The following is a 69,943-nucleotide window of genomic DNA, read 5'->3' as shown; positions in this document are numbered from 1 at the left end:
GATTTTTAATGACATTATGTACTGTGGACAACAAAAACCCCAAAGTCACAGAGTGGTGAACCCATCCCCATCTTTCCTTCAGAAAGACTCGGCCTCTCTGGGAAGCTCTTTTTATACCCAATCATGTTACCCACCTGTTGCCAGTTAACCTAACTGACTGTGAGATGTTCCACCAGGTGTTTTCTTGCAGCGATTAACAACTTTTCCAGTCTCCAGTTGCCACTGTTCAAACTTTTTTTTTTTTTTAATGTGTTGTCAGCATCAAATTCTAAATGAGGATATCTTTTTCAGTTTCAACATTTAATAGAAAAAGAAGAAGAAGAATCATCCTTTATTAATCACACACACAACATGCATAGTTACACGGGGGGGAACTGCACACGCCAAGCCCGGGGAGAACATGCAAACTCCACACAGAAAGGCCCCTTTCCTCGAGCAGCAGGCACCGATGGTGTGGTGGAGGACACGCCACCAGCGCCCACAGCGGGATTCGAACCGGGGACCTTCTAGCTCTGAGGCGACAGTGTTACCACTTGTGCCACTGTGCTAACATACAGCATGAGTCCTATTTTCACTTCTTGTATGTATATGTAAATGTGTCCTATGTCCCAGTTTTTGGAGGCAGGGTTGGATGTAATTAATGGCGCAAGTTTATTTTAATTAAACTAGAAACAAAAAAATAATCCAATTTTTGAATGGAGTTTGGCATGTAGTTCTCTACAAACAGAGAGGTAATATGGTGGTGAGGCAAAATAAATGCTTGCTGTTACCACCAGGCAATAAAATAAGACTAAGAGGAAAATAAAGGAAATGACAAAGTAATATCTATGAAATCTATATAAAAACTACTCACCTATTTTCATGACACACTCTGTCCATTGCTGCTTACATGCAGTAAAGCCAGTACATCATGGTTTGAGGACACAGCGTAAATCTGGATGACGACAGCTCCAGTTTGCATTCAGCTCGCTCAGAAGACAGACAAGAGAGCTGTAATGATATCAGCTGTCACTGCGGACAATGTCTGCTAACTGTACAGCACCAGTGGAGCCAAGATTAGATCACAGAATTCAGGACAAGTTATAGGCCAGTAATCATGTCGTACAATCAAGTTCGTCTGCGATGACAATCCTCCAAATCCCCTATTCAAAGGCAAGTTTTGGCACATGCTCCTTTTTCCCCTACGGTGTGGTTTTCTGTTTATTTTCTGATTCTTCCATTTGCAAAAAAAAAATAAAAAAATAAAAAAAAAGATCTGTTGACTTTCAGATCCCAGGGGCTATTATCCTGTTGTTGTTGCAGGGAGACAGGGATGTGATGTGACTAAATATAAATGCAGCAACGACAGGTGTGTTTGTGAGTGTTGTACTGTTTGTCACGCTGCTGCTAGCAAAATGCATAATCTATACAAAAGTCTGTGTCTCCACATGTTTGAGCGAAGGATTTTGAACAAAAGTGGACAATATAGCGTTGTGTGTGAAAGTTGCATGGTTGCAAAAAAAATTCAGCAAATGTGAAGCTCATTTGACCGATGCTCTGCTGAAAGTCTTATCAGGGAGATATTATTAACCTTAACAGAAACGGGAATAGCCGACAATACCACAGACCTATGGTTCAGACTAACAGCGGCAGAGTGGGTAATGGGCCTTTTTCTATTGGGTCCCAAAGCAAAGCTAAACTCTGGCAGTAGCAGTGGGCCAGAAAATCTGGCTGGAGAAAGCAGAATGCAATCCCTATCCATTACAACAATCCACCATTTACTCCTGAGCACTTCTCTTTCAATAGCCTCCGCCGAGGTGCAGTCCTGGCAGCAGTCAGGTGTGGTGAACGTGTTATACTGCATGATGTGCTGAAGCCCTGCAAAAGAAGATTTGGATAGAGAGTCAGAGAGATGCTGAGTGTCACTTGGCAGTTTGTGGGGTTTGAACACCACAGCCACGACAAGTGTTAAAAGCCACTGTGTGTACATTTTTTCAGAATTTTTATGACACCAAATATTTTTGTTTGTGGAAAAACAGGCAGTTGAGGAGGCAACGAGGATGGCCGAGCGGACACAGGCGACTGCTTCAGGCCAAAAAACCCATTACAATGCACTTTATCGGAGGCCACGTTCAGCATCACCGTGGCAGTAGTAATTTTCACCTTGACAGCAGCACCATACGCACACTGAAGAAGCAGTTAGAAACATGAGGCAGCACATTACAAGCATGCGTGCCTGCGGTTTGCTTGCAGGTGTGTGTCACAAAGTCAGGTATGTTTTGGTTCAGGTGTGATCCTTCCTCCTGTATTCATCCCCTTATTCGACACACAAATAAGAAGTGCAGCCTTCGAGAACAAGCTGCAAGAGAGAGAGAGACAGAAGAAGAAAAACAGAGAGCTGGAAGGAGTGAACAAAGGCCGATTATGCGAGCAAACAAACAAAGCTATGAACTGGAACCGAAAGACAGTGGCAGGCAGAGGAATTAGACGCCTAAACCCTAGCAGTCAACGTCCAATCTCACCGGCTGCCACAAGAAGCCAGATGTGCTCTGCAAGCATACTGTAAGAATGATCAAAGCAACACGTATCTGTTATAATGTGAGGGTGGCACTGCTCAGCTGGAGCGCTCCATCCATCATGAAACATGCAGGTTGAAAAAGCCATGTGCAGGCGCAGGTACTGTAGAACTACAAATCACCTTGAGCTCAAAACAGTTGGCAATCCATCAATATGTGCAGCAATTTTACCATCTTTGCTAGCAAAAACAAAACAAAACACTGACCCTTTGTATGCGTTTCCCACATTTCTTTGCTGCACGGTGGAAAACATTTGCACCATGCAGCAGGTCAGCGCATGTTAGATAAAACGGCCCTTCCAGCTCAGACCTTTTGTGGAAGAATATCCGGGGCGTCGTGCTGAATGGATGAAGAGCATTAAGGACAGTCGACACATTAACTGGGTCTGACGGGTGATGTGAGGCAGATCGTCAGCTCTCTCTGTTCAGTGTGAGTAGGACAGACTTTAACAACCAACTACGGCAGCTACATGAAGTGAAGAGGAGGGCACCTTTCTCCCAGACAAAGACGTATCAGCCTAATTAAGACCTATGGAAACAAGGCAGAGAGGAATCTAAAGGAAGTCTCAGTCTCGCCTGTGGCAAACAGAGCATAGGATCAGGTTTATAAGATAGACAGACAGATAGATAGAGGAGAAATCTCTGCATCTGTCTCATCCTAGACTCTGTTTACTACTGGGACTTCTGCCAGTCTGCTCTCCTTCTTCATGCCACATGTCTTAATTAGACCACTGTGTCTCTGTCTGGGTCTGTAGCCAAGGTGCCCCGGGTCCTCGCACCATGTGCAGTTGGTCCTGTAGTAGGCGGTCAGACTACATCTGTCAAAGCCACCTCAGCGCCCCTCGAAATATATTGGATCCGTGAACCGTGATTACACTAAGGTACGGCAGTATGTCTTCTAGATGAAACATCAAATAGCCACACACTGGAAATCATATGGCAGATAGACATAATGTCAGAGTTAGACTGTGTTGGTTGTGTCCAATCAAAGCAGTTGACTATGCAGCATAAGCTTAATAAGAACTCACAAAAAGATTAGACTGAGGATTTAATCATCTTAATGTTTGGCTATAAAGTCATTAATATAGTGTATTATTATCTTTAATGAACCCCGAGTGGAACCCTTCCTCCTCGCTGCAACTTTCCTTTATTCCCTCAGCCAATTCCTCACGTGTGTCACTGACTTACGATGCATTCAGGTGCCCGTAAAACAAACAAATCACTCTCATGCCTTCGCATTTCTCTCTAACTACCTCCCGGAGTCACTTTCCGCTGCCCCGCGCGCTCTCTCATTCTGCATTCAATGTGTTACTCGCACACAAACACAAACACGCGCACAAACCTCTCCCTGCCAGTATGAGTTAATGAAATTGCAAATGCCAGGCAGCAATTTAGCCCAGAATCAATCAGTGCAGATGTGATGAGCTCGATTTGATTACATATAAAATTGTGATTTACAGTAATGTTTGGCTGGGGCCTTGTGGTTATTATGGTCGCCACTGAAGGGGGTATGAACAGGCAAGATGGAAGTGGCTATTCACATGACTTATTGCTTTTGTGTTTTGATGGCCTACTGGCACTAATGTGTCGAGTCATCAGAATATAGGGTTTACAGTATTGCGGAAGTATTATTGTCTCCTGAAGATGTGAAATGTTGAAAAATACATTTAGCTGAATTGAAGAAAACCTGCAGTAATGGATTTTTTTTTTTGGCCACATGGGCAACAAGCTGCAACCATTCATATGTCGCCTCAAAGTCAATGTAAAAAAAAAAGAAACTAGAAATAATAAATGAACTAAGTCTAAAAATAACAAGTCAACGATATGATTATAAGTTCCACACAGGGCACAGACTCCAGTGTCCCAGGTGAAAGTCCTGTTCTTGACCCGCGCATCCACCATGAACTGCTCCCTCTGCAGAATATGTCAACTTTTGGTCAGTTGCACTGCACAAACCTCTGATTAGCAGCTAAATGCTCACTACCTTTGCTCCACTTGGTGGGTTTTTACAACTTCTTCCTTGAAAACAGCTGCTTTTCCTGATATCATGAAGTAGAACTGCTAAACTTGGACTCTTGACCACTGACACTGTCTTATTTCCCCATTCCTCTCATCTCTGCTGCACACTCTTATTAGAGAGGCTAAACATGCCACTAGAGGTCCTGAATAGAGGTCAGGATTGCCTTGTTTGTTCATTGCTAAGACATACCTCCCTCAGCTTTAACAGCATTTGGCTAGATGTTACACATACTTCATAAATGCTTAGAAGGAATAAGAATTTCTGCTTTGATAATAAAGGGTTACAGACTCATCCCACATATAAATCTTCCTCACTAGACTCTGTTTGACACATACTTATCTATTCCTCGGCGGTAGCGCACAATTACCCGTTGAAAAATGCTGCATAAGGCATCACTCGCCTGCCTTATCAAAGCCTCTGCAGCTGTACAGACAGATAAAGTGCAGAAATAATAAAATAAGTGTCCTTTCACACACACACACTGGATTGGCCAGATGAACTGCTTCCTGAATTTTTGACCTGTGTGTCCAACACTATCAACGCAAGATACTCGCTGATAGGAGTCAGGAGTGGCAAAAATGTGGTTGATTTTATTCATCAGTTCATGATCGAACAGATACCTGCAGTCATGTTGAAAAGATGGAATGATTTTTACAGCAGCTTTGGTAATTCATTACAAATGCTTCATAATGCAAAGAAACACGTCTGCACCGCTCATCGATCTGTTTGTTGAAAAACATCCGGTCAACATGCAAAGGTGCTCCATCATTTCCACAGATGGTTAAGAGTCCAAGGCAAGTGCATGCCGGGATGTCACATAACTCATGCTGGAACAACACATTCTCACTCCAAACTCGTCTTGCTTGGGCAGGACCACTTTTGTGGGCACTGGTACCACTTTAGTAAGCAAATATGGGTCATTAATATTTTGAGTTTTTCAAATGGCATTCGCAAATCATTTCTCAGTGGGCATGTGTCTGAAATCTGTGTTGTTGGTAACTTTATGGCTGCAATTAATGTAAAATTAGCGAGCAGGGACACAAGACCTCCATGTCCACTGTCCATCTGTCTGTCAGGTGAGACTTGACTTGGGCTTGTGCTGTCAGACTTAACTGACTTCAGACAGTGCGGCTGATTTGGCATATAAATGAATCTCCTTATTTATGTGCCAGCTCCTCCTTTTTGTCATTAATAGAGCTGTTTCTCATTTCTAGAAAGTATTGCCGATTACAACTGATGTATTTTCATCACCAGGAACAATAAGAGGCTCTGCATTATTCATGGCCTTTACCCAAATATGCTGAAATGATCCATCTGTGTGCAAGCGCACCCTTCAAAATAAAGTCAACCAAAACCGGCTCTTTACAGTGATGCTGTAAAAAAAAAAAACTTTACATGGAAGATTTTAGTGGTTCCTCTTTCACAAAGTGTGATAAAGAGTATGAGACACGCAGCAGCACATTCACCACAGAATCTTTCAAGGATGGTGCAAGTCGAGTTGCATCATAATCTAGTGATGCAGAAGCAGGTGTTTTTGTTTATGACAGCTGGCGGAAAACACCTGCTCATGAAATTCTTTTTTTGGTTCAAAGCAGCTTTTTAGGCTAAAGGTTCTTTGTATCCTATGGCATCACAATGAGAGACCTCCTTTCTAAAGGGTGTGATCAATCAGGGAGGCAATTATATAGAAACACAACCTGTGTCTTTATTAGGGCTGTTATCCACGAGTGTGGCCATTAAGAAAGCAATGAACTAAATAAAATGAGCCCCTTAATAGTTTTCCACTTGTTTTATAATCAGCATGTTTTAGCAGTTATGCTGCTATATATTTTACCAATGTTGGACACACGCACAGGTTTATTTTAGTAGTAGCTGCACCTGAATTGATCATTTTTGCGTAGATTTTGCACCTGTTTCAAATAAGATTCCACGACTGTATTTTGTTGTTATGGTTAAAGTTATGATTTGAAGATGTGTAGCAACTTGGTGAGTGCACGGTCCTTCATACACGTTTTTCTTTAATTTATTCTGGGACCTTTCATCTCTGCTTGAAGGGTCTTAGACTTGACTTTTGACTCACCTTTAAAGACTCATACTTCACTGAAATGCTTCAGTCGATGACTTGGACCCGTTTCAAGTGACCTGAGACTTCACTCGGACCTCCTCTAAAATACATCGCTTGTTTACGCTGTTACCTAACAGTCCAGTGTGAAATCAATAAAGAACTTTTTGCCCCTGAAAAAACCTCGCACAAAGAAAAAGTGCTGGCAAGTGTGAGACTGTTGTTGGCTTGCAACAGAATTGCTGTGCCTTGCTACGACCTTTTCTATAACACGTTTAGTTGCTCAAAACGGAGACACGCAGGCCGAAAAGAAAAGCGACGGCTCTAAAATAACAACAACTTGCAGCTATAAAGTGGTGGAGTTTGCTGTTTATCTTAATGTAACTGTTTTGTGCTATGGCTGTCTGATAGAGGGACGGCGACAGCGGGTCAGGCACAGCACTACATGACACCCAGCCTTCAGGTGCTGCTGCCTGGTGGGAGGCACAAATCTCTCCGTCCACCCTGCAGCATTTCTAATGTGCCACAGAGTCTGTGTGTGTGTGTGTGTGTGTGTGTGTGTGAGAGAGAGAGAGAGAGAGAGAGAGAGAGAGAGAGAGAGAGAGACAGGACAATGACAGGTGTTTTTACTGTGTATATTGCACAGATCACAGTGTCACGACTATTTATTCCATATACTTTATGATCTCTGATACAAAACACGTTCTGCCTTGACTGTGCAAATCTTTTTTTCCATCGAAACAGCAAATGATGCCATGTCTAGGTTTCCAATCATAAACTGTTACATAATTAGATAAACGGTCTTAGTAGAGTACCGATTTCCTTCCAGTCCACTTCTCCAGCACTTCACAATGGCTTTAAGTTTAGCTGATAGTCCCATTACAAGAGAAATATCTCCACTCCAACGACGTTTTATGCTTCTTTTCAAATAACTGCACTAATTTTCTTTAATTTCATTGTCATGAGTTATGAGACAGTGGATTGACCAAAACAGCCACTGGTATGGAGCAGTGGAACAGCAGAATGACAGCAGAATGTAGTCATCCATATGAATAACTGCTTTATATGAATAATAGCAAAGCAGTGCCAGTGTGAATTGTGGAGTTTTGTGAAGTTTTTTTTGTAGTTTTCATGATAAGCCTAAACATCCTACTAGCACATATTAAATTGTTTCTCAGCCTGAGAAAGTATTATACAAGACTTCACCTACCATTGAGTTGAATCAACACTTCTCTGACATATACTCAAACACAGTTCATTACATTTCTCTGGTGTTCATGCTGTTGTGTCTAGCTGCTGTGCTTGCTAGACAAAGCAGTCCCAGCCTGAGAATAAAACAGAAACCAATCCCACTCTGTGCAGAATCTGGATGCTGTGATGGGACCAAAACTCAGGAGGCAAAAATTTAAGGTGGCTAAGCTGTTGGAAAACAACTGTTGATGCTTTTACTTATTTTGTCCACTCATTAAACTCCAAGGCAGCAGGACAGGATCAGATATGACAGCGCATAGTTAACATAGTAGTCACTAAGATTGGGAATTCAGCTGTATGAACTAATTTAAATATGAAATTTTTATTTGTCAAGTAGGTTATAAGTCAATATATTGTGGTGAAATAATAATGCAGAAAATAAACAAACATCAGCAGCCAGCTGTGTTTGTGTCAGCTGTTTCTGCCAATAGGGAGGGGGTATTCAGCACCATCCCGGCCCGAGGCTTGAAGCAGCTTTTGACTTTGTGTTGCAGGTTCTGATGTTCCTGCAGTGTTTCCCTGATGGTGATGGGGAGAACTGACTATCGCTGCAGTGAGAGCAGTTTTGAACTTCTCTCTGTAGAGCCTTTGGGTCAGTTGGGATGCTTTTGATGTTGCATCTTTAAAAGGTGTTGAAGGCAGCAGCGTATTGACTCTTCTTAGGATGAATAGTGGGTGCGCCTTCTTCTTCTTCTGTGAGTGTCTTCCTCTCTCAGTGTCTTTTTCTTTCCGTGTCAGCTCACATGTGAGGTAGACCCTGAGCAACAGAAGCTCCTCTGAAGTGAAGACTGCTGTGCTCACTCTGGTATTCTGTGGTGAATGATAGACGACTTAGCTTTACTCACTCTGAAGGAGAGATTGTTGTGCACCATGATGTCAGAGTCATTGCTGGCAATCTGGGCAGAATAGTCCGCCTGATATGGAACTGTTTCTCACAATCTTTGGTTACATGGGATGTGCCACGAGTTTTTGTGCTCATAGAAATAATTTTTCTCTTAATACACCCTCTCCGGGTTCTTGAAAATTCCATTAGTCACCATGGTGGAGGGCGTCAGGCTGTGAACCCTCTGACAGGCGAGACCATTCTCTATGACTGACCTAATGTACCTCTAGAACCTGGACAGAGGACAGCTGGTAAAGGATGGATGCTGCAGTAACCTGTCTACCTGAATAACCAAGTAGTAGCTGCAAACATAATTTCTTCCATCTTATCATGTAGCTCAAATGTATGACGTTGAAGAGGAGGAATGTTAGGGAAGCAGAGGCTGCTGCTGAGATCTGGAATCTGTTCATGATGAAGATAAGTTTCTTTTAATCGTTAAATCTATTCCACAAAAAGCAAAGGAATACGGGCTTCAAGTAAATCATAATGGAAACTTTATTGACAGTTTAGATTACAAAGTTGTTCTGCATTAAATTTCTTACAGTACAAACCAAGAACGTAAATAGAAGGCCACGCAGAAGGAGCAAGAAAATTAACACAGCTTCTCAAGTAGAAGGGTGAAGTGCCGGAGATAGAAGACAGCTGAGGGTGGATGTGAGAGGGAAAACATCAGCAGAGAACAGTAGCTGAGGCTGGAGAGAACTGAAATTATCAAAACAACACAACCCTTCATAGAAGGAGAGAATACAGACCTCCAGCAGCTTTAGGTAATGCTGAAAAAAAAAAAAAAAAAAAAAACGGCTGTCACGACGTGGGAGTAAAATAGAGTGTTTTAAAACAGGATGCAAAATAACATGGATTTTTTTCCACATTTGATTCTCTCTGAACCAAAACATGTCAGCTGCTGACATGATCTCCCAGCTGATGAGCTGTTTAATACAGAAGCCCTGAGAGACAAGTGAGAAAAAAACAATTCTGGTGATAATTTATTTAAAAAAAAATTATTTTTTTTTAGGTCTGATCTAATTTGTTTTGTCTCGTTTATTAGTTTATTCATGATTTTACACCTGAGAAACAAGTCGGGGAAAAAAAAGTTTTGCCAGCTAGGAGAAAAAAAAAAAAAAAAAAAAAAAAAAAAAAAAAGCTTTCTGTCAGAAAGGCTTAAGTAAATTAGGTGAGAATGTAAAGAGCGACCAAGTACAAATAAGGAGGAGCACAGGACTGGAGACTGCTTTCTGGCAGAAAGCTTTCTGGCAGAAAGCCCTGAAAGCAAACTTCTCACATGTGCCTCTTGTGGCTGAAATGGGTATTACAGTAACACCTGTCAAATCCTTTTTTCTTATCCTGGCAAAAACTTGTTTCCACCTCTTGAGTCAGAAACACAGGAGAGAAAACAATTCAGATCAGCCTTAGAAAATGGATCTGGAGATATTTTTTCCTCACTTGCCTCTCAGGGCTTCTCAGGTCAGCTGTGAAACCAGAGATTTCAGCTCAACGGCTGCTTTTACGTCACTTCTACAACGCTGCAGAAGACATAATGTAGCCAAACTGAATCTGCGGACACTCAAATCGAGGTGAAATCCTAAATCAAAGGCTGACATGGGGGGATGAAAGAGATCCTGACCAAACAACTCTCCAGGGAATCGGAGAATGCCGCTTGCTGATTGGGCGAAGTTGTTGAGGCTATAAAGAAAGCCCCGCGCTCTTTAGGAATTGGGAGGTTGGAAGGTCTTAGAGGTGGCAAGCATGGCTCGCACTTTGGCCATCAGATCCTGAAAAGACAGAAAAAAAAGAGAAAGATGAGCTTAATGTCATAAACGTCTCCTAACATATTTCTTATTGTTACTAGATAACTGAGAATGTATTGAATATGGAAACTTGATTATGAGCTTTGGTGTGACCATTAGCAAGACTGTAGCTTTTATGTGCCGGTGGGAATAACAACACCACTGAATGGACTGCAACCACACACACAAAGCGGAGGATATTTACATCAGATTGTTTTGAAGCCAGCAATGTATTTAAAGCCTGTACCATCTGATTATCGAGTCAATGCCAATAAATTTCTTCATTGTCTCTTTTGGTTCAACTTCAACCCATTTATTGATCCCACTCCAATAAAGAACCGCTTTGAAAAAATCCGACTGATCTGGGATCAACAACTGAGCTGGGAACCAACCAAGTGTATTGAAAGTATTTAGGGGCTAGCAGTGAGCAAATTAATTAAACTCAATTTAGTATACTGTACTGGCATGAACGTCTGAAGAACAATACTGACAAAGCACCAAAGATAATAGAATTAAAAAAAAAAAGATGAGAAAAGAATAAATAAAAAAAAACAGACAATTTATTTAGTACAATGAAACATAAATAAGAAGAACGTCTTGTTCGAACGTCTATGCTCGACATGCTTTCATGCTCTTATTTTGAAGTAAATGACAAATCTTATTATTATTATTACCTCCGACAATTTGGATGTTATGTTTTCAGTCTGGTTTGTTGGTTGGTTTGTCAACAGGATTACGGAAAAACTACTGACCCATTTTCATGAAACTTGGCATGGGCCAAGGAAGAACCCCTTTAAATTTTGGAGCAGGTCCATGTATTATTTTTCACTTTTGTTAACATTGCAAGAAAGGAAATTTAAAATCCACTGGAGGCTATTAAAGTTCAATAGTGGCAAAACACGGCCAGTTGGAGAAATAGCATGATTCCTTATCACAATCCACATTCATGGACATCCATCCTCATTAATCCTCTGAGGTAGCTGACACATGGAGCGGCTCAAACTTCCCTTACGCTGGACAGTGTCTTCTTGATAGAACCGGTTTACACATTGCCACTTCTTCTCAAACTAAGGTCTGGCTGCAGAAACTCAAATACACTCATATCATGCAACTAATTACATGCTTATTCGAATCCAAATGTGAATTGCCTGCATTAAACGCCACCAGAGATATCAAGGAAAAATGTTCCGCTGTACGAGAACAAGCAATAATATTGACGCTCACAGATTTACATATCATAGAAGAGTGGACTACTGACCTCGGCAGAGGTCTGCACTCCCAAGCACCCTTCTAGTTATTATGGATTTCCATAAATTCTTCACCGTGCAGGGAGAGAGCGATTTTAGCTCATGGTTTTGTTTCCCCCTGTTTGTGTGGTTGTGCCCCTCTGGCTCTTGCCAAACTCCTCAAATCAGAGCGTGGCGGAAGGACCACCTCATGTTTAAGGCTGACATGCTATTGTGTATTTAGGCTTGTGATGGAGTGCGCTGCCTGCTCTCAAGCCATAAGGATTTCCTTAATTCTTTATACATAAGACACATTTTAAGTACAGAATAATACCCTGTAAGTAGAGAGAATTACCTCTTCCTCAAGACCTTATATCTACAGGCAGCTGACCCTCAGTTTCAGCAGCTGACCTGCTCAGTGGCCAACGGTAAATGTATTATGTAAATTGGTCAATGATTGGGGGAAAAAAAAAAAAAAAATTTGTAGAAGGCTGCAGTTGCAAAGAAAAATAAGTATATAAATATAAAATAGGTTGTAGAAAGTAAAGAGCTGCCAAAATGCAAAATTTCATTTGTTCCCTCAGGTAAAAATGGAAATTTTGCTGACCAGGGAGCAAATGCTTGTATTGCTGCATAGGAAGTGTTAATTTGCATCCCATGAGTTATTCATCCACGCATGGACAAATACCCACCCTTGAGCCCTCCTGACAGATGAGACAAATTAACAGCTGTAATCACAGAGGGAAGGAACTGTCATATCAAATCACTCAAAAGGCTGCTTCTCTCCGAACCCTGGTGTATCCGAATACACACAACACGGATGCGCGCACGCAGCCACAATGCACACACCCACACGAAGGCGTGTTCACAGAATGCGATAAACAAACAATGCTCCAAATTATTATCAATTGAGTGGAAAGTTGCTCAGACGGCTGTTGAATTCTTGTCAGCTGCAAGCATCTTGGCAAATGAGAGCACGACAAAAGCTGTATTGCATTAATGGATCATCACAAACTACAATACAGCCGTCGCACACAGGATGGCCAACTTTGGTTACATAATACTGGCGAGGGCCCTCTTATAATAAAGAATTCCAATAAACAATGCATAGGATGCGCACCTAAATATTCCTCATATGATCTTATGTTGTATAAAACGGAAAGGTGAAATCCGGCAATCTGATTGGCTGTTAACTGTGATATAATGAGTGTATACCACAGCTATAATTCGAAAAAGCCTTATCACAGCATATCACTCCGCTTCAGGGAAGCAACAATGATTCGATGACAACGGGCTGTATTATTATTAGCTAGATTAGAATATAAAATCCTGCACTGTGCGTCACTGAGTAATTAGGAGTCAAATAGCGGAGTACCACGGACAGCTCCCATATAATGACAGTCACAGGATCAGCACCTTGACAGTGACTATGATACTTAGGGCTCTATAGGGTGATCTGTCACTGTCTGATTGAACAGCCTCATGGAAATGATATTTTATAATTCTTCGCATTATTTACTAATGAAATTCGATCTGGTGCTTTTAAAGTCATGATATTCAGATACCGCTGCTGTGTCTCCAGGTGCCTGCCGCGATGTCACATTTAGTTGGCTTAATTAAGTCAGTGATCACTCAAAGCTAAAATGGGGGGTGGGGGGGGGGGGTGTCAAAGAAGTTGACGTTGTTGTCAGAGAAGCAACAATGTATCCATGACAACAAACTGTTACAGTAGGTAGCAAAAAGTTGCTGCGGTTTTTTGACAACGTTAACAAACAGACTAAATTACGCGTTGGGCCGAAGAACGCCCCTTAGCTGTGGTATAATGAGCATATATCACGGCCTGTCGTGATGTATTGCTTAAGTATAAAACATAAATACAAGATTACATTTGAAAAGTTTAATCATCCAAACTCAGAGCTGACTGCTCGACCTGACTGAGAAACAACGCACTGCACACGTCGGTAGTTGCATATTTAAATCTGATTAGATACATTTTACCTGTGAAGGTCTTGTAATTGTTCTCTTATTATGCCATTAATTTAAGGGAACACCCAAATTACAGACGCTGTCGGGGGAAGTAAACAAACCTGACTGAGCGAGTGCTGGATGTGGTAACAGACGGCCTACGCTACTTTTAGTCTTTTGCAACCTTTATACTTTTAAGTCTGCCATGGTGCCACTTAAAGATGATTTTTTTTCTTTTAGTGAGTTATAATCCTTAACATTTTTATCAAATCAAACCCTGTGGGCATTTTTTAGCAAAAGCCGTTCATGCATTCACATTCTGTAATTATCAGTAGTTTTCAGGGTTAGTGGCGGAGTCCGCCATTCCTGCAGGGGATTCAAGCTGCCTGCCTACTGGAGGGATTCACAGGGAATGATACAGCATGTGATTTACATGCACTTACAGTAAACAAGCTGGTTCCTCAGAGAAACCAGGTGTACATGCTTAATTGAGGAACGCATTTGCATGAAATGTAGATCCACGTACACATGATGCAAGTCTGCATCAGGTTTCTCCTTTACCCCGACCGTATTTTGGAAGCATAGCTTGCTTATTCTAACTTTATCCGTGATGGAAGACACTGCCCTGGACCCCTGGACTATAAGCTTTGCAATATCTTGAGCTTCCTCTCCGTCTCACACACACTTGGGAAAAGTTTTCAACTTTTCTCTTTACCTGTTATCATGTCTTCAAGACAAGTTAGATTGGACATAGCCTTTTCATTATCTTAACTTCAAAAACACACAACACAAAATAAAAAGTTAAACGTTAAAAAAGACCCTATGCAAGCCTAAAAGCTACTCTGGTGGTGCATAATGCATCAATCAAGCAGAGCAAACCACAACAAATGTATAGAAGTGAAGGGGAGAGGACAGACGATGGAGGAACAACGATGAACGGGAGGAAAATGAGGGGACGGGACGAGGCGAATAGCAACCAGGCACCCTCAGGGAAGAAGAGACCATTAGGCAGATGAGGATGTGCTGAATTATTCAAGACGTGTTTGTAAAACATCACAGATGGGGTATAAGGAGTTAGTGGTTGCGAATCTGCGCATCTTACGACAGCAGCGGGGCTTTTCGTGAGCGATCGTATGTTGGTATGTTGAGATGGACGCACGAGAACAAAATGTGTTTGCACGACAATATGAGAAAGATAAAAGGACGTTGATGAGAGAGAGGAGATATGAAATGTGTGGTTTTGTATCTGGTGCAATCGGTGAATAAACACCGGACACGCACGCACGCACGCACGCACGCACGCACGCACGCACGCACGCACGCACGCACGCACGCACAGTGGCTCTTGGCTAAAAGAGAGAATGCATTCCAAAGTCGTCGTAAGTTGTACCAGTGTTCACAGAATAGCCTGTGTTGCCTCTTCATTCACACTCTATTGACCTCCATTAGCATGAGTCCCAGTGCTTCTTCTGCACTGCAGCCTCTCGGTGCAACACTGGTTTTCTTGTAGGTACAACTGCTCAGGCGCCACGTTTTATGCTCTCAGCGCTGAATATTTTATCCACAAGATATCACTGAGGCCACAGTTCACGCTTACTGTCAATACATACACTCTGGGCCCTCGTCTCCATGTTTAACACATTAAGTTGCACACTGGTTGCATCCAAATGTTGCATCACTTCAAGCAATGCGGTGACAGGTAGAAATTAAATTACTGACATTTCAGGATTAGCAATTGAAGATGGTGATCTAAGCTGAAAACGTGGAGGAGCACATGTAATTTAAGTCTAAGGCAGCTCCGGAAATGCCTTTCATCTTGGGATTGATTTAAAGCTTTTAACAAATCAAGGTAATTGGTATTGAGGTTTTTCCTTGCGGGATGTTTCTCCATGTTTCCACAGCAGTCGGAATTAAGTAAATGGACAGTGTATCCCAATGTTGCATGAAAGTGCTGCTGGGGAGAGGCAAGCCAGCCTAAAAAACAGTGACCTAAAGAGAGAAGAGTGTGTGACGTCTTGGTCTAAATCATGACTGATTGAAGTAAACATTGGCTTGCAGCTCACATCAGCATTGACAGCACTTTGGAGCCTTTCTGCTCATTTAACAACGCTCAAGAAGAGTGCCATGACACAAACGTCTTAAGAGATGACACCAAGAAAAAACACCTCACAACTTTTTTTTTTTTTTTTTTTGGGTGAATCTAGTGATCTACACACTCCTCTATCCCGCTTGTAGCTCTTTGACAATCTCACCACACATTTTTCTTCCAGGACTGCTTCTGTGTCTGTGCATTTGATTGAAGTGCCTTTCTAAAAGCAGCATGGTAGCAGCCATAAATTGAACATTATAATTTTAAACAGGGAGAGGAGCAGGGAGAATGTACACCAGGGTCAGGATTTATCGGCGAGGTGTGTGTGTGTGTGTGAGGTTACATGGTGAGTAATGTCTGCGCCACTTATTCAGACACAGTATTCCTTTTATCGTGAGCACTAACATTCAAATGAGGGACACAATATTCCACAGTTAAGCAAAACACAGCCCATCACTGAGCTACACTTAAAGGGCCGGTGTGTAGGTTTTAGGGGGATCTATTGGCAGAAATAGAATATAATATTCTAAATGATGTTTTCATTGGTGTATAATCACCTGAATATAAGAACTGTTATTTTTTTTTTTACCTTACAGTGATTGGTTTTGGCTCGCCCCCTCAGTTCCAATTAAAGAAAATCCCAAAGCTCGTGCACACGAAGTTGGAGATGTATTTTGATTTTGCTTGGTGTGGAAGAACTCCGCTGGCCTGCAAAGACCTCTGACCTCAGCCAAATCCAATATCTTAAGGAAGAATTTTATGGGCCAGGACTTATCAGCAAACATCAGCAGCAGACCTCACTAATGCTCTTGTGGCTGAATGGGATCAAATCCCTGCAAACAGTGTACCGTTTGGGTGTTCACATGCTTTTGGCCGTGTCATCTATCTGTCATTCACAAAATGACTGGATGGCTTTCATATTCCAAATCTGTGCCACCTCAACAAAGGTGTGACTGCGTCAGACATTTTTTTTTTATGTATATGTGACACTGAATTACTGTTACACTCAAGTGCAATCCAACAAAACAAAAAGCACTGTCCCTGAGAAAGGGGTGCACGCAGAGCACAGCGTGCAACTGATGTCATTTTATGGATTGTGTGTCTCTTTTGTCTTTAATACTCGACGGGAGACCGTGGCTTCTGTGAGCTCTTGACGACACTGGCAGTCATCCAGTCAAAAACGTGTCACCACATGCTGTTGGCAAACCTGCACTGTTACCTTACCTTACCTTACCTTGGGGTAACGGAAACATGTTGGAAGCACAACCCTTACATTATAATCGCCTCTTAGGTTGCTTATTCGCACATGAGGCAGCAAGAAAGCAACATTATCATTCAAATGAAGTCATTTATCCGGTTGGTGAACACTAGTCCAACATTTGGTCTTCTGTTAGCTCTGTTTTTGGTCTATAGCAACAACTAGCTGAGCACAAAAACGAACCAAAACCTGAGTCTGCTGCTCAACAAATGTTAGCCTCTTTTTTCATAACTTCTTGGCTACACTCGCAGAAGAAAGTTCAACAATAACAGTTTCATCTCAACAATGTGTCGTACAAACATATAGTACATTCGGCAGAATATGTCGAGAGAACAAAAAATTTTGAAAAAAAAGAAAGAAAGAAGAAGAAGTCACATTTCCCAGAAGGTGCAGGTCAAACACTGGGCTACGTTTTTGTCTGTGAAAATAAACAGCACTTTCTGTCCTTCCTCTTTGTGTGATGGAAACAGAACACTCAGTTCTTGCATTTGGTGGGCTGCAAAGTAAAGTAGAGGACATATTTGGAATAAAAGCAAAGAACAATACCTGAGTTATTTTGGACTGAACAGAGGATACTATGGATGAGGACACTGCCTTGTCTTTCTCTAGAGAGCCATCCCTGTAGAGAGAAGAGACGGAGAGAGAGGGGGGGAGACAAAAAAAGAGAGGCGAAAACCAATCATGTTAACAGAAGAAGCTATACAATATTCATATCTTCTGAAATGTTCAAAGGCATCAAGAGCCATGGAGGGGCAGAGAGGTAAGAGAGGACTGGCATGTGACCTGCAGTAACCACCACCTCAACAATGTCAAACGCAGCCAAGTATATAATCATACAGACAAACAGCAAAAGTGCCAGAGTTGCAGACCTCAACTTCAACTCCACGGCTCTGTCCAAAGCTTTCAATCTCTCTGCGGTCTCGCACTTTATAATTTATTAAGGGAATGAAGTTGACGTAACACAACAGGTGACAAGATTCTGCAGAGCGGATAAGCAATGTTGCTTATGGAGTTTTCAGCCTTCAGTCAACTGAAATATGAAATAGAAATGAAATGCCATATTTCCATCGTGTTTTTCCCCATTTGAGGTTTCATCTTGCACTCTTTTAATTACATCATCTTGTTGCGCTTTCTTCTTTTGCAAAGGCATAATGGTTTTCTGGCTGGAGAATTAGCCCCATCCTATCTTGTGTCAGTCAGTCTTGGGTATTACACTCCTTTACATGCATAATTTGGGACTGTTGGTATGCTGCTTTGGTCATAAACGGACATAAAGCAGCTCCATTCATACACTCAGTTCATGGGTGAGCCACCTACGCAGGCTACACAAAAAAAACTTCTCCTGGTATGGTTCTGCTCTTTTACAACTGCACTCTCTGAGAAGACACACCCTTTGCTCCATCCAATGAACAAAGAGCAAAAGAATGAAAGAAATAAAAGCATTCTCGCCTTCACAAAGAGCGTCATGAGGCAGATATACTACTGAGGTTGGATGTTGTTGGACAAAAACAACACTTTTAAAGGCATGAAATTGTGTTTTATGAAATACCTTTGTTACGCAAACAAGAGCAAAAGATATTTCCACTGAATGTCATCATTCAGAAATGCTTTCGGGTTCCACAAATCGAAGACTTGCAGCCACAAGCTTTGTTCACCAGTTGTAAAACATTTCCTTGAATCAGGTGGATTAATGTACATGGACTGGTATTGATTTGCCAGCTCCACTGAATGGCTCCTCCAAATTCAACAGCTTGTATCTGGAGACAATAGTAGATAATTAGAGGCAGGATTCAGCACCTCATTATCCATAATATATGATTCCCTTCTTAACATCTGCAGTGTGAACTGATGTTGCAGCTGACTAATGCATAACCTAGTCTAGTGCAACAAATAATGACTGGCATGCACCAAAAAAACACAGCATCCAACCAGCACACAGAGATTCAAACCTCTGCTGCTCGTGAGATGGCTAAATGCTTCCTACCCTCCTCCAACTTGAATCAGATTACTGTTTCCTGTAGCTAGTTAGAAAAAAAAAGAAAAAAATTCCTCCCAATGATTTTCTCCTGACCTTGACCGAGATGAGTGTCTGCGGAAGCTTTTTAAAATATTCACGCAAGTATCTTTTGCAGGCACAGTCATGGGACGCCCCTTTGCCCTGTCATACGCTGGCACTGTAATGGGCCTAAGGTAGGAAACATTGATTGATTGATTCTTTACAATACTAGAAAGCAACAAGTGATAATTTGAAACTCCAAATGGATTACATCACTAAACACATTGGCTTTTTAGATCTTATGATTCCCAAATGTGCTAAGTGCAGACTGAAAACCATCTTCCAAAAAGAAGACCGTAATCACTAAAGAAACGTTATTAAAAACATCAATATAGTACAGTTATATTGAGGACTGATCTCCAGTCAGAAGCCACATTATTACATATAAAGATTCAGCTTATGAGAGAGCAGTGTGCACAGACAGACATCCTGTACTGGACAAAAAGTCTCAACGCCAAACTTCCTCATGTTTGTTCATCAACTGTTCAATCCAGCGTCTGGACAGACACAACAAACAATACTTGAGCACTGACACGTCCTGCAAAGAGATGCTTATTTGAGGGATATGCTTTCCAAACTCAAACTAACTTCTATCAGGAGCACAAAACTTTGTCCATCCACATTTTTTCAGCAATCAAAATGAAAAACGACCTAAGACTTAACACCAATGACTCGTGACTTCACCTGGACTCGAACAGTTTGAGCTTTAAGTTGGCTGACGCGCGACATATCAGTGGCATTCAGGCGCCTACAAATCAATTTCACTGAAGGCATTTCCAATCTAACGTCTGACATTCCTGCTCTGGAGAAGTTAATTAACCCAATATGCGAGAAGATCTGAGAGCTGCATACATTAACAATGACATTTGCTTGCAGTGATATGACCCACTGCAATGCGAAGGGCAGCGTCTCGGTGTTCCTTTCCGTCATCCACCTGCAAGCGTGCTGAAGTGTTTTGCTGCACCGATGATGAGCTCTACTTCAGGCCCTGACTCATCACCTCCTCTGCTTGCTGACCATCCCACAGTAAACTAATTAGTGTTTTACATGTGTTTCATATTTGGCTTTTATCCCATGGGCTGATGCTGCAAAATGCCTTGCCGTACTTTCGCTCCCGTGGTACAGTGGGCGTACAGTTGCTTTGTGTTTTGTAGTTCACATAGTCTACATTTTGCCCTCTGAGATTCAAAAGTTAATGTATGCAGCTTTATTGTTTTTTTGTTTTTGTTGGAGCTATTTTAAACAACAAACCAACAACCTCAAGACGTCAGAAGAGATTGTGTTTGCTGCAACGAGTGCCTTTGTGCTTTAAGAACGTGAAGGTGAAGGACATTGGCTCTAAGCCATCATATCACTGGCTCTTTGGATTTAACGCTTCAAATCCGTTCTGGCCATACTGTTTTTAGTATTCCTTGGACACCATGGACAAGGCCCTGGCTTTGTTTTTGCCATGAGAGCCTCATATTCACAGAGGTAGTATTAGTTTATGATGATGGCACACTACATATGGACTTAAATTACAAGAATACATAAATCTGTGTTCATTCTGAGGCCGTCTGCTGAATTCTGCGGCCCCACAAAATGCTGGGTATCACTCTTTTTTCCTTCCAATAATCTTTGGTTTCTTGAGTGAAACACGAGGGAAAGCAATCTTAACGGCTAGCTGGTTGACTGACAGACTTGTGGAGGGTTACCTGGAGTGGGCCAGGCTGGAGGCGGGGCTAGCAGATGGGGACCGGACTCTACTGGGTGAGGAATATGGGGAGAGAGAGGAACCCACAGCATGCATCTGTCCTGAGGATGACAAGGAGCTCCTCCTTTTTTCAGGAGGGGACCTGAGAGACAAAAGCAGGGAGAGAACAGCTGAAACTAAACATTTCAGATTTAGGCAGTAACAGTACAGAATACACAATATATCAAGGGCGGGGAGTACTTTCTGAAGGCGATGCTTGTGTATTCAGCAAAGTCCCGCTTGAAATTCAGGCAAGTAGAAGCTGTCCATTTTCTATTAGTGGTTATTTGGAGATGAAGTGTCTTGAGCTACTCTTACAGATACATCTAAAATGTTGCTAAATGGATTGTACAGTCACAACCAATTGAAAAATATCCAATATTTAAGGCTGAGCAGCTCATTCTGGCGGTGCTAGTGGCTCCTCTCTGCTTTGACAGGTATAATAATCATATTAAATAATATTAAAATGAACACATCTGTATCTGGAGACCCATGGCTCTTCCTCTCACCACAGACTGATGACACCTGCTGTTAGGGTTACCTGGATCTGGAATGCCCCCTGGGCAGGCCGGAGCTGCTGCTGGGATGATAGCGCTCCCGCTCTCTCTCTTCACGTCTCCTCTCTGGTGAGGGGCCCCTTCTGTCCCTTCTCCCTGGAGAGTGGGAGCAGGATCTGGCCAGACAGGGGGACAAAGAAAGTATGAGACAGGGAGAAGCCATTAAATTAAAGAGGACAAAGCCTGGTAAATGAGCTGATGAATTTGAAATGAAGAACAAGACCAGAGAAGGGTGAAGAGGGTGAAACAAGAGTGACAAGACACTGACAGAGGTAATGAGAAAGGAATAATGCAAGCAATCAGGATGGTGTTTCTGGGAATTTAAAATCAAGACTAGCCAATGAGGATGTTAACAAGGATTCTACTGATTCAACTGGACCATCTGAAGACCTGAATGTGGCACAATTTACATTAAGGCAATTAAAAGAGGCTCTCTGAAGGGCTGCATCTTAGGGACCCACAACAGGGGCCAATAAAGATCTGAACTGAACAGTTGCACTGAGGCCCGTTTTTCTCGATGAAAAGGGAAAAGATGACATGACAGAAGTCTTAGAGCGAGAAAAAAAATCCGTATGAGAGTACGCAGCTGTGGCCAAGGCGTCTTACCTACGGGCTCTCCTGTAGGCACTGGGAAGGGAGTGTCTGCTCTTCGACTTTGACTTCGACCTCGACCTTGATCTTGACCTCCTCTTGTGTTTTTTCTTCTTTTTGTCTTTGTCCCTCCCTTTGTTTCTGTCTCTATCTCTGTCTCTGTCTCTATCTCTGTTTCTGTCCCTGTCTCTGTCACCATCTCTGTCTCTATCTCTGGCTCTAGCTCTATCTTTGTCTCGGTCTCTGTCTCTGGCTGCTCCTCTGGAGGTAGAGGAGGACGAGCAGGATGGGACCTCCCTGCTGCGATGGACTCCTTGGCTCTCCATGGCGGGTCTTTGTTCCTGAGGATACGTAGCTGGGGCAGAGGACAAGTGAGGAGGTGCAGGGTCAGACAGGATAGAGAGGGCTTCTTGCATCTAGAGAGAAGGGTAGACAGAATTGGACAGAGAGCAAAAATGTCAGTGAATCACTGGTTTGACACATTTGGTACTTTGGTTTGAAACATTTAACAGAATAAAATGGAAACAATTCTTATGATCTGTGCTCCATTTGTTCTATAATATGCAGCAGTATAGATGGAGATGTTATTTTTTTTTAAAGAAGGCATCATAAATAACCACACATGCACTGAAAGGGGCAATGGATCACAACCAGCTATGTCAAAAAAAAAAAAAAAATCCTGACTCAGCTGATTAAATGGTGTGGATTACACAACACAGTGCAGCCCTCTGGCTACACATTGAGTTATAACTGTCAGCTACAAAGTTCCTCTAATTACTCCAATATGGGTCTGTCTGCTCATATCAAATTGGCCTGGAGCTGCATTCACACTGAAGACAGCTTCAGTCCATCAGTGGATTAAACATGACACTAAATCTTCCAAGGTTAGACTTCATCTTCCAGGGTTAGGTCTTAGACTGCTCCTGGGGTCACCCATGTCAGACATGTTTGCATTTATTGTGCTAACAAGGGCATTTGTAGAAATCAAATGGCACACTTTATATGATAACATTAGCATAAATGCTATGACCGCCCGAATGATAACCAGTGAACGTGAAGACAGAAAAGAAATGAATGTGTGTTGTGCATTTCCCCAATTCAGTCACTCCACTTCTTACTCATCTGCTAAAAAGACATTGGTGGAGTGTAAAAAACGAGAGAGGCAGGGACAGAAATAAACAGAGAGGGCGAGGGTGATGACGAAAGAAAGAGGCAAGTGAGGCAAAGGCAGCACATGCAGGACAGACGCAAGAGAAAGCTCATGACTGATCAATACGTATCTAAAAACAGGCAGGAGAGTGCAGAGAGGAAGAATATTTATTACACCTTTCTGTTTGCACATTATCTGGTGTGTGAACTAATGCCGAGATAATTAAATGATGGCAAGCAAGGTTTGGTTTAAAAGTAGGGCTGACGTATGGGAAGCTCATCCCAAAACTGGGACAAGAAAATGTCTGTCCTGTCACACCTGCTCTGGAAAGATACGGATGTTTGGAAAGGAAGAGGAGTAAAAAGGTAGAGGAGGGAGAAGAGGAACAACCTCATATACGATCAGAGCTGTGAAAAATAAACGAGGCAGAATCCTAAAGCCTGAGGACCTTTTCCCCAAAAGTAAGGCAATTTTTGGAGGTTGGACTTCGTGTAACCTTTGTATCACTTTCAACAAGTCACATCGATATACACTATATTCTACAGCAGCTCAAGATGAAACATGCAGAGAGAGACTGAAGACACACATATTAGCCTGATTAAAATCACAGTGATAAATGTTTCACTTTATAATCTCCCATGTTCAAAGACACTAAAATCATCAAACACTGTGAATGAGACAGTTTTACATCATTGATGAGGTTCTCCTCCAGATTAGCCGTGCAAACAAACAGCTCATACAGTCACGGTAATAATAAAGCTGTTTTCATTTAAGAAGAAGAAGAAAAAGAAAAAAAACGTACTTTACTGATCACATCACACAGTGTTAGTTGCACACTACACGCCATGCTTTCCGTGAAATTATTTTTCTCCGCATTTATCCCATCCTCGGTCTGTCGATCCTCCGCGGCAGACCAGGAGCAGTGGGCTGCCGGCTGCCAACTGACGCCGAAACCAGTGCCCGGGGACCAGTAATTCTTCGTCACCATTGGTCAGGTGGTGATCTGCATGTTTTTAGTGGGGGAAGGAGGAGGAGGAAACCCCGGGTGAACACGGGGAGAACATGCAAACTCCACACAGAAAGGCCCCTTTTTCCACGAGCAGCAGCGCTGACGGCATGGTGGAGGACACGCCACCAGCGCCCACAGTGGGATTCGAACCGGGGACCTTCTATCTCTGAGGCGACAGTGTTATCACTTGTGCCACCGTGCTAACATACAGCATGTGAGCTGACAGGAACAAACAGGAGTCCTATTTTCACTTCCTGTCATTCTATGTAGACATTATAAATGAAGCTAGGCAAGGCAGCCCCCGCCCCCCGAACTCCAGTGAGTTTAATCAGGATCGCTCTAATTCATCTTGAGTTATGAGCAATTATGTGACAGGCCACGCCCACTTGCACCAATCAATATGGCACTTCAGATTTTGATCAATACTGGCCCTCAGAGCGTGCACACTTAAACTGATGAAACGCTGCCCACTGGGTTTTTAGATACATGTTTTTGGTATTTGTGGTGCCCCCTGTGAAATTCAAGTCAATCGGACTTACGGTGTGAGGGGTGTGGCCTTTCTATAATTTTGGGCCTTAATTACAGCACCACCAACTGGCCAACTGGGCTCAGTGTCAGTGTATGTTTGTGGCTCATCCCAGCTCATGGCAATTTGAGCCATTGCGGCAAATAAATAAATAAATAAATAAATAAATAACAATAAACTAGTACAAACAAGCCCTTTGAGGCTTGAACCCTTACAATTTAATTAATTATTTTTTAAAAAATAACAAAAATATTCAGTGGGTTAAAATTCCAAACTTGTAGTCTTTAGCCCCCCGACTGAGGCTGACTCAAGTGACATCACTTGTGGCAATTTATCAGACTTTGTTCAGCTCCTTATGGAGCAAAAAGAGACTTAATATGACTTTTTTTTTTAACATATGCAGTTGTACCCCCCAAGACCATCAAGCAGACTCAAACTTCAGTGTAATCACCCATTCAGACAGAGCTAAACTGACACCCGAATAACTGTTCTGTTGGACCCAGCAGAGGATTGCACCACCCTCACCATTTCATGATGAGTCAAAATGTACCAAGAAACAGAAAAGTCGCAGAATAACAGCACTAAAAGAGTGACTTATAAAAGCAAAGAGGCACGGGCCTGTAAAGCTTATTCAGCAGGTTGTGCTTCCCCATGACAGCTTACTTGAGCTACTACAGTGCCGTCGCATAAACAACACGATGAGCAGTACGGGAAACAAGGAGGGCTGACATCAACAGATCAAGTGCAGCAAGTCAGCCAAGTCGCAGACCTCCACATACTGTACTACTGCACCAATCTGATTCCCAGTCTTCCAAAATATAGCATCAGGTTTCCAAGAATGCTGCTGCCAGAATATTCACTACAACAAGAAGTTTGAATCACCAACCTGATCTTCCTTCACCTGGTCACTGCAGCCCCAGCTGTCCTGATGGAAAGTCTCTTTTTAACATGGACTCTCCAATGTTTGCCAGTTACCAAAGACGATCACACTGGTATAGCTTTATTTAATCTTTGAAGACAGACAGAACTTTGTAGACTGGGCACCAACCAACACCAACTTCACAGTCTATTCGCCCATTCATTCAACTGCAACATCCATTTATTCATTAGTGGGTCAATGACCTGAATGTTGGAAGTTCCTTCAGGACACGCACGCTCTGATGGCAACTGCAGAAGTCACCGAACATCTGGGGAACAGTGGCGGTGCTGGCGCAATAGTGACAGGAGCCCGCCCACTGCCACCTGGCCCAACAGGAAATAGGCCAGTTTACCACGCATCAGTTGGGCTCACATGAAGAGCTGACATGCAACATCCATCAAATGGACAGGCAATCTACACATCAAATGACCACCACTGAGTCTTATTTACACTATAAAGTATTCTTACCCTTTGTGTCTATGTTTAATATGACAGACAAAAGGCTTCTAGAATTTGCATTATGGCAACACTCCTGTGAAACTTAATAAAAGAGAATTTTAAAGCAGAGATCGCCCAAATTATCTCTGGCGCACCAAAACAGAAAACAGGGAAGTTCGTCGACAGAAGAAAGGTTTGTATGATTCAGTGTTAATCTCTCTTTATTAGGAACCACAGGGGTTGATTTACCACAAATTCAGCCCAACAACGACAGCAGCTCAGTAACAATGTGTGATATCTGATGTGTACATGAGACTTTTAAATGCCAATTCCCAATATTCATGGCTATGTGCCTAATGCACATGAAGATATTCCCTCAGCATCCACACATTAATTTCTTAATCTATGACTGTGTGGTTAGACGAACTGAAACCACGATCAATACAACTACACACTGACAATTATGCCATCTGGTATCAGCATGTTTAAAATCCTACTCTGACATGGAGATTGAGGCTGTTTTAGGAGGCGTTAACCGAGCCAGCTGTAGTAAATGTGATTTTCCATTTACTGAATTTCTACGATGAACAAAGATTCAATCGCAATTCAACCAAACACAAGAGGCTGAAAGGGAAAAGCAGAGGCAGCAGGAATTTGTCACTGACCTCCGGGTGGACAGGTCTAGCCAGAGGTGTGGGCTTTAACGATTTGATGTCGCAGGCTCCATTTTTTCAACTGTACCAGCAAAATTGGTGCTTATTTATCCAGCACCACTGGTTATATTAGTGGTTTTTCTCCCTATATTCAAGGATTTTAGAAGAAAATGCAGCTGTACAACAGTATCAAACTTTGCCTGGTGTGTATGAATGTCAGTTCAAAGCTTGTTTCCAGACTGGTACAGCACAACATTGTATTATTGCACGTGTCTGCATTGAGGAAGACATGCAAACGTACGATCAATGGAAAGCATGTCGACATAGGTTTAACACAACCATCTTCTCTCCAACTCCAAACCTGGAGTTGTCTATACCCGCTACTTATTGCACCAGGGACGGAGAAATTTTAGCCAATTAAAAAAGGCATTTAAAACAAAAGGACTGTGGTGTGTACATAGGATAGTCATACACACCTACTGTACGGTGTAAAGTCACACCCTCCCTAGGACGTGATTCATCAGTGCAACTTGGGGCATCAGTGCCTGAATACTGTATCTCTCTAACAGATGTCTGTATTTAAGATGAATGCAGGCGTTTGGTCTTAGAGATTAAAAGAGCCCTGCAGTAATGGGAACGTCATTAAATGCATGTTTTCTCATTACCGCACCACATTTGCACTGTTATAGCTCTTGAGATAACACTACACTGTGCCTGTTCCAGCATGCGACTTGAAATGACACATCAGAAAAACTGATGTGCTTGTTATTTTTGAGCAATCTCTTTGGGATTTAGTCATGATTTGAGCTCAGGCGATTTGGCTAAACTTCTAGTTAAAAGACACATAAACACATGACCAACACTGACCTGTCTTTATCAATCATTCACATACCTCAAGCTGTGCAGCAGAGTCTAGCTCAGCTCTCTTTGCCTCAGGCTCCCCAGTGAAGGGGCTGCGGAGGGTTTGTAGGAAGAGCGCTGCCTTCCGCTTTCTCTCTGCCTGTAGCTGTTTCTCTTTGGACTCCTTCGATGCCTGGGCCAGCTTCTCCCTGGCTGCAGCTGCGAGACGATCCTCCAGCTTCTGCTTGGCTAAAGGCAGGAAGACGAGAGGGTAAAAAACAAAACAGGGGTGGTTGAATGAAGACAAAACAAAAAAATTCACAGTCACTGCCGCAGCTGGATATACCTCGAAATTGCTGTGAGGAAGAGAAGATGACTGAAACTGGGGGGCAAGAGTGGTTAAGCTCTGCTTTTAACCCGGACAACCTTTTTCTGACCACAAGTGGATGGTCTTAGAAAGGCAAAGATTAGGAAATTAGGAGTACTTTTCCATCCAAACTCTGACATCTAACTAAGGTGATGTCTGCCATTTTTCCTGTGATTGCCTCTAAATGAAAAGGCCTGACTAAGTTCTCTGGTGAGAGGTAATCTCATGAAATTCAAGGTTTATACAGAAAACGCAAAGTAGGAGGGAACATGTGGGTGGAGAAGAGGAGACAGACATCTGAGCGAAATTGGGGGTGGAAAAATATGCACGGTTGTGGGAGATGAGGAAAGCAGATGAAGTGCCAGAGACGGGTAGGGGATAGATGGGGAAGGAGAGCACAAGAATGAGGGGCACGGAGAGCAACAGGATGACTGAGACAGAGAAAACAAGACAAGACAGCGAAGTATAAAACAAATGCTTGGGGGAAAACAAGTTTAAGTTATGCAACCGCTGGGGCTACTGTTATCTCGTCAGGATTAAAAATAGGCTGGCTGGCGAGGCAAATCATATTTGAGGATAGTGTGAACAACAGCCAAGTGGAGCAGAATCCATCTGTACCCAAGACAGCGACACAATACACAGTCCCACCACTGTATTTAGAGACTAATTTGACTCAGCTTATCGTGGACAATCTTGCTTTTCATTTTTGTTCAGCGTTTATATTTTAAACATTCTGAAATACACATATAATTGAATGTGAAAAGTGCTTTTGATAAGTCATTTATCAAGCAAATTGCCAAACATTCTCCAGTTACAGCTGCTCACGTGTTAAAATATTGGCTGATTTTCTCTGCAGAATTGACTAAAGACTAAACAATTATGAAACTGTTCAAAAAAGTAATTAACTGATAGTGGAAATTAGTCACATCTGAAATAATTTCTTGGCCGCTTGGGGACAGTGGAAACAAGTTTTAAACACCGCATTCACACATTCAGCAGACACAGAGTAAGAGTGACACCGGGTGAATGTAAGTCCGATATTCACTCCTTTTAGCTCTGTTTTTGGTCTCAACCAATTCCTGAAGTAAGCATCTGTTTAACCTGAACCCTTAAGCTGCTCCACTATATTCACTAGTTAGTTGCTAAATACATTCGGCTGCGTATGACTGCTTGCTGCGACCAAAATCACGATGAGAGCGATGAGAGTGAACTTTAACAGTTAGTAGGCGGATAAACAATGAGCTGAAACTCACGATAAACCTCCAGAAAGCCGGAGGGAGCTACAGATTCATCACTACAAGCGACACCTTTCATGAAATATTAAGTCACATGGCTGACAAAAGAAAAGTCTGTCTCTGTGAGCCCCTCAAACAGTTTAAGTTTGTCAAAAATGTGCATTGACAGTACATTTACCACCTGAATAGAATCTCCACATTGACTTAAAGCAGAATGGAATTTTAAGCCTTGATTATGATGACTATCATGACCATTAAACATGCTCATCCACTGAGAAATGTTTGCGGCGACATAAACGACTGAATGTACTTATCGCTGGAAACCGCATTTAGTGCGTGTGACTGTTTTCCGGCCCATCAATACAGATTAGCGCTCTGCTGTCTGCCACTGATTCTCCTGCTATCTGATCAAGTTAGGCCTGCTGACTGACAGCCACTTTGCCACATAGCAAAGCCAATTCAGTCAGCTATTTATTAGGCTTTTCCAGCCTCTTTTTCTAGCCGTCTGTCAGCTCAGAGTGAGGAAATTACACTGGGAGTCTCTTCTACTGAACCTTAGCGGGACCTGTCAAGCGCCTTGATGCTGAAAAGTAGCACAATTGTCTTAACTGTCCGTCTGTCCATTTTTTCTGATTCTATTTTGCAGCTGGTCAAAGAGACATTACGACACTTTTGCTTTCTCTTTGAAGATGTCATTCTGATCAGCGTCTTTAAAGACCTCTACACTGTCGTTCTGGCAATTGGCAAAACAACTGATAAGAGGATTAGCAGCCGATGCTATTGCATCAGAATACAGTATGGGAAGTATTATAGGAAATATCATGACATCAAGCACAAGCATGGACATTTAGTAAGTAAAGTATTACAGTTTACCTTACCTCTTGTACTCCTCAGTGCAACATTTCAATCACTTAGTCACTGGAGGAGCCTCTTTCAAGTCCACCGCACAATCAAGTGTGACTTTAAAGACTGTTAAGCGCGACAAATAATTGCATACTTTTGTGAAAGCTGTTCACTTAAATTTCTTCTTGTTAAGAGTGTTGACTCTACATCCAAGTTTTACATTGGGTGTAGATTCTTTCCAGAGCCCTGATCGAGCTTGAATGTAAGAAAAATAGGTTTCCGAGCCTTTAAGTAGCATGAAGTTCAATTATTTAGTATAATACACGATGAGGCTTTTGCATGTGTATCAGTCAGAGCAAGCTGCTAAACTCACACAGATTTGGTGATGCACAGTTCAACACTAGGCTGGAAATTTTCAACAATTCAAAAATAGGGGACCAAAAGGGAATTTCTGGCAAAAAAAGATACATTTATCCGAGGACAAAATTTTGTAATATTATTGTTTGTCATTTGCTTTTTTGGCTTGCGAATAAAGAATTCCAGCTTTCCTTGAGGAGGCTTTGAGAGTCAGACTCTCAGCACCTGCTTGAGTAATCATTTAGTCATTAGTATTGATCAACTCACGCAGACTTATGATGGTTATTTTGTCAGATGACAGTCCAAACCCTAACCCTACTTTTTACACCTTTGATAAACACGGCTTGTTCTGGTGCCTGGTTAACAAGACAGATGATATGGATTATTAATAATTGCAATTGCTTTCACGTCTGCGGGTCGTCAGTTTTGGTTTGACAGAGAAGTGAAAATGTGTTTCTGAAATATTGCTTTAGATTTCAGCTGCTTTGATAGAAGCATGATAGAGGAGGATGAAGCAGTCCAATTTTTTTTAAGCTAAGAGGGTGCAATTGCAGATTTTGGAGGGTGTTAAGTAGAACAAGATCCGCTGAATCAACTTCAAGTACAACAGCTCCCAGTAAAAACGGCCCATCGCTTTTTAAATTAATAGCCGGCGAAACATAAGAATATATGAATATTTCAGAGAAGTGACTCTAACCTTGAAAACATAAGTGGAAACATGCATGAGGCAAAAGTGGCATTTCTCCTCCATCCTTTATGCGGAAGTTTTCTGTATAAATGGTTACAATCACCAACCAAGTAGTGGCCTTATTAGATCAGATGAATCAGATTTGTTATTATATCTAAATAGTATAGGTCCAAAGTGAAAACCTCTTGCAGGGCAAGGAATGATTTTTGTGTGCATATGCATTCTGAGGTAGATGAATATGCCTGTACTGCTGGTGTTTTCCATGGTGCAAAGTCACTGATGCATAACTTTAGTTTAAGAAAGACTGAGGAGAGCCAGTGCGTAATATTCTACAGCCATGACCGAAGAAAAGAAACAAAAACAGAGACTACATCTCCATTAGGGCTTTGCAGAGATATATGACTGTGGTCTGCTGTACTACAGCAATTGAGACTCAATGGATTTATTCATCTCCTCTATTCCTCTCTTGTTTTTTTTCCTCCAATTCCAACCTTCCCGAAAGTAGCAGAATGCCAGTGGGTGTGACAGAAGATTCTTGTAAGCTGCTGCTCTTAAATGCCAGCGCTGAGACAAATCGTTAAATTCTGGCACTCACGCATTGAACAGGTGGGGCGGCCGTGGCTCAGGAGGTAGAGTGGGTCAGCCAGGATTGGCGGGTGGATCCCCACCCTCCTCCTGTCCACATGTCAAAGTGTCCTTGGGCAAGACTGAACAAGTACTGCATTTAGGTGCTAATTTGAGGTACTTGCACAGCTTTTACAAGTACAGTTCAAACGATTAGTGGCGACATTTCTAGATTTTACATGCACGTTTTTAATATTTTCCTGAGAATCTTTAATACTGTTACCTTGTTTTGCCTCTAACTCCTCCAAACTGAGGGAGGGTCTCTTCTCTTCCGGTGCACTGACAGGAGGAGGCTCCTCGTCAGCCACGTCAGGCCTGCCCATCACAGCTTCCAGCCCCTGCTCCTCCAGCAACTTCAACGAAACATGTACGATAATATATTGTTAATATCAAGCAAATCTATCCTAGATCTATGTGCAGTGAAGAGACCAAGCTGAAGACCTTGTCCTCATCTGAGTCGTCGTCCAACCGAACTCTGTTTTTCTCCAGCGGCAGCATGTCATTTTCCTTCGCCTTGATGGCAAAACAGATGGGGGCAAAAGAGGCTGTAATGGCACGGAGAGACAGGAGAGGAAATTTGATTTAGTACGTGTTTATAACAGGTTAAGTGCAGCTGGGCCCTCTTCTGATTGACAAATTTAGCAAAATTCAAAAATGCACTAACAAAAGCAATTTGACTTCTTCATACTGAGTGCAGAAAAAAGTTCAGGTAAAGGGTGAAAGTAAAAGCTGGAGGAAGGCTTGAGAGAGGGGACGGCCAAAGAGAGAGGACAGAAAGATGGAGAATTAGGAAGGAGAAGAAGCAGAAGAAGGGAGCCAAAGAAAATGTAACTGAAAGACAGTTTAGAAAACAGAAACCAGACAGATGTACATACAGACAGGAGAGCAGGACGGCCACAAAGCAGCTGTTAAGATATTAAACAGCAAAGATGTGTCACTTTGATTTCTACTTTGCAAATACATTGTGTCTGCTCTTGTAGAGATTAAAGAGTTGACAGCGTGACTCGTTTCCGAAAGAAACTTAATATTGGACCTTGATCCTTATTGTGGAAGGCTGGATAGTTTACTCATGCAATACCGCCATGAGATATTATTTTGCCTGGCCTGTCGCCTCCAAACAGTCTGTGTGAATGCATGCCTCAATTTGCATACATGTGCATGTTTATGGCTGCAGCAAGCGCTGTGCTAAGCAGGCTCTTTCATCTCTGCACAGACATTTGCAGCCTGGGACCACCAAATGAAATTGCTAACATAAATACCAACAGACTCACAGGCAGCTGTTCATACGCACCAACATATGACGTGTACACACACTGGCATGCACGCTAGAGTAAATGTGCATGTATACGTACGTAGACACAAAGAATTTGCATCTGATTTACAGATCAAATGAGGTAAAGAAGAAGAAGAAGAAGAAGAGGCAGTAAAACTATGTTGTGTGTATTTTTTTCTCGAGCTCGTGTCCTACCTTTTGTCAGCTTGGAATCTTTGGCTGATGCGTCTGATTGGAGATTACCATCATCATCGACAGCCTCGCTCTGGATGAAGGCAGAGAGAGAGAGAGAGAGAGAGAGAGAGAGAGAGAGAGAGAGAGAGAGAGAGAGAGAGAGAGAGAGAGAGAGAGAATATAGACAGTGAACTTATCTGAGTCAATTTCCTACTTCCAATGAGCTCTATTTCAAAGTAAACTAGCATCAAATTGTAGAGGCCACACAATTTCTATATACCATCATATATATATATAAACACCAGTTGTGGGTAAACCTGAAGGATTTTGACAAGAGCTGTTGCTGAAAATGAGATTGCATGGAAACCTGCTCTCTTTCATTCTGACATATATAAACACCTCCATGCTGTGAGTGCTTCTTCACTCTATAATATCACCATTGGTTTCCAATCGAACTACAACAATTGCATTTCTAACTGGAGTTACTCCTCTGCAGAGTTCTATCCATGGCGAAGGTTTATGCCTTTGAAGGCGCCTCCCCACAGTGCTACAGTAAATGTTGCTGTGGAGGACAGAGGCTTCTGGCTGTGGCCTAATGGATATCCTTTAGTTCTTTTAGAGATTTTACACTCAACTGCAGTCGCCGCACAGAAATAGAAATTAAGAAAAAAAAGCTGACAATGGGAATTATTAACTTGTCTACGGTAGCACTCTTTGAAGACAAGTCCACATTTTTAAGTCTCTTCATGTGCATTTCAGGTTGGCTGTGGAACACATGACTGACAGGTCTCTTTGTGTGCGGCTCTCTGGATTTCAAAATACATTTTACGGGGAACGGCGTTTGAACATCAGTCAATTACCTGGGTCGTACACTTGAAAGCACTGCAGGGGCTGCGGGTATAGCCCTCAAGGTGGCAGGAAAAGTGAATGTCAGCAAAGGTTTGTGCACCCCAAGAGACTTGAGCTCTCGAATAACTTTTACCAAGGACTCAGACCTTAATTAGCTTGATAGTGCTATGGCTTGATCACAATCATCATTAGGAAAAGCCAGGTGGTGCAAATTTCAAAGCTTTAGAAATAGTGTGACTCCTCAAACCTTGTCCCAACAATCAGCAGCCATGGGCTCCTCCATGCAGCTGCCCAGCACTCTGAAAATGAAAATAATTGATGCCCACAAAACAGAGGAAGACGAAAAGAAGATAGGAAAGCGTTTCCAGGTAGCTGTTCCTTCAGTTTGTTACATAATTAAGAAACAGCAGTTAAGGAACAGTGGAGGTCAAGTTGGTCTGGAACACCAAGAAGAGGGAACTGCTTGTTGGATTGTTAGAACGGCAAATCACACCCTCTGTTTGACTGCAATAAGTACTGTGACTATCCTCACAGGTCATGATTTTCACTTGAAAAAACTATGGAAATAAATAATGAGAAGTACAAAGACTGTACTTTGTCAATATATTCATTTTTTTTTCCAAGCAAATTACTTCGGTGATGTATAATCAGCAGCTACTTTGTATTTTTCCCCCGTTTTTCTAACTGAACTCATTGCAAAAAAGGACTTTCTTTGGTTCAACCTGTGATGAGCATTGTCTCCTCGCAGCAGGGAACATAAATTCTCAGTGCACGGGACATAAAATCTATGTGAACATTCATTTAAACCAGCCTGTGTCTTTTTTTAAAAAGGTGGCTATTTTTCTTTGAGAAACTTTAAAAAGCTAAAATGAAGAGCCTTGTCGATGCACTAGCAGAATGATGCTATGATATCTTAATATCTACAACACCCATTTTAACAGGTGCTAGAAGAATCAATTCATTTCAGTATTAGTTATTGGCGTTTACTTTTTACACTCCTCTCCTTCCTCTGCTATTTATCAATCTGGCAGTAATAATTAGTAGCTTAAATAGCTTTAAACACCTTTATATCACTCTCTTATATCATTCTTTATGGCTCCTCACAGCAAAAAAATACCTGCACCTCATAGCTGGCTTATTTGCACAGGCCAGATAACTGAACCCCTTCGCTGTCATACCTGTGGACCAAGTGCTCTTAGCCGCTTTCCCAAATATAAACTACAGATGGAATGAAAGGGAAAAGTGGTGATGAAGCCAGTGCCACGAGGGGGGTGTGGGGTTGGGGCTAACCTCATGAGGTACACTTTACCATGTTTGAAGAATGCATCAAAGGCAGCGTCCTACTATTCAACTGTAATTGAACGGTGCTTTCAACAGTGAAAGCACTTTACTGAGGCCCCAGAGAGTTTAACTCCTAAAAAACTATAAAAAAAAATCAAAGCTCGCAGGACAAGAGGCAAAACGAAACTCGCCATTCTGAGAAGACCTCGGTTGGAAGATGATTGTGCTCACATACACATCTTTAGCTTAGCCTTTTGAATCCTTAGATACCTTGATTTGTGTGCTGCTGCAACACTCGGACACAAGCAGGTCTTAATTTTCTACTCTGAACAGGAACTGAATTTTTGGGGATTTCTGCTTTGTTCCATTTCACTGATCTGTTTACTTTATTCCCACACCATGTTAACTACCAGCTAAAGCCATAAATTCAACATTTAACACTGTCATTATTAGATTTTTTCCATAAAATTGTAATTATTCCAGTGCATAAGAGAAGATCGCAGCAAATTAGGTTCATCCCAAATCAGAGCATTGCACTCTGTGTTAAATGTACTCAACAGATTTGACCTCACATTAAAACTATTTAGTTCTGATTGGCTAAAATACAATCCTTTTCTATGGCTTTCATTCACATCTTAGACAGAAAGGTGTTGTCAAAGCCACATGGACGCTGCTGAATGCCAACAAAACAAGTGGTGTTTTATGTTTTTTAAATGTCAAGGTGTTCAAAGAACAAGGACTTCAGTTTTATATTCGCTGCCCGAATAGATTGTGAAAGCATGATTCTAAGTGTTAAAAGAAGGTGTTTTATATTTATAACTGCGCATTTGGGTGAAGTATAACGTCAAACCATTAAACCTGAGCGAGAGCAGTCCAAACAGGAGGCAGACATCTTTTGATGATTTGGGCTTTTTACAAAATGCTCCCATTTGAGATAACAGTTTTATTCATCCGCTCCCAAAGTGCCACATTTGGAAGATTTTATAGATGTTATTGACACTTACACAAAGCAACAGCAGCCCCACATCCTGCTGCTGTCTGCTTTGACTGATTTTAGCCCTCTCTCGCTCTTTTTTCATTTACTGTGAAACTATAAATAATGGCACCGACGGAGAGCTGCGATATCTGCATCCCATTACCCACAGCACCAATCACAAACACAAGACAGGTCTCTTGATAGAAAAGCCAAGCAGCTGCTTGTTGGAGCAGCCTGTGCTGTGTCATAACAGGCCACACTCCTCTGCACTCTGACAAGCTAATTGATTTGATTCGTCAGAAGACAAACGGCTCCTTGCAAAACTTTCTCACTCACTGCTCGCTTTCTCCTTTCTCTCTGATACAAAGCAGACTCAACAACCCTTGAATATATGTACATATATATGCATGCTTATACATGTGCATATGCTTGAAGCATCCCTCCATCTATCTACCTACCTGGCTATCTGACTGTTCAAATCACATTTGGTGTGAGACAAACGATGGCTTGACGGGGCTCCTGTGAACTCATAAACACTCTGTGACTATAACAGATGACTGAACACCAAAGCTCAGCTATGAGACTTGAAAAACACTCAAGCTGAGACACACAATCTGGCAGGTTCTTGTTAAAAAAGGTGGAATTTGCCCTCAGTAAATGAACTGTTGAAGTGGTGCATTTACTCTTTGCAGCAAGTTGAAAAGATGTGGGTCGTTCAACATTACTCATGCTGGAGAAGTCTTCCAATATGTAATTTCCTCTAGCAGGTAGGTTATGTTTTTGGTTCGGTTTGTCAGTTTGTTAGCAGGATTACGGAAAAAATACAGGCCCAATTTTAACGTGATTGAAGGGTGTAGCATGGGCCAAGGGAGAACCCATTAAGTTTTGGAGCGGATCCGAATCACAGGGCGGATACACAAATAATTTTTCAAATTCATTAACATTGTGAGATAGGGCTTTTGGCCTTGGTGGAAGAACTGCCATTCATCTTAAAATCCAGTACATAGGTTTAACGTTCGATATAGACAAAACACTGCAAAATGTTGAAATACAATGACTTCATGTCAAAATCCACATTAATGGGTACCAGTGATCCTCTAGGGTAGCCTGCACATGCAGTTGCTCAAACAGAAAGCAGTCATTGTGAATGATTAAATATTAATTATATTGTCTTTGTGTTGCTTTTCTTTTGAGTGTATGTAAAAAAGGATGAGCAAATGATCACATTCTGTTTACTTATGCCTTACAGAGCATCCAACTTTTTTGGGTTGTTCCTGTATTTTTTTTCTCATCTGTTTCAAGTATTAAGACATACATAGTTCAAGAAGTTGGCCATCTTGTGCAATATACTCTTTTTACTATAAGCATAGTGTGTGTGTCTCTATCATAAAAATTTACAAGAATATTAATGAACAAAACTATTTTTCTTCATGGTATATACAATATAAATGTCCAAGCAGAATGCAGCCGCTTGGATGCAACAACAAACAATCTTTCCTTGCTTTCAATTTCTTAGCAACAGCCACTGGTTCACCGATACACCATGCAGCATAAAAGGCATGTGTCACTGGGGAGCGATGCCAGCCAGAGGAGGCGGTGAGAGCGCTCCGTGCCTGTTGGCTCATAGGCTAATTGGGTGGGATGCCTCATTAAGATCCTGAAACACCGTGATTGGATTTCAGTTCTGATGTGGCTGTACAGACAGTGATAGAGAGCAGGTACAGAAGCCTTACAGCACTGCCAAGGCTGGACAAGAGAAACGACAATGAGTAAAAAGTCTGAAATCGGGCAGGCGTTAACGTATTTTAGGAATTAGGATTTGATAGTGATGCAGCAATGTGCCTTTTTTCAAGATATTGAAAGTTCCCTGAAACAAGGGAGACAACTGGACTTGCCTCTGGTAGAATTTTAAGCCTTAAAAGTCTTGAAAGTGGAGGTTGTGTGACAGGTTAGGACGGGTGGGGGGGGTTGAGTGTACTGCTCGAGTGCCCATTTAAGAGGGCTGGATCCACCTTTTGACAGTACTCTGCCAGTTTATCTCTTCCTTGTTCTCTGCGTCACTCTCATCCCTCATTTCAATATTTTGGATCAGGATACCTCTAATTTTAGCATGCCAGCTCCTGGCTTATCAGCGACAGAAAGCAGCTAATTTCAAGGTTGACTGTAAGTGCAGTGAATGCTTAGACAACCTTTTCCAGTGTCTCAACTTCGGCTGCAAATGCTGCTAAACAGAATTTCATACAGGTGTGTGAGAACAGTGTGGATGACAAATGAGGAGACCGGTGTTTCTCTTTCTCTGAAGGTCACCTGGCGGGTTGAAGCATTAACACTGCAAAGACTGAGTTTGACTACATAGGAATTAAGATAAAGCAATTTTTGTTGAAAGGTTTGGGTGACTTTAATATTGTGTACATTGTTAATCTTGTTAAGTTCGTTCCCAGCCCAGCACGAACTGGAGCCACAAATGACTGTTGATTTTCTGCAGGTGGCATTGTGCACACAGAGCGTGCTGTTATTCAATTTCATCAAGTCTGCATGTAATCTTTGTTCTGTGGGTGTAATGGCAGAATTGTTATTGTCATTATTATGTTTTGTCATATTATTGTCATTATTATTTGTCTTGACTGATACAAGCCTGATTGCACTGACCTTTCTTTCTGAAAGTCTACTTAATGTGCTTTGTGAAACTCCTCTTCTCCACTACGCACGACAGCAAGGTTGTTACTCTTGTACCACTTGGCAAAGTTTTGGGGCTTTATATAAGCTGTGATAACACTGTAGCACTACGGTCACCATAACCTTTTGAATTCAATAACTGGGAGCCATAAGTACCCAGAGGAAATTTCATGGCAGCTGTACTGTGTGGAAATGCAGACTGCATGCACACACACACATGAATACATATAAAGCTTATAATACCTCTTGCAAGCATCTTCCTTCCTTCTGCATGAAGTAATTCTTCTTAAACTCGTAATAGGTGTTGTACTGATGCCAGGACTGCAGAAAGTCAAACCTACAGTAGACAGAGGGAAGAACACATAGTGGATAAGATGAGAGGAGAAACGCTCATAAAAGATGAGCCAGAGGATGATGAAGAGGTTCTGCAGTATCTGAGGGGAAAGTTACTGATAAGAGTTCCTAAAACCAAGACCTGACCGGGGCAACAGATTTATTTCTGGTCAGAACACTTACCGTGGATCATTCTTGGCACGGACACTGGCCTCGAACTTAAGACCGTTCCTTGCAACGTACTCGGCCAGCTTGTCTATGACTGGCTGGATGTCAGGTGGTGGGGGGATGATGGCTGGTGGCGCTTGTGTGGAAACTTGAGCTTCTGCTTTCAAACTGGGCAAAATGAAATATATTTAGGTGTACTGTCATAGTACTGGACATCCCAAAAACACAGAAATTGTCCATTACTCCCTACCTGGTTTCTGGTACAACAGCAGGAGCAGCAGAGCTGGTGACCTGAGAGGTGGCTGTAGCTGGTGGTGCCATAGCGGTAGTTTCAGATGGGGACGGTGTAGTTCCCACATTAGGCAAAGCCCCAGAAGATGTAGATGTAGCCATGACAGCTGAAGGCATATTGTTGTAGTAGGTGCTGGTATCTATCCCCGGGGGAGGTGGGGCCAAGCAGAACGTTCCATCAGGAAGCATATAGTACCCGTAGTACATTGCTGCTGCATTTGCTGTAAAGAAATGAGGTGGAAATAATTACATTTACTGTCACTCCATGTGGACACATACTGTAAAATATAACGGCATCCATTTCCACAGCCAAGTAATAAATAACAGCTTTGAGAGGATCATAATGTTCAGTTTCTGTTGACGCTGTCGTTTTTGATTCAACTCTGCAGTGACCTTAAAAGCCACAGTGTCAAGTGTAGAGAAACAACTGTTTTAATTTTATGTGAAATTATGGTGCAGTCGTAACAGTTAAAGGATGATTTACTAATTCATTTCAGAGTCTTGTGATGGCAATCGTTCCATTTCAACCTTGGCAAAGCACGTCAGCAGGTCAGGACAAAGTCATCTGCCACTGGAAATGAAAACTGTCAAAACCAGGCTTATTTAGGGAGCCCATAAATAACAAAAATGCCACATTTGTGCTCAGTCGCTGTGTTGACATTACATTTTCAAGGCAGGAAAAATGGACAAAGATATAGCTCTTCACGACTGCAGCAACTTTCCAAAAAAACCCTTAAAAGTTGATCCCAAATCCACAGTTTGCTTCATTTTATCCTAAATATAAAGACCATCAAGCTATGTTTTCATGTTGCATTCAATATGTCCTTCATCAATTAATTTAAATCAGAAGACAGAATATAAATCAACATGTGATGTCTTTGGAAAAAGGGCCATCTCCCTTATCAGCGGGCTTGTACTGCAAAGACCATTTATTGAAAAGAGAGACGAAAAGGGATGGCTGGGGATACAGGGACAGTGACAACAATAAATGGTCAGTGTCAAAATGGAGACAGTGTGATATTAACACATTAGTCACTGACCTGGTTCCCTTTAATAACACATCCAATTTTATCCAGTCAGGAAAATGGAAAACCATAGCAGGAGCTTTCATTTACAAACTTGACATGTGTTACAGCTGAGATAAAGACATAAGACGTGTACGTGGAAGGACAAAAGGGAAATTTTGTTGAATGGTTGGTCAGAGATAGACGGTCCGATGGAGCTGCTCTTAGTGTCGGGTCTTTAGCATGCTCACTGCATACGCTACAGGGAGGCAATCCAAAGGGGTAATGAAGCGATGTATTTTCCATGCGCTGTATTAACATCATAAGTGGCAAAACAAAAATGCATGCACAGCTATATACATGCATGGGCACATCAACACTCCTCGTTCTGAGCGTGAATGCATATCAAAGGCATTAAGCAGCTAGGTCAACCACGACCAATTTCCAAACATCAACCGGCCTAGTTCTGAGGCAAAGATCATCTCTTTCTCAGGGGTGAATAAATTGCAGTAATGGACAAGTGAACACTCAGAGGTCAGCAGAGGCCAATGACCATGGGTTTATTCAAGCAACAGTTTCAGGGGAGGATGAACCCAAACATGAAAAAATGACGTGAGCGGCAGTGTGGGGCTGGATGTGACTCATCGTGTATGGACGTGGCTCTGTATACAGTATGTACAGAAGGCATTCTTTGAAATCTAATGGAAGTGCTCTTACTTTATTTCTTCCATTCTAAAAATGGCAGCTTGGATGACATTTTATTTGAACGCTATATACTGAATGTAAGGGAATGATAAAGTTAGGGTTGCATCAATCTGTTTGTCACATTCATGTGATTTGTGTGAAATTAGCTCAAAATAATGCAATTTAAAAGTTTTGTGTCTAGATTTTGCACACTCCAAGAACACAAAGTCTGCCCTCACCCAGCAACCAGGTGTACTACAGGGAGGACATAAGAGCTGAATCATGTCAGGTCAGGTTTTCGGGAGGTCTGGTGTGCCCCACGACACCTCGAAGCTCAATATTACTTTGTGGAAATGTGTTGAAAATGCCCCTACATCAATTATAGACTATGGTCAGCATGAAAGACTGGGGAGAGGACTGAACAGCAAGCAGTGGCAGAACTCTATAAGCACAAAATGGTCCAAAAGGAGGTCAAACAGCAGTTTTTCTGTGGTCAACAGTAATTTCAGAAAGAATGCAGCTTTAATAATTACACAGTTGGGAAGGGAGACTTCATATGTATATGTATATATATATATATATATATATATATATATATATATATATATATATATATATTTTTTTTTTTTTTTTTTTTTTACAAATTAAAGCATTTCTCTGCTCAGTGGTGGACAAACAAGAGCAACCCTATGTGGCTGAGAGAAAAACAGAAGGAAATGGAAAAATACAGAAGAGCAGACTGAAGGTGTGATGAACGCCGTAAGAGTCTATATAATTTCAAATGTGTGGTCTTCTGTTCTCAGAGGAAAAAAAGAAATCTCTGCTCACGGTCAGTAGTGTACTGCGCTGGTGGGTTGGATGCAGCAGGGTCTGACACATCCTCTGCTGTGGCTGCCATTGCTGCAGTGCCATTTCTTTCCTCTTTGGCTTTTCGTACAAGTGCTGCCAGAGGATGGTCTGGGTCCATTACTTTTAGGGGCTGTGGAAGAATAAGGCCAGTTTGGTAAATCTATCACACCATTATGTCTTTTTTTTTTTTTTTTGAAGGAGCAGTTAGGCCATTGAGATCATATGCAATTTTAGGAGATACAACCATTTTTACAGTAACACTATAATACATGCACCAAACACCAAGCTCTCTGAAGTCAGAAACCATGAAATGCAATATTTAAGCATTGCCCTGCCAGCAACCTTATACATTAATGTCCCTATACAGAATTTAAGAGTTAACCCCATAAAATATGAAATATGAATCATTAGTAGAAATGTTGAGTAGCAGATTCGAAGAGGAAATCCCTCTTTATGGGAGGCAACAGTCAGAGAGGTTGTTACTAATAGGAGCTCATTATGTTTCTTTAAAGAGACATGCCTCCATTCTTACTGCCCTGTCAAAGACTAATGGCCGTCCTGACGAGGCACATGAAAAGCATGAACAAGAAACTCTAACAGTATCTAGACACGCAAACAGAATACAACTATTACAGTGTGATAGCACACAAGGGCATTACTAACAGGGTGTAAATGCAGCATATTTGCACTACATTATAATCAAGGATGTAATAAAGCCTTTTCTCAGTTTGACTCCTTTAAATGAGCAGCACATGGTCACTCACTGTCCAATGAAAATCGTTCTAGCTACACAAGTCTTTTTCAAAGGACAGCGTTGCAAAGTAAAGTAGCAAACTGCATCAAACAGGTAAAGCTGCACACTGGGTGGCCTACACTCTATTTACATTACCTTCACCAGCTCCTCCAGCCGTGAGCATTTTTTAGGGGCAAACAGGCTGGGGTGGAGGTAACTGCCGTCCCCATCCTCATCTGAATCAGACTGGGAGTCTAGAACAAGGAAACCAAGCAAAAAAAGTACTGAATATATGTATGAGCAAATGTTTAACATTATAATCACTTCAGAATTTTAATGTTTCTTACAGCCTTCTTCCATCCTGTTTGATTGCTCATTGGTTGCAGATGGGATATGTCTGCATTGATCACAGTACAGTGCAAATTTAATGTCCGTGCGAGGACATTAACCCTACAGATTGACTGCTTTCTCCAACTCACCCTGTGACTGCTCTTGCTTGCTGGAGGAGACAAGGTTGTATCGACCTTCCTTCATGGCCCGCAGGATGTGTTTGTAATAGGGGTTCAAGTAATGGTCAAAACGAAGAAAGTCAAACTGGGAGTTACCAGCCTGCTTAGCTTTCAGGACTATCTCAAACTGAGCCCCCTGCTGACACACAAAGTTGGCTGTCCTCTCGATGATGTTATGGGTCTTGACGGTCGCCGGCTACAAGAAAGTGAAAAAAAAAATGAATTATTTCTTGTAAAAACACTCTTGAAGTTTAAGCCAAAATAGTGAAAAAATAAGCATCAGTACCACAGACAAGAGTGAGATCCCTCATACCAAGGACACAAGTCATTTTGTCTCTGAAGCATTATCATGCCCGACACTCTTATGTTCATTGTGATGACATTAATTCTTAAAATACACATGGGGTGGAAATCAGTGGAACAAGAAATGGTCCATTATTCATTCATTATTGTTCCCCTTGTGTGCTTTCAATGATTAATCACTGTCATTACCTGGAGAGTACAGAGAAGTGCAGCAATCTCCAAAAGAACCCACATATCTCATCAAGATGAGTCATAATAAATATTATCTTTCAAGTCACTAGCCAAAAAGATGCAAGTGGCCAACCCTAAAAAACCATTATTGTGTTCTAAGCTGTCAAGGACTTCCTGACATACAAGGGCTTTTTGCACTCCCATTTAAGCTCTTATCCATTAGGTAAAAAGGGGACGTGTAACCCTTGATAGATGTTTCTGATACACAAGGAAAGCATCTTCAGTCATATCAACAGCGTTGCCAGGCCAATGACCCTGAAGCAAAACATAACTGAGTCATAAAGCATGCCACCATCCTGAAAGTATAACACAGTTTACAGCCACTTGTTCCCTCATGTAAGCACAGGAAACAAAAGACCATTGTCACAGTCAAGATATTAAAGGCAAATGTCATTACAGTAATCCTAGTTTAATAAAAAGTATATATATCAACAATAAGCGTCAATGAGCTGCGCTGTATTTCGGTAAGTTAACAGTCTGACATGCATCACAGAGTTCAGGTAAGATTCTGGTCAAAGACGTTTGAGGCAAAGTTAGTCCCTCAAGTCATTCAAGTCACTCTCTCCCAATGCTGCCTGTCATTTTCTGTCAAAGAAAATGAAAAATCCAATAAGAGTGGTCATACAAAGAAATAATGAGAAAGACACGACACTGAAATGTATTCAGAGAGAAGAATATTCCTTCAAAATCTAGGGAGTACACACTAATATCATATGCATGTAATGTACCACAGCTATGCTGTGCTCCGTATGAATGCACAAGGGTGTTCTTGCTGTTGTGTACCCAGCATGATATATACTGAATATAAACAACCCATGGCAACATTAAAGCCTGTCTTTCTATTCATGCTCAAGAAAGTGGGAGCTTAAGGGGGTCGCTGAGAGTTGCCGTTGCGGACTGGTCAGGTCCTGAGGGAGGAACAGTCCTTATTGAATTTCTCAGTCTATCACTTTGTGCATGTTATTATTGGATGTTCTGACAATGTGATGTGATCCTGGATGTGTTTGAGGTATTTCTACTATCAATTAGTTGGTCCACAGAGAAAATGCAGCTCCTGCAATATGGATGATGAATTTGGCCATGTTGTGATTTTGATGATAGATAGATAGATAGATAGATAGATAGATAGATAGATAGATAGATAGATAGATAGATAGATAGATAGATAGATAGATAGATAGATTATATTTTATTCCTGTTATTGTCCCAACCCAATGTACATATGCTGTGTTTATATAACCAGCCGGATATTATATTATATCCCATATTCAATACTCACCAGTTCCACGTCAGGAGGGATAGCCAGCCCTGGGGGAGCGACGAACGGCTCCTCACTCTCCTCAGGCTCTGCCTCTTCTATGCATGTGTAGAGATATTAGGATAAAAAGAATGAGACTAACTCTTGTTTGTCATTTGTAGTAAAAAGCAAATACACCCCGCTGGATATATACCTCGTTGAGTAATAATTTTGAGACTATTTTTGAGTGCCTAGAACATTTAGTAAGTTGGTGAATCACATGCCCTCCATCATTCCATCCATTATACAAATACAGTTAGATGAAAAGGTTTGGCCACTCCTTGTCCAAATTTATGTTACCGTAAAAAGTTAAATGAGTAGAAGACGGACTGACATCAAAAAGTCATAAAATTAAGGATGAAACATTCTCAATTTCAATTTCAGACTGAAAAAAGGGAAAGGAGGACTATACAAAGGTTTGGGAATTGAGATCTCTTAACTTTTACAAAGGTCTCAGACCTTAATTAGCTTAATGGTGTTATGGCTTGTTCACGATCATCTTTAGGAAAGGCCAGGGGATGCAAATTTTATAAACAGTGTGACTCCTCAAACCTTGCCCCAACAATCAGCAGCCAGAGGCTCCTCTAAGCAGCTGCCTAGCACTCTGACAATTAAAATAATTGATCCCCACAAAGCTGGAGAAGGCTATAAGCAGATAGCAAAGCATTTTGAAGGGGAGGTTTCCTCCATTCATAATGAAGATGTAAGAAATGGCAGTTAACAGTAATAGAGGAGGTCAAGCTGAGGTCTGGGAGACCAAGAAAACTTTCACACAGTGCTGCTCATAAGATTGCTAGAAAGGCAAATCAAAGCCCTGTGTGACTGCAAAAGATTTATCAGACTCTGGAAAGGTGGTGCACTGATCTACTGTGCAGCACCACCTGCACAAATACGACCTTCTTGGAAGAGTCATCAGCAGAGAATTTTCCTGCATATTTACGACAAAATTCAGTGTCAGAAGTTTGCAAAGAAACATCTAAAAAAGCCTGATGCATTTCAGAAACAAGTCGTGTGGACTGATGAAGTTAAAATAGAACTTTATGGCCACAGTGGGCAAAGGTATGTTTGGAGAAAAACGGAGCAGAATTTCAAGAAAAGATCTCTCCAACTGTTAACCAGAAGGTGCATCGATCATGCTTTGGGCTTGCATTGCAGCCAGTGGCACGGGGAACATTTAATTGGTAGAGGGAAAAATGGATTCAATTAAATACCAGCAAATTCACACTGTCTGTACAAAAAAAAGCTGCAGCGGGATAATAATCCTAAACACACCTCAGAATCCACAATGGATGACCTCAAGAGGACCACGCTGAAGGTTCTGCAGTGACCCTGAACGCCCTCAAACTAAACATCATCGAAAATCAATGGATAGACCTCAAAAGAGCAGTGCGTGCAAGACGGCCCAAGAATCTCACACAACTAGAAGCCTTTTGAAAGGAAAAATGGGAGAAAATCCCCCAAACTAGAACGGAAAGACTCTTAGCCATCTACAAAAGCCTTCACAAGCTGTGATAGCTGCCAAAGGGGGTGTTACTGAGTACTGACTACGCACTGTGCTCAAACTGTTGTTTCTGGCCATTTTTGCTATTTTAAAACTGTAAAAGATGGAAATTTAAAAAAAAAAAATCTTGCCTGCGTTGGAAATCAGGTCATCGTTTACTCGTTTAGTTATTCACAGTAACTGACATCTTAATCAAGGATACAAAACTTTTGCATGTCACTGCATACCATAGAAAAAAGGCACTCCTCATCCTCTATCCTTTACCTTCATCTGCAATTGATATAAATGTACAGGTCAGGAAACTACCTTAACATTTTTAATGTTGTACTGTTGGGAGTTTGCAGAGTAATGAAGGAGCCAAGCCATTTAATTTAGCCATCCATTGGAGAAAAAAAACAGTCTTCCTGCCATTACTGCAGATTTCTCTTGGCACTTGGCTTGTCATGCAAAATGTGCCATGGGTACAGTTCTGAAAACAGCTTTTGATAAAGCCTGAAAGCCACACAGTGTCCATGTGTTCACGCCATCTTATCAATTTAGTGATCACTTGATATCCTTCCAAACAATGCCCCAAGGTTGAAAGACGACATGTTCTTATTCATTTCATCTGTTATATGACAGGATCAGTATCATGGTTGACTAGCTTATATTTGGACAATGCTGCTAATCCCAAAGTGGCATATTATGTAAAACTCAATGGTTATCACACATCGAAATGGATGTAATTGCACTTTTTTAAAAGCCGGTCCAGCGTCATTCCCATTTATCCGAAGATCAAGTAAGAAACTTTCTCTATTCAAAGCTATAAACACACATTGACTCAGCAACTCCACACAGGGAGACAAGAAGGCAGTCTGCTGACAGAGCTGAATAAGACAGCCAGTAGATTGAGATGTGTGGAATTCAGGTATTTCAGTAATGATGAAATTTAAATGAATTCAGCTACTAGGTATACTGTACATTGAAATCAATTTCCTTATTTTGACAGGGTGGAAAATTAATGGGTGTAATGTGAAAATGACTGGGTAACAATGAGTGTGGGTTTGACAGGAAGGTTAACAACAACACCTCGATTTGTCATGTTAACACAGGCAATAAATAATTAATTATCCTGCAATTAACCTTTTGGCTTATTTGGCTTTCCCTCAGGAGCTAATAATAATGACAGTGACTATATTAATATTGTGATTCAGTGTCTCTGTATGTGTCAGCCCAAATTCACTCTCTTTGAGGGTATAAATTTGCATTGTGGTGAGGGACGTTTTCAGGATTTTGCATTTGTGATAATGTCAAAGACTTCAACCGTGGGAAGGGAAAAAACAGACAACAAAGAAAAACCGAAAACTGCAGCAGGGATTCAGTTGAAATCAGCTCAAAATGTTAATGGCCAGTGTAACATGACCCTGACTGACTTATTCCCAAAAGACAAATTCTTCTGGAGGTTTGGCAGACGTATTCATATTCTGGACTCGGCCCTACAATCTCCCCGGAGAGGCATCTAGTCTGCTTAACTGTTGGGCCAATGGCTGGGACAAAGTGCTTCCATCTCTACATCAAATATTTAAAGTTATTTAAAGTGTGCGTATGTGCGTGTACATGCATGTGTGTGTGTGTGTGTGTGTGTGTGTGTGTGTGACGTTAGACACAGATGGATGACAACCAAAGTTGTTGCTGGTGTTCACAGGTGATCAACAGTCTTAATGTCAAACCTCACTCTACATAGAAGGGGAAATTAATGTTTTAAAACAGCCACTGACAAGACAAATGTTCAAATTCACTGGTCACTCAAGACTAAATCATTATTTTGTGGCTGAAATCTACCAACCATTTTCATAATGGTGCTAATTTCTTACCCTGCTTCCACCCTTGGCTATAATTTGAAAATCTTGTTTTATGCTCTAACCACGGGGCCTCAAATACAGAGCTGTTACAAATAATTGTGTAATACAGAATTAAATTAAATTTAAAATATGTTTGAAACGTTTATTGTGTGCTCTGCGGGCAGAAATTCGACTTCAGCAACCCCATGGAGGCTGTGTATCTGCAGATGGTTGCATGAATTAGAATAGTTACAGTAAAGAAGAAATGGATTAGACAGAGCTGCTGTGCTCCTCACAGCAGACTGCAGCAGATGAAAATTCTAAAAATTCAGTAAACCAGCTAAAAACTTGCACAGTTCCCACCACAATCATGTAAAAGACACAAGAGGTTCTTCAAAGATGCATCCTGATTTTAAAACAATACATTAACGACACATTTAAATGTACACTATACGCACACCGACCAACACAATATGTATCTGAGAGTGACTAAATATCTGACTCCCTGAACAAGTTTGTCAGTGATGTGAGTTCTCACCCGTTTCCTTGTTAGCATCCTCCTCCTCTGTGGGCTGAGAGGGGTCATAGTAGTCAGCACTGTATTTGAAGGCCACGGCATTGTAGGAGCCTTCATCAGCCAGAGCCTCACTCAGACGCTTGTACTCCTCCTCTGTGGAAAACAAGAAGACACACAAAGGAGAAAAAATTGACTACAATACAATATTGCGGATCATTTTAAACCAGACTGCACAAACTAAGCACTGTCATCTGTTTCGATGCAGCGCTGGAAAACCACAAGCAACCTTCTATTGAGAATAATGTACTGATTGGTTAGACATGAGGCAGGAGAAAGAAGGCGACCACATGAAGAGGGTCCTCGGGAGTCAGGACTCGATTCATTTGCCCTAGCAACTGGTTTCTTTTCAGTCAGGTACCCCAGTATGCAGACTGCACCTGGCTACAGGAGCCTTTTGGCTCAAACTTGCAGAGCACGCCTTCTAATTAGGTCAGATCAAGGTCAGATCACATTGCCAAAACAAAAAAAACTGCACCAGAATTTGTTTTGCATTGAGACCACTTCCTTGGAAAGGTCTCAGTGCAGTTGTTTTGGTCTGTAGTACATTTGCTTTGTTCAGATCTGCCCACATGAATGTTACCGATGAAACAGAGTCTGGTTTAACCAAACAGAGTTTTGAAAACAACCATAAACTACTTCCTGATCTGTACTGTGTTTCATAATGGCAAAATTTTTGAGCGGTTGCTTGTACGGTTGGGCAGCATGATGGTCTACACCCTGCAATGGTAAAAATGTGTCCACCAATTAATTTGGTTTCCACCCTTGATCCATAATTACACACTGTCATTCAGCGTATGTATTGATATCCTGCTACACAGCGAGTCAGTAGGCGTGTTGATGACACGGAGTGCAGCTGCTTCGTCCTTTTTTCTGCATGCCTGTATATTGCTTTCACATGAGAAAACAGCTTTGGTGTATTTGGGTTAGGTGTTATACATTCGGGGCGGGTGGTGTGATGCAGCTTTCTCGCAAGGTCACGTTATTACGTGACCTGAGAAAGTGGTGGCGATACAGCATCTCTGTTCTCATAAAGCTGCCGTTTTGAAAGAAAGCTAGTTTTACTGTTTCGAGTCTTTCATTTTTAAACTCAAGTGTTTGTTTGGAAGTTCTGAAAAATTATTGATTTTACATAACAATTACTGTACAGAAGACTGATAGAATCAAACTCAAGCACCCCTAGCTGCTTGAGTTTGGACAATATTACAAACTGCTGCCTCTGAGAACTAGACAACTGACAAAGCACCGTCTCTGTAGAAAAAAAATGTGTTTAGACATCTTAGAGTAAGCTAATTTGCTACTGAGACCAAAATCCAGATATTTTATTGCCATTTACAATAATACTCTCTAATCTCTCTCTAATAACTGATGATGATTATCATACACAAGGAGTAATGTTATTGATTCCATAAATACTCCAGAGTGCATGCGACTGAGATTCTATTATAAATTATGGCATGTCTTTATACAAGCACACCAATCAATAAAAAAGACAAAAAGTGACCTAACTCACTGGCTGCGAGACAAATATACATGATCACTTAGCCCTAGACACCAACCCCTTTCTATTGAAATTCATGGCGAACTATATCTTTATTAAAGAAGCAAGGGCAAAAATCCCACTAAAACTATCAATATTTCTAATGCCTTCCTGCTGTCCCTACAGTGGACAGATGGGTAATAGCCTGAGTGAATGGGGTCAGGCCTCCGAATTCAAGGGCAAACCAGCCTGGGGGATGAACCTTCGGCAGCGAGTGTGTAAGTGTGTGTGTGACACAAATCATTAGCTGACTCATTCTGTCCCGTCAGTTTGGGCATAAGACACCATATTTCACTTAAAACTGTGGCTTATTAATTCAATTACAGTCATTAAGTCTGTCTTTCAGAAGGGTGCTTTGTCATCAAAACAGCCTGTTTCATTATAATGGAAAAGGACTGAGATGCAAATATCCTACAGGAGAAAGAGACTGCCATAGAAATGGCAGCTCCTGAGCTCAGAGTCAAAGCCAGTACTTTTTAATGAGACAGAAAGCTGAACGTGCCTTCTCTGTTGAAGATTCCTCCTGGAACAATCAAGATTTCGTTAAGAAGCCTAGATTAAAGTATATAGCAATTTCTGTTTGTTCAGACAGGCTTGTCATATTAGCCTAAGTGTTGGTCTGTGGAAGATGTGTTAAGAGGACACAGGGCTGAGATTAAAAAGTTTCTGGACACTAACTCAACCACTGACTGCCTGAGAGGAGAGGGAACATTTTAACTTTAAAGCAGCAGAACAACACAGATGTAGACTTGATGAACTCGAGTACTTAGCGTAATGAGACGTCAGTAATTAAGGCCATAACAATCAAAGTGTCAATGTTCCAATTTGACAACGACCATGCTGCTATGATATGTTGATGGTGTTTGTGTTTAGTTATGGCTTACACAGCAACCTTGACTATCGCAAACATATTAAGTCCAAGTGACAGCTGCTTGCAAAGATCAGTATCTGCCAGTAAAACAAGAGTTTGGACTGCTGCCATTTCTGAGCGTCGTAACATTATGCCAGCGGGAATGAAGCGACAAAGACCAACGTTGACTATCACATGCCACTCAAACAACATAGATATGTTGCCTATCCTGTCAGGGATATTCTTGGAGGTTATGTTCAAACAGAAAACAGCAATCGTTCATTGAATTTCTAGTACTACGAATTACACAGCCATAGCATGTGTGTGGGTAATGAGCTTATCTCACATCTTGTTTAAAATACATGCTGTGTGTTTACACTTGGTGAACACTTCGCTGTGGCTCATTACCCCATCATGTCATGAGATGATGGGTTGAAAGATGGTAATGACTGATGATTGATGGGCCAAGAAAGATTGTCTGCTGGCTAAATGTTTGCCTTCTTCGAGTGAGACAGAATGGGACTTGTTTAAGAAATGAAAGCAGATATTTACGTCAATATCATCCAGCACGACAGAGGCAGATTCACTTTAAGGTGTGCCATGTGTGTGTTTTTCCTAAATGCTCTGAAAGCGGCGTGCCCACCTTGCCGCGCCTCCTCTTCCAGCAGGTCAGTGTGCAGAGCCAGGTACCTCTCCTCATCGCACAGTGCCTCGATCCTGTCCTCTTCCTCTGACAGCTGGTAGGATGTATTCCATGACCCGCTGTCATACTCTGAAAGGTCATGTAAGTGACCGCGCCCATCGTATCTGTTGGATGATAAAGCGGATTAGAGAGAAGGAAGTCGACAAAGACTTCTGTACACATGGACCTACTTACCAAGGGGAGGGGACCTAAAACCCGAAATTTACAGCAACAAAAATGCTCTACCTCTTTAAGTCTGTCAAGAGGGAGTATACTTGTAAAATACTAGAAGTTGTGAAGCTTTCTCAAAATACTGACAAGAAAATAATGCCCTCATTAAGTCCTTGGGCTTAATTGCTGATAGCACTCTTAAGATAGCTAGCGAGCTTTCCGCTGCTACTTCCTTCCTGGACAAGTCTTACAAACCAACAACCCAACATCAAAAGAAAAAAAAGAAAGAAAAGGAAAACAAACAAAGCAACTCGCCTCTTACCTTACAGGGTTCAATCCCCCCCTGTAACACTCATCATTACTTCTACATCTGCAAAGAAAGTTACATTCACACAAACCCGAGCACATAAATACCTATCCGTAAGAACCCAAATGGACGACATTTTCCAGGGTTCGTCCCTCTACGCCACGCTCTCAGTTGCAGTTTCTTCATGAAGACAAAGAAATGGGGTGCTGTGGTTGGCATTCGGGGTTTGGCAGGACCCCTTAGCCTACCTTGCTGGGGAAAAAATTGGGTTATGTGATAAAGACACACATACAAAGGCTGTACAAATGAAACACAAGTTGGGCCACCGCAGATCGAGGTGATTCAAAAGCAAAAATGAACTATTTTCAGGTTAAAGTAATTCATTACATGTCCTGCATGGAGGTGGCAATAAACAGCACCTTAATCCTCCTCTTAGTCCAAATCCACATTGTGATATTTTGAATCACCTTAACTGCAGTAACTTTTGTCTTGGTTAGAATTTGCTCTGGCCTTGTGGACATCAGCACAGCATAATAAAAGCCCAAGTCATCTCTGCAAAACTCAGTTTGAAAAGGACAGACAACATGAAACATCCTCTGTGTCACACGCCATGTTGGCTGCCGTTTTATTCAGTCATAAAAGTGTACTTGGAGTGAAAGTTTCCAGAGGAAATTCTCCTAACATGCCAAGATGCAATACCCACCTAAAAGCTAACTATGTAGACTTAAAGGTTATGAAATTTCAATATCTTCGTGTATGTCTCTAACATACACTCCACTGCCAGTTAAGAGGTACACAGCACAAACTATGCAGTCAAACACAGCAGCTCTGCAATGAGTCGTATCTTCGTGAAGGTTATAATGTTTATTTTCTGTTTAAACTGCCTGATGGTAGTTTCAATTAAACTTTTTCCCAACCAATTTGTATCATTATTGTATTGGACTGCAGTAGCTTTAGCTGCTATGCCTAGTAAACTGGCAAGTGAATAAATATAGCATCATGGCTAATGTTAGCAAAGACTAGCAGGGAGTTGCATCTTCGCATGTTATTCTAGAAACTTCATAAATCATTTCTTGTCAGTTCATGACATCCAAAAACAAGCTAGCAGTCAGGAAATAATACATTCGTCGTCAGCTGCAGGTATTCCCAAGCTTCTGCAAGACAAACTCCAAGCGGTCCCTTGAATTTTGAAACAGGCTAACGGACAGGATAGATGGTTAGCATAATGTTTCGGTCTAAGTTTGTTCAACCGACCTATCAATCATGATGCTCTTGTCCCCCATCCATGGGATAAGATGTTTTCCATGTTCGTGGTAAAGAGCCCTTTCGTCGTCTGGAAACAGTTTGCAGGCATAGCCGAACACCAAGAGGTCGGCGTATTTATCACTGTCACTCACATCCTTCTTCACCGGTTTGTTGTTGTGGTCTTTCTTTGCTGCTCCGCGACGATACATGTCCTTCTCACTCGAGAAAACCAACTGATTTGCAGGAGAGAGGAGTAATACAGGTACGGTGCTGGGTTTCTGAGGACCAAATAGCTTGCGGGTGATCCAAATGTTACAATAATCCGTAATGTTATAGCCCCAAACCAAATTCTACATGCCTTCGGTCGCCATATTGGAAAGCAAGTAAATACAGCTGTGCTTCCGGTCCGCACTTACGACAATTTGCTTGCGAATTAAAATATGCCGTCATGTAAAATATGTATTCTTGCAAACATGAATTAATTTAGTACCGATCCTGTTTTTTTTATCTAAAAGAATAAAGTGTGTATTTTAATTGTGTTATCGACAGTGTAGTTGGTTCCTCTTCTGTCGAATGTGCGGATGTTAAACTGAACTAACTGTTACACTGCAGCGCGGAACTGCACTGATAACCCACATATCATTAATTTAAGGCTCCATTTCAGTATAACAAATGTTTATCAGTATTCTGAGCATTAAACAAGAGCACAAAAAAACATATCCATGATAGTGATGATAGTATCAGTAAAACGAGTGTTACCTGCAATGTTTGATAAATTAAGCTTCAGGTTTAAATCAGAAAAACAGTCATAGTCATTAGTTATGTCCAGCAGTCCAAATCATGTATACTCCTCATTCCTGCTGATCAAACTTCAATTGCTTCATTATTTTAGATTTTTGAATAAGGTACAGGCAACATGACAGGCAAATTTTTTTTATACAGTACAGACAGTATATATTGGTGTGTAATTGTAGGTATGGGCCCAGAAACACATTTCAACATCAGGGCCAAGTTAGAATTGTGATTCATTTTTTCCGTATTCAAAACTCAGTACGGAAGGAGACCGTGTTGTTATTGGATTAAGTGCAATCAGTGCTGATAAAGTGCAGTTTCACATACTTTATAAGGATGTGCAGCTGTTTCATCTTGTGTCGAGTTTTTAAGAGGGGCCTCAGTTTATGTGTAATGTAAATTTATTACAGGCAAGGTCTTGAAAATGGTGCTATCCCTTCTTTTGAGGCCAAGCCCATGTATCAAGTATATATTCAGCTTGACAGCCACCAAAATGGTTCAGTATAAGGTAGACTACAGGTGATAGGGGAGGATGTCTGGAATCATAAAGGGTGCTCCTCCATCCTGAGTTTGGTAGATTATTTCAGCATTTGGCAGGAGAAAAGCCATGGGTGGGTAGAGGGGCAATGGAGCAGTTAAGAGGGCTCATCAGCCTGCGTGGACGGGTACTTTTCATGAGTATTGAAAAGCAGAAACAGGACCAAGTGCAAACGATAAGTTTTAGAAGAGTAGATTTTCTAAATCTTAAAATGAAAGTTGATTTGGATGTGGAGGAGTCTAGATTCATTTCGACTGTAATTTAGCTGTGGTCCCTGATTTGGAAGAAACCATCAAGTTTCATTTCCAGTTGCATTTTTAGACAGGTAAACTACAATCAGCAGTGAACAGCATTTTTAAGCCTTCCCACTTGTGTTCATGTCCTTTTCAAGCATGCAATAATTTCTTACACAAACCTGGCAGGCGAGATGGTGGAATCGAAGCAGTCAGCGTCCATTGTTTTCTGTGATGAATGCAATGCAGCCAAAAAATATTTGGGAATGAATAACACAGTGGAGAAGACTTCTGGGACCCTCTTTCTCAATATGATTTTGATAGACTTTCTTGTAACTGGGGACATGCATGATTCATTTTTCACTTTTTATTCAGACTAAAAACATTTTTCAACAGCTACCCCCGTGGGTATCGAGACCACTGCAAGTACAGCCGCTGACCTACACAGCCAAAGGAGAAATGTAAGGGAAGAAAGGCTTGTAAAAGTGCTCAACTGAATTATAATCCCATTTAGCTAACGTGAGTGTAGGAGAACATATGTAGATGCATTTTACATACATTTCCAAAACACTCAATAAATGAGTGGCAGTGAAGGAAATTATTATGATAATTGAAATGTAAATTTAAAACTGGCTACTGAAACAAAGCATTTTTAGAGTGTGCTGGGATGGCATTTTAATGAGATCAGATTTTCATTACTGACACCCACTAACTGGCCTATTTTGAAATGAAAAAAAAAAGAAAAAAATTTTAATTGACTATCGATTCGTCTCACTCCTCATTCTGGCCTGTTGTCTAAGTGACTGTGAAGTGCACTTACACTTAAGGTAAACGCATATCAGCTGTCTCAATGGAGTGGCAATTCAGCTAAGCTTGTAGCCAGAGTACACAGCAGCATACTAAGCACGCCACACGTTAAAGTGAAGCAGTGTGTACACATCCATAAAGACCCTAATTTGTTGTTGTAACGCTTCAAAAAGCATATCAGTATCATATCAAGACACTCTCATTCTACTGGATAGTACACTTTGCTCGTCTAGGTCACCACCAGCCCGCATCACAATTTCACAGCTAGTGTGTGTATAAATAATGAAAAATGGAGGAGGGAGAGCAGCAATTTTTTTCCTCTTGTTGAGAGAACCACGTCATTTCAGGCGTCAGCTGTTATAGAAGAAAACTGGAGAGTTACCCCCTTCATAACATCAGCAGTAGCTCAAGAAGTCCTCAGACGTTATCTGTTTGGAGATAGTTTTAGTCTAACAAAACCTTAAACACAAAAAGTGATTTCTAAAGGAGCACTAGGTTTTGAATATTCCTTCCACTTTTTTTTTGCAAACTGAACAAAATTCTGCTGCTTGATACCAATGAGATGTATTTTACATTTATGTGGCATCAAACCATGTGGTGGATGAACAATAGTAAGACAGTAGTGCATTTTATGATGAGTATACTGTATACTGTGTGCATGTGAAACAATCAGATTAATATACTATAATTAAGGTTTTATGCTCGAACAGAAACAATACTTTCATTTAATGTCAAATTATGCATTACAGAAAATCTGACTGGCCCATTAAGCCTAATGAAGTACACAGCTGAGCTGGTACACTACAGTCACATAAAGGAAATGGAGCAGATTGGCTTTGTAGCCCTTTGCACAAAGCTTTTATCTCTGCCCCCTCTATTATTTACGACCCCTGACTATTTTGTTCAAATGTGTCCATAGGTTCAGAGTAACACACACATGAAAGCAGACGGTGAAGCAAGTAGGACAGACAGCTTTAAAGCATTCAGACAACGGTTTGTAGGACTGCAGTGGAAACAGCTGTGTGTTGTGTACAACACATACTGGATATTGGTGAAGTTTTTGTTGGTTAAAAAATATTATATCAGTCTAACTAGAACATATACAGAATATAGATTAAGTTAGTTTTGTGATTCCAGTGGCACTTTAATATGCAAGATTTACTTGTGGACATGAATGCAGCATCATATATGGACTAACACGCAATAAAAGATTTTAACAAAAGCAGGAGTGGCAAATGCTTTCCATATTTAAATCTGCATATTTTTCATATTAAAATAATGTTTTTAGAACGTGAACTCTTCAAGTTTAGCATTTATTAATATGCTGTAATTGCAGCAAAAGTGGCTGCACGGTGGCGCAGCAGGTAGTGCGCGTGCCTCACAGCAAGAAGGTCGCCGGTTTGATTCGGGTTGGGCCTTTCTGTGTGAAGTTTGCATGTTCTTCCCGTGCATGCGTGGGTTCTCTCCGGGTACTCCGGCTTCCTCCCACAGACCAAAAACATGCTCATTAGGTTAATTGGTGACTCTAAATTGCCCCTAGGTGTGAGTATGAATGGTTGTTTGTGTATATATGTTCTGCGATCGGCTGGCGACCGGTCCAGGGTGTACCCCGCCTCCCGTCTGTTGACAGCTGTGATAGGCTCCAGCCCCCCCGTGACCCCGAAAAGGGTTAAGCGGCATAGAAAATGGATGGATGCAGCAAAAGTACATTTATGAAAGTAGGCTAACATATTTTTGCGCTTAAGTCTCACTTTGGTAAACTCATTACAGATGTTCACATTTGACAGGTTTGAGACAGGTTTGCCGTAATGGCCACTGGTGACACGTGCATCTTTTATATGTTCACAAGGGCTGGTGTAGGTCATGCTGGGCTCCCATCATGGGCACTGTAATAACCCATTCTTAATCAGCAGGTGTAATTATGTACCTTGACAAGTTTTATTCATGGTTGGCCAGAGAGGCAACCATAGAAGTGAGAGAGCAACAAAGCCCCCCGGCACTTTAGGTGGATAATTTATGCTTCTTGTCTTCCTGTTTCTTTTATTACTATGTGTGGACTACATGTGAGGTGAAGAAGGCCAGATGTAAATAGCTCAGTGGGCCTGAGTGCAATTTAGTCATTTGCACATTTCTGTAACATTTTGATTGCATTTTATTGCGATGGTGCACACACCCACTCCTTGTATGTTCTCCTCTCTACCACCTCTCTAATCCCACTAAATTAAAACAAGCAGACTATTTTCACGGTTATACCCCTGCAGTGAATTTGGACATAAAATCTTCAGTGATTTATTACATTGTTTGCCTGCCAGGGCTTTAAAGGTTAGGACACCGCGTTTAAGGTTTAATTTTTTAAGCTGTTGGTTTATTTAGCAGGGACAGTGCACATTAATAAACATTGTAAATGCACCACAGCTGGCCAAAAATACTATTCTCTGGACATAGTCGCCCTAAACAGGAATATTAAAACTGAAAAAATATTGAAATAGCTTTATAAACTTGCATTACTATAATAGAAAAACATATTATACTGCAGAAATATCTGTTAAATAGTAGAAATATCATATGTTACATTGTCAGGTACTGATTAAACACACAACACATAAATAATGTTAATAGAAATACAGTATGTACTACATGTACTGCTACATTATTAGGCACAAATTGCAGTACACAGACACAGAAAACTACATGTACATACTGTAAATACCCACGCAATAAAAGTGAGCCACAGTGAAATACATGGGCGCAGGCACATAACGACAGACCACTCAGTCCACAGCACAGGCAGACTTTTTAATTCCACAACTGACTGTATTTGTTTTGTGTTTTTTCTAATTACTTCAAAAGACCAGGTTCTTACATTTCTTCACATACAACTAATCACTCATTCATATCCATCTCACTTTTCATAGTTTAGTTTGCCATGCCATGAAAGTTTGGGAGGAAAAGGGAAGAGTGACTTTATTTGGTGCCTTTATCCAAAGCGCTTTACAATGTGCTTCTCATCCACACACACACACACACACACACACACACACACACACACACACACACACACACACACACACACACACACACACAGACATTTGAAGTGGGCCTCAGTATACATTCATGTAGTAAAGCACTAAGCATTTCAACGTCAGACCTTAAGTATTGGTAAACAAAGTCATTCATTCCATGTTTTCTAGTTTCTAGTACTATTCTAATGGAGCTATTATGGGAAGAGTTCAAGATACAGCCAAGTGCCTTCTCTTTATAGTCAGTCTACAAAGGCCTAGTAACAAGGCTTTGCAGTGAATCCACACTGAGAATGGGGAATAAAAAAAAAGCCTTTAACTATTGTCTTTACAGGTCTTTATTTCTCAAATGATCCTGTCAGAACATTATTTTTATCATTCTGTCACCTGTATGCAGCGTTTCTTGCTAAAAAGAAAGACATGGGTCAGACACAAATCCATTGCTTACATTACATTTATTTAATATGAAACACCTGCTCTCTCACAAAAATATCAGCTTTGGTCTCTAACAGGTCTTTGTGCATGATTTAAGTAGTGGATTTGGAGAAAAGTATTAATGCTGCTAAAGAATATGCCTAAACAATAGTATTAATGTCTCCTGAGTAACACTTTACAACATAATAGAGAAGATGCCTCAGTAATCAGCTCCCAGAATTCGAGCATTAGATTGCAGCAACAACACTAAGAAACTTTGAATGCTATTCAGTCTATTCTTTGATCTTGCTGAATAGTACTCTGAGAGGATTAAACTGTCATATTAGATGGATTCGTCTCCGTGGAGAATAACATAAATCTTCCAATTCCCCACAGTGAGATCCATAACCTTTTGAATCAAGCGACTGCATGGCAGCATGAATGAAAAATGCAAATCTCTCCATATTTAGATACTTTTGTTTTTTTTCTTGTTATGCATGGCACAACATGTCAAAATTCACTTGAGTGACAGGAAGGAAGAATCTCAAGTCTTGCATGAAGAAGGCTTTGTATGAAAGCTGAAACCACTGTTGCAGCTGCGTGTATCCTGCGGCGTACTGAACAAATTCTTTTGACTAAGCATGGATTGTTCTACTGATACAGTGACCCATGAACGCCCAGTCAGCGCTTGTCATGTCAGACAACGCTGTTAGAAGTGACCCCTTGACTGTCCTCATCACCTGCTTCATGTACTATTACACATCCAAAGGAGAAGACATGTCTCATGTGCTCTTCATGTCAAGGTTCATGCAATCAATCCAGGTGATCCCTTCCATGAGTGACAGGTTGGACAAGACATGAGCCAGCAAGGACAAATGTGTATGCTGTAGCTGTCGCTTTTATTTAGGTGCAAGACAAGCTGAGTTGGATTGCACTGCAGAGGCAAGTGGATTTATTGGGATTAGTCAGAGGCTTAATGGGACCCCTGGGCTCTTATCACTATTTCACACAGAGCCAACCCTTCCAGGTGGGGTTAAACAAAGTATGAAATTAATTTATGAATATTTATGGCCCTCTCAAATGAGGCCCTGCTAATCCATCAGGATTTTTTGGGGGGAGAGAATGGTTTAGATGAGATATTTTGAGCACGGCACCTTTAGAGCTGTTTATCTGCTTTGTTCACAATATCTGAGTGATTAATGCTGTGATTAAGTCTTACCTGAGACAGATTTTTAGCTTTCATGAGCCACCAAGGCACTGTCTGCAAGGTGTTTGTGATTTGTCTTCAAGTGATTCAGGGCGTACGTGAACACACGCAGAAATTCGAGCCAGCGCGCGTGCTCGAACTCACAAGAAGATGAAAAACGTAGAAAGATGAGAAGATCGTCGGGAGGATGAACTCATATCTTGAAACTTAGCTCTGTGTGAGTTCCTTTTGTGTGTATTTATGTTTATACATTGAATACAATCCTCCATATATACAATATGCACATATTCAGCGTCTCAGCAAAATGACATGCAGTCCAGCTGCAGCCATCAAACTGGTATCAGTTTCCCATGATGAGTAATGATTGTGTGAATGTGAATTAGGTCATCGCAAAGCTGGGTCAAAGATTGGCAGCTTTAATTTGTTCCGTAAGCGATCTTTGTTGTGATGAGGTTAATGTGGCGTGAAGGGAAAATGTGACATTGAATGGCTAAGTAATTGTCAAATTACACACAGGGCATGTGTTTATTTGATTGATGCGGCTGTGGGTTAACCTTGTGTGTTATAAATGGATGTAATTCGGTTGGTGCAGGTCTTATATTCCTGTAACTTTCTGTGTTTTTGTTTCTTTCCTCCAAGTCTCTGATCTTAAACTTTCTAGCAGATTAAAGCACAGCTGTTTATTCCAATTTGTTGTTGTTGTTGTTGTTAAAAAATGGTAATAAATTGATAATTTTGTAGAAGCCTCTGCCTCCTAATTGGGTTCTCAGACCTGTTCCCCCATAGCAAAGATTCAGGTAATTGTTCAGAACCAGAGGCTCAGAATCCACAAGGGTGCCATTGTTTTAATTTTACCAACCAATATTTGCATTTTAATTAACTTATGGAAAGCAGTAGCCTATGGTTTGAGCAAGGACTCTTGAGTAATACTAATGATTTTTGTCCCAAATTGTCATATTTACTCTATAGAATGAAATCAAACACTAAAATCAAAAGATCTGTTGCTTCCTTCAGGATGTCTGCACACTGTGTACCTGGTCCTGGATCAGAATTATCAGGCCTCATCCAGTCTCCACAGCCAGATGCATCAGCTTAATCTACATAAATAGATTTCCTTCCACCTGAATCACACGACACAGCAGATCTTAAAGATGAACTTTAACGTTGTATTCTGGGCCTGATTAAAACATATTATTTTTAACTATTTAAAGGTAACATTTCAATAATCAATAGTAGCTTTCTGTCAGTAGATTGACCTTTTCCTGTGGCCTTTTCCCATGAATAATTGAAATGCTGTGTGACAGCAGCTCTCAACAGGATTAAATTAAGGGAGAGTAAAGCCCATTTTATCCTGACCACTGTCTCGGAATATATAGATACTACCATGAAGCCCAGACTTGGCATTTCCCTCACTGAGGTGCAGGTCCAAGATATTTAATCACAGGAAGTATCTGTGACCGGACAGGAGACCAAACACCTTGGCTGCCACTGATCACACAGCAGGCACCACAGTAAAACTTTGCCATGCTGGTGAGGGGGACGTTGGCCTGTCAGTGGATCCTTCAGTCCAATGTAAGCACATTGATTCAATTTAAGTTAGTTAAATTCCTGGTATGTGCACACATACTTGGCTAACAAAGCTAATTCTGATTCTGATGTTCTGATTGTGATTCTGATGGATTGTCATGAAATCTTTTCCAAGTTTTCTGAGGGTGCATTCAGCTGGAAAACATTATCCATTTCACCAAATTCATCAACATAATGTAAAAACATACTGTATAATAAAGTATTTGGGATGTGGCTGTGGGAATTTTGGACTTAGGTTTGCAGTCACTCTGTAGAATAATCATTATGCTCTATTTATGTCTTCAGATGTTAAAGTTACAGTAATAACTTTATGACAGATTGGCTGGTCAACAGAACTGTGTTCATATGCCATTTTTTTTTCTTTTGTTCTGAAACCCAGGAGACAAGTGATACACAAACAGGAAGACATGAACAGGCTTGAGAATTATTTGGCCTTCATTATGCTTCAGAGTGCCATCTCTTCATACTTCATACATGGGGAATAGTTGGTTTTCATCCAACAGTAACATATGTTTGAAAGGCAGAAGCAGAAATATAGAAAGGCAGAGAAAGAGCGAGATAGGGAAATAAAGTTTCTGCCTCTGCAGCTTCTCCCAAAAACCCTCAAATGTAAATATAACGACAAAGGAATAAACAGAGGGAGAGACAGACAGCGAGAAGTCAAAAGGTGATCACCGGTCTAGGAAAGCCAGACGAAGCAGACGGATACTGGGGAAATTTGCTGCTTTTCAGATGTGGCTGAGTAATTCTGGAGGGAAATCATTGAAAACTGCGAGCCTTTCCCTGAGCAAATGATAAATAGGACAATGCAGTGGCGCTGACTGGGCTGTGGTCAGTTCCACTGCAAAGGGCCCATTCTTCATCTTGGCCTGGTTGGAGTCTGATGGAATGGCAGCCTGACAGTCTCTGACAGAGAGAGCGCTGGAGGGCAGAACGGTGACATATTTCAAAGACTGGACATCACTGAGGATAAGTCAATTATTGTGCTCATGTCTTAATCAACATACATAGGTAGTGGCAAAGCTAGACATCACAGCCTGCTGACTTTTGCTGTGGTGTTCACACAGTGGCTGCATTACTGCTGACTGGGAAAGCAAAGTGGCTAATCACTTTAAAAGACAGTTCCTCTATTAGCTCTGGCATAAACAGCTGCTGGTTGGTGGCTGAGATGTGTTGAGGTCAGCACTTTGTTGGTGGTGTGCCTCCACAATTAGCTTCATACTCTAAGTCAAGCATCCCACAAAAGCACACTCTCGTCTTCTAAAGTTAGAGCAACAATGCTTATTTCACATGAGAAGTCTCTGTGGTTGTGTTGCCTGTGCTCTTCTCACTGGTTTAAAATGAGTGAGAGCGTTCTAGTTTGGGATATCAAATCATAAATAAGGAGAAACAAATCTTCAGCTCATACGATGCCTTGTATGAATGTTCACGCTGAAGATGTTACAGCAGCGATTGGTACTGATCCCCACAGATTTTCACCCTCTTGCAGCGTATTATAGCCTGACAATAAACTTTAAATAAACTTTATTTGCATCGCAGCTTTCATACAGGAATTGCACGCTCAAAGTGCTTTACAACAAATAAATCACATGCACCAAGTGAGTGCTTCACATGGAAAAAGCACAGAATGAGCATAAAAACAACAATAAAAAAAAAAAAAAAAGAAAGTAAAATAAGACAGAGAATAAAACCCACTTGAGAACGATCGTAAAAGTGAGATAGAATAAGGATAATGGTAATGTGTTTGTCTCAGCGGATTTCTTGGTGGAAGTGTTGTTATTTTGTTCTGTTTTGTCTAACTAATCAGTCCCACTGATGGAATTTTCAGTTGAATACAAAAGTATTTTTCTAATGTTTCTCACACTGATCAAAGACATGTTGATTTGTGCATGTGAACAGTTCGAACAGCCGTATTAATTACATCCACATCGTCGGCATTTTTCTGTCACGTTTCCTCACGAATGTAGCTGGGCAGCTATCTGCCTGTGTCAGAAAACAACATCTCCATTCCTGCCAACCAAACTCTGGGTTCTTCATCCGATGGGAATGGCTGTCAATGGGCACAACACCGTACCTATTTCAGTTTCTGAACAAATATGAGATACAGGCAGCAACTCAGAGGTCCTGGCAGCAGGCTTTGTCAGGGAATGATTGCATGTCTGAAAGAGCCAGAGTTGAGTGCTTCTTCAAAAGTAATTATTTTACCGTAAACGCAGCGAATATTGAGTCACAACCCCCTTGGGTAACAAAAAAAACCCACGAGATGCGATGTCCATTAACAACTAAGGCTTGTTGGTGGACTGAAGCTGTGCACAGCCACAGAAGGTAACAGCAATTAGACCTCATATAATGAGCATGACACCTCCTCTGAGTACACACAATGACTGGAGGAAACAGCCTCCTCCACGAACAACACTAGGTAAGCTACCTGTTGAAAGTGTCATGGAAAATGATTTACTGTCTTGCACCCGCACTCCATGACACTGTTTGTACAAAGCAGCCAGCGTATGGTGTCTCTGCACAGCTGCTGCTGTGGAGAATATTCAGCTGAAATATGAATTCACTGCTTTGGTTCAGCTCCCGATGACAGGCCTGAGAGCTTGTTTTGTACCTGAGCGTAAAGGATTCTAAAAGGCAGCTGCTGAATGGCGGCGATGCATTTGTGTAAATTCATCATATATGAGGTGTAATGAGATCCAGCACCAATTAATCAGAAGCCAATTGCTCTGTGTTCGCTGAGTCCTTATCCTCCTCTACTTCTTTTTGTTTACATCCTATACAGCAAATTAGAGATTGGTGTCTCAGGATAATTTATTACAGAGGACGCCTGTTTCAAACCCCAGTCTGTGCAGCACAAATACATTATTATGTCTTCAGATGGTTTCTGTAATCTGTTGTTCCCCAAGACGGATCTGTCAAGGGGCCATGGCTCGATGTATCTTTTCTCATTCGCTTGTTTATCCATCAATCACATGTATTAAACGAATATCACAGATTGGATTTTGATTAATATAGAGGGTTTGGCCGGACCTTTCAACATTATAATGATTGACCAAAGAGCATAAAAGAAGAATACTGAAAAAAAATTTGAATGAAGTTGCAGGAGGTAAAGGTACCTGTGGAGCAAGCAAAGGAGTTGAACCAATGGCAGACTGTTGAGGACTTTGCGGTGCACAAGACTCAGAGAATGACATTCAGACAGATGAGTAAACAGAGACATCAACATCCACTGTGCTGCCAAAGTGAAGTATTAACTGATAATCAGTGGTATACGCTGGCTGCAAATATATAGTCTGTGGATATTTATAGACAGCTGATCTGTCTACACCAATGGAGTTTATTGTCAGTTTGGTCATCAAGGCTCGGTGGCATGAAATGATGTTGTCCCACTGGTGATGTTAGATTGACACTGGGTGAAATTGTGCCCTAAAGGTGTTCTTGAATTTAACAGGAGCATCATATATCAGCACATATATACAAGCATGTGCAGCCTTGTGTAGGCACATGAGACCAGCAATCCCCCCACTCATAAAAACTGCTCCTAAGGACTGCTAGAGCTCAAATACTCCAAAGGGTACTTTTTGAAGGTATCCTGTGGAGTTTTTGACCACTAGCGGCATAACATTGTTTTAGTAATGATGGGTTATGTGATGCATATTTCAGTTGACTGCAGAGGGTGTAATGCTTGTCAACAGCTACTGGCAGTAATTACTTGTAAAAGGTTTTAATTTGCCAATAAAAGGAGAAGAATACGACTGCAAGCGGATGTAAACAAGGCAGGTTTCAAAAAACAAAAAAAGAGGCTTTGCAAATGTTTTATTAGGTAGGAAATGTATTCAGCATGTTTGTTAAGCCTCAAGGAAACATGCAATGTATTTTGGTTAGAACGGCTGAATGAACACAAAACTCCACCTTTCAGAAGGAAACAAGCAACAGAACTTGAAAATGTGGCAAATCACCACTTAGCTGCTCTTAAACTTACTTTTCAAATTACACATCGTGGAACTACATTCGCCCGTTGTTTGTGTCTCTCTGATTGGTACAGATGTTACATACATGAAAAGGATTAAACCCTCATCTCCACTCATTTCTCCTCCTCCTTTTCCTTCTCTTCCGTCTCCTTCTCTTTTTCCTTCCGGTATGTGTGAAAATGTTCACTGGTGAGGATGCTGCAAGGCATCATACAGACAGGCCAGTAACGAGGATATGATTCCACCACAGTCCACTTGGGATGGAAAGGGTTGGAGGGAGGAGGGGAGAAGTTTGAGGAGAGGAGAAAAAAAAAATAACAGCATTTGTGGGATCCTCCCAGAGTCCCAAGGCTCTGTCTGGACCCACAGGCAACAGAAGCAGCTTCTGCTCAGGGCTACAGGAGATGGAGGGAGCAGCTAAATTTTCCTGCATCATTTATTTCCTACGGTAAGGATTATGAGATATACACATGCTACATGCTGTATATTCTAAAAAAGTAATTCACCAATTAGCACTGAATTGGCATTTTGGACACTCCAGTGACTGAGTAAAGTATCGTATTTCCCTTTTGTCCACATGAAGGAACCATTAATTTATATGTCTCTTTTAGTTTCACTGCTAAACTGTTGGTAGGTGAAGTATGCATGTATAATGAATGAGCAAAACATTGGAAATACTGTAATCACTAAGGCCTATAGGGAGTTAATCTGTCAGCAAATCTTGAACGTAGCGTATGCAGCAATAACCAAATGAATCACCTGAAACAAAATACGATCTGCATTTCCAGTTTTTCATTTGTCAAAATGACACAGAGAAAACGAGACTGGCGATGACTGAGCGCTCGGCATTTGACACCTAATAAGTCTGAGATCTGATAGATGGTCCCGAGAGAGAGAGCAGGAAGGGGAAATGTTTGCCCGCCATGTTTTGTGAAGTTTTTACTGCTCCTCCACTGGGTAATCAGAGAGCAAAATGGTGGATTTAGGATAAGATTCAAATTAGGCTTATTCTTCCTCAAGCTCCAGACTGCACTGACGACCTCTTATGCTGTGACTAACCACGGCATGTATGGTGAGGCTGCATGGTAACATCCTCCTTTATTCTCCTCCCATTTCTCCTGTTGCTTTTCACCAACATGGTGACGTACAGTACACTGCATGGCAACAGCCATGAAAACACGGGTCTCTTGTGCTGCTTGTGCCACCTGTTGTCCTCTTCTTTTTTGTTGTTGGCGGCAGCCCCCCAAAGAAGCTGATTTATGAGTCAATTTGTTCCTTCTGTTGTCAATAATGCATCTTTGGAAGGCACACCTCTCATTACTGGAGATGGAGAGCAGAATTTTAATTTGTTTTGATGGTGTAATTAAGTCTCATGAATAGCTCGATCTCGCCATGCATTATGGAAATGTAATGTAGCTACCTAGTTGCTATTTGTTTTGAGGAAAAACAAATAATACAACAAAGTTTAATTATATACTGTTTTAGTAAGGAATGAGCAGAGTGCACTTACAGCTTTGTTGCTATCATGAAGCATTTATGAAATACATATTGCCTACACACAAAAAAACTCCTAATTATCTTTGTTAAGATTTTAAAAAGTGCTGAGGTGCACCGTGCTGTATCTGATTAGAATTATGTTCAGCTTATTTTGGTTACTTGTTGGAACTGATGTATTATTAACTTGAAAAAGAGCCTGTAACCATGCTGAAAATAAAAACACATTGATTTTGTTTTAGCCTCAAGACACAAAATTTGGCATGCGCAAACACATAGGCATTAAAATGTATTCTTAACAGGTGTGCTGTGACCAAAATGAACAAACTCCAAATATTAAATGTGGCTGGAATGAATGTTCAGTCAGCCAAATCATATGTATGATCAGAGGGGTATTTACGCTGTGATCGCTTACACACTTTGCAACATTGTGATTCATTGCAGGCATGGTTATTACATGAAACATACAGTACACCAATGTGACTCATTTAAGATCACAGCATGAGCAACTTTCTTAAAATGCAAACGTGAGCTTGTGGAGCACATGTGTAAGTGCACACATGTCAGCTGCGTTCTGCCAGCATAATGGCCTCCCTGAAATTTGTCACATTTCAACCCCGCCGTTCCTAATTTAGCAAGGCATGTTCTACCACAAAACAGAAACTTTCTGGCTGCTGTTTTTTTTTTTTTTTTTTTTAAAATCATTTGGAGCATTTAGAAATATTTTTTAACAGAGTTTGAACGCACGCACATTCAGAACAACATGTTCAATATCATATTAAAGAAGGTCCCTCCGGGGTTCTTCTTTGCTAATTAGCCTCATGATTAACCTTCTGTTTTTAAAGATTATAACAACTTTGTTTTTGTTCAGGTTAATGAAAACAATATATAAAGTTGGTCAACAACTGTGAGTGAATTTTAGAAAACAGCTACGAGAGGAGCCCTGATCTTAACAATAATTTTAGGTGATGGAGGGCAGTCGTAGTTAAGCATATATGCACACACACATGCGCGCACACATATGCATACCTATATATACATAAGAAGATGAGAGTGCGTGGAGAGGTTTATTAGTCCAGCGTTGTTCACAAGTTGTTTTAGGCAGAAAGAAACTAAAGCGTAGTAGGTATAATTCTGATCAGCGTATTGTGAATAAATTTAGGGTCACCTTTGGCAGAATTTGTGATGCTTTTCCTTTTTTTTTTGATATGTCAATAACAGTCCTGCCGTAGTTTTTACATTTTGATCCTCAGATGATGCGTCAAGCCATAGTCTGTGCGTATGTGCACAATGCAAAGACACCTTCCTACAGTGAAGGTAAACTCTGACCAGAAGTATGGCCAGCAGGCTTTGCTACCTATAGAGAATTTGTTCCTGATCTGTCAACTGCAGCAGCTGGGCTTCCATTTTGTCGATAGATGTGGACTCTACAGGCCTCATTGTCAGACTGCCTTGCTGGGCTGCATACTGTAACTCACTCATCCCTACGAATGGGCGGAAAGCTTGTTCAAGGCGGTACAAGAAAAATGGTGGTTGTCAGCTGATGAAAAGGTCTGACTTCGAGCCACAGTACAGAACAGTGGGAGCCTCCTTGCAGTTTCCAGACACAAACAGACACGCATGACTCCCCTGGCACCCTGCTGATGGAGGGGCACGAAGCCAAGCGTGATGAATCAACAGGGTATCAAATACCAGCCCTGTCCAAACCATCAGCACCAGCTGCTTGTCAAATAGCTCCCTCTGCTCCTTGAGAACATCTCTTTAATGAGCTTCTGTAAGAGACACAGTACCAGCAACAAGTAATACATCATCTCTTTATTTCTACATTACGTTACAAGCTTTGGATGAATGCAATGCTTAATTGTGAAAACAAAATATG

General features: G+C 41.3%; 1 protein-coding gene across 1 annotated transcript; it reads right to left on the bottom strand.

The window, feature by feature from the left end:
* Positions 1-10,343: 10,343 nt before the first annotated feature.
* Positions 10,344-54,386, bottom strand: sfswap (splicing factor SWAP). The gene is made up of 19 exons (XM_070988955.1): positions 54,011-54,386; positions 52,240-52,403; positions 49,171-49,302; positions 45,294-45,370; positions 43,451-43,676; positions 43,128-43,225; positions 42,218-42,368; positions 39,661-39,922; positions 39,426-39,578; positions 39,153-39,246; positions 33,149-33,218; positions 32,122-32,225; positions 31,904-32,033; positions 27,619-27,815; positions 22,047-22,447; positions 21,425-21,556; positions 20,846-20,986; positions 17,642-17,714; positions 10,344-10,542 (listed from the first exon to the last, which is right to left on the bottom strand). Exons 1-19 carry the CDS (start codon positions 54,208-54,210, stop codon positions 10,477-10,479), a joined length of 2,871 nt encoding a protein of 956 aa, XP_070845056.1. The 5' UTR covers positions 54,211-54,386; the 3' UTR covers positions 10,344-10,476.
* Positions 54,387-69,943: the final 15,557 nt, after the last annotated feature.

The sequence above is a fragment of the Chaetodon trifascialis genome, chromosome 20 (assembly GCF_039877785.1).
Source record: "Chaetodon trifascialis isolate fChaTrf1 chromosome 20, fChaTrf1.hap1, whole genome shotgun sequence".
NCBI lineage: Eukaryota > Metazoa > Chordata > Actinopteri > Chaetodontiformes > Chaetodontidae > Chaetodon > Chaetodon trifascialis.
Note: the sequence above shows the minus strand (reverse complement) of the source record. Positions and strands in the feature narration are given on the sequence as shown.

Bases quoted from the DNA above. Each gene is read 5' to 3' on its own strand.
- sfswap (XM_070988955.1), bottom strand. From the start codon at position 54,210: ATGTATCGTCGCGGAGCAGCAAAGAAAGACCACAACAACAAACCGGTG. The intron at 52,404-54,010 runs GTCGGTTGAACA...ATCATCCAACAG, and splicing joins AAGAGCATCATGATTGATAG to ATACGATGGGCGCGGTCACT. The intron at 43,677-45,293 runs GTGAGTATTGAA...ACTTTCTTGTAG, and splicing joins TCCCTCCTGACGTGGAACTG to CCGGCGACCGTCAAGACCCA.